The 72,089-nt window shown below is 40.9% G+C and overlaps 2 protein-coding genes across 2 annotated transcripts; both read left to right on the top strand.

The window, feature by feature from the left end:
* The first annotated feature begins 16,236 nt into the window (after positions 1-16,236).
* Positions 16,237-26,466, top strand: CD28 (CD28 molecule). Its single transcript, XM_083865667.1, has 4 exons — positions 16,237-16,434; positions 22,696-23,049; positions 23,291-23,409; positions 26,163-26,466. Exons 1-4 carry the CDS (start codon positions 16,380-16,382, stop codon positions 26,301-26,303), a joined length of 669 nt encoding a protein of 222 aa, XP_083721793.1. The 5' UTR covers positions 16,237-16,379; the 3' UTR covers positions 26,304-26,466.
* Positions 26,467-58,756: 32,290 nt separating this feature from the next.
* CTLA4 (cytotoxic T-lymphocyte associated protein 4) lies at positions 58,757-62,082 on the top strand. Its single transcript, XM_083864685.1, has 4 exons — positions 58,757-58,922; positions 60,128-60,478; positions 60,937-61,046; positions 61,974-62,082. The coding sequence occupies exons 1-4, from the start codon at positions 58,865-58,867 to the stop codon at positions 62,070-62,072; spliced, it is 618 nt and encodes a 205-aa protein (XP_083720811.1). The 5' UTR covers positions 58,757-58,864; the 3' UTR covers positions 62,073-62,082.
* The last annotated feature ends 10,007 nt before the right edge of the window (positions 62,083-72,089 follow it).

The following is a 72,089-nucleotide window of genomic DNA, read 5'->3' as shown; positions in this document are numbered from 1 at the left end:
ACTTCTGGTCTGAAACAAGGCCCTTCACAGAGGCTGGTATGTGCTCTTTACTGAGTTATCTTTGAATTCCAAGACAGTGGTATATCCACTTCAAACCTGTTAATTTGGTTTGAAGGCATCACTCTCAAAAGCAAGGAGAGACAGAAAACATTTGTCTTCCCTAAGTGGTTAGTCTAGAGGCCAAGTAACCATAAATTAAGATGAAGAGGAGAAGGAGAGACCGCTTGCTTTTCTTTTTGGTTGTGTTTTGTTTTCTAGCTCTGGTATTAAAAGTCTATTAGTGTGGATGCTTGCGTGTTCCATGTCGTAATTTCTAGCCTCACTGTTTTTCAGTGCTGTTTTGAAAACACATAACAGATTCCTTTCAATTGCTCAGCTCACTTAGTGAGTGGCCTATTGCACTCAGTAATTGAAACACCAAATTGAACAAGACACCAATGCTTTGAAAGCAACGTTCCAGCTCAGAGATATGCAGAAAAAAGCTAATTTCTTCATACAGGGATAAAGACACACCTGCTTTTTGCCTTGTTCCAAAGGAAAGGAGACCTCAGACCAGACTGGCATGGGAGTTCCAGGCCAAGCATATCATCTAGATGCTAGCCCTTCCTCTCCACACCGGAGCAGTTCCTGGCTTTGTCTATACAAGAAGATAGGGATGAACAAACTAGGGAAGAAGGCAAGAGAATTGGCACAAGATCAAGCTACCAGAATAGTCACATCCATTAAGTATCTCCCCAGAGCAGAATTGCCACCCTTCATTAAACTGTGGTCATTATTTGTTATTGTTACTGAGTTCATATTGCTTCATTGGGGTTTTCAGTTGTACAGGAACAGAGTGTCCAGGGATTTGCTGCAGGATGGGTTAGATTCATTAATTTTGAAAATTTGATGTTTTCCACAGCGCCATCCTGAGACTATATTGTGATTTGAGGGCTGTACTCTAATTATGATTATCCCATGGGATGCAGGTTAGAAAACAGTGCCTTTTTTCTGCTAAAAATCATTCATACTTTCAAGCTTGATGCTCATTACAGTCCTGTGAGCTGGTGAACATCTAAGCTAGGATCCCTTGCAGTCTAATGGCAACATGAATTACTGAATTTACTAATGGGATGCTCCCGGAAACTGATAGCAGTAATCTGTACAGAGAAGTAATATGCCAGATAAAACAAACATGAAGTTGAACCTTTATACAAAACTCATTGCAAACCTGAAACAAGCTTTGTCATATGTTATCTGGTTTTAATTAGGAAAAGAACAGTACAGGGCAGGTTTTCTAAACAGTTGTATTTGTCTCTGTCTTATAGATAAAATTCAGTGTCTTCAAAATGCACTACAATGAAACAAACCTGAAGTGACAATAAACGATTAGAGCCATACTAAGAACTGTATAAGTTCACAGCATTAGAGGATACGTTCTTTAATGTTGTGGTGCTATGACTCAAACCATGAAGGTGTTAAAAAGCCAAAGGGACTCTTTTCTTCTTGGGTCTGCACTTACACCAAGAGAATGATCATATTGTAGCAGAACAAATCAGTACACTCAAGTCAGAGGTAACATTGAGTATCGAGAAAAGGTCAAGATGTATCTGATACAAAACCAGTAGAAAATAGTACCTTGAAGATCTCCACTGCACTCTGACAGGTGTTCATTCCTCTGGTAAAGTTACTGCTGTTATTTGGTGCAGCACCAAAAAGACATGAAGAACATAGATAATTTCCTGGGGGGGGTTTGTTTTTCACCTTAGTAGCACAATCCCATTCTTTTAAAAGACATCTGATTAATTAACTTTGTAGATAAAAATCAGTGAATAGTATTTTATTTATACCTTGCAGATTTAACAATCATTTTCATCTCATTGGTCATCCAGAAAAACCTTTCTTGACACGCCCATGTAGCTTCCAGAAGTTGCAGAACTGCTATGATACATCTGCTACCTACGATTATCTTGACATGTCCTATTACTTGTATTGCAATCATGTCTTGTTGATCTGAACAGATTCTATTTGTCTAGGCTGGCCAGTTCTTGCACAGAAACATCCTTGCCCAAGGGGTTACGAGAAATGGACAAAAAGAGAGTGAAGAAGACCTCTGAGACTGTCAGACTGTTCCCTACCATGAAATGACACAGCAGTGTTTTCCACTGTTACCATGGCATTTTGCAAACAACTCCAGCACACTGGCTAGAAATTAAATGGGCAAACCTCAAGGATTTTGGCAGCTTGAATAAATGTCTGCAAGGATCTGGCTGGACTTGAGGACAGGCTGTCCTTTGCAAAAGAAACCACAGAAACTGGTAGAGATTCACCCATTTACCAAGGGCCTCTACAAAGTTTAGAGGAAAGGGTATGAAGCAAGTAAGATAAACATCCACAAAAGGAGCAAGGCAGGGCAGTGGCTGGAAAAAAATGTCCCATGGTGTGCAATCCTGTACAGTGAAGAAAGGCAGAAGGGAATAAGAAAACAATGAATGGAGGAGTGAATGGAGGAGTGAATGGAGGAGACTTGAGAGAGAAGTGCTCCCTATGCATGAAGAATAAGAGGCTGCATATTATATTGCAGATGAGAACTGCACTGCCTTGTGTGTCATGTAATCCCAATCATGGGCATATTCCTAGAGAACCTCTCAGAAGGTTTCCAGCCCCATGGTTTTGGAGATGGGCAGGTTCTCCTGAAAGATAGTATCAGCTGCAAGAGAAGCAGGGACCACAGAGCTGTAAACTGAAGATACTAATTCTGTAGAGTGGGCAAAATTTAGGAATTCATTTAGGAAACCACTGGGGGCAGAAAAAAAGCGGAGTGAACACTGCTAGGTCACGAGGTCACTAAATCCTAAATAGCTGGAGTTATCTGGATCTTTTTCCCCCCAAAATTTCCTATCGTAAGTCATGTGAGAGCTTAAGACTGTCTCTTGGGTTGGGATGGATATTTTCTGTTCTGAATAAACACTACTTATAGTAAGACTTCTATTGCTTCAAGTAGTGCCTCCTTTTCCAGGAAAAAATTCAATACATAAGGAACACCCTGTGATGACACAGGGACAGTGAGGCCACTGGCCAGCCTCTTCTCCAGAGTGACTTGGCTGAATGTGGCTGTGTCAGATGCCTTGCATCTGTGCACTCCTATTCCTGTGTTATTATGTACACATCCCAGTCTCAGCTGAGGCCGCAAGCAGGAATAACAGAAAAATACCACAACAGCTGTTTTGTTGGATTTTATGGAACGGAAGCCCAGGAGTACTGAAAATCTTCAAATAACTCTTTTTCCCATAAAAGAAACTTCCAGATGCATAAGCCATAAGTGTTTGTGAACAAGCAATGCTTGGCTAGTGAGCTTGCCCTTTTGATGTCTACAACTTGCCATTAGATTTATAATCAATATGTAATAACTTCCCACCATCTACCTGACTGCATATTTTAGCTGGGTTTCTTCCCTGGATAGATTGTTCTTGAACTAAACATTCCAAAACTAGAGCAGTCCTTACTAAAAATGTAATGGGTTCAATAAGCTAGTGAAAAATTGCTGTAACTACATGTGATTTGTACTGTTTTAATTTTAGAGTCAATCAAGGAACCTCTTTTTACATGAAGTATTCCAAAGAAAGCCAGGTCATTTGTTCCTCATGTGGCAGGATGCCGGGTGCAAATATTCTCCCTACATTTGTGATCTTGAAGTAAAATGAACAGACTTAACCTCCAAAAGATCCATAAAGCTTTACAAGTGCTATACCTGCTCACTGTGGTGTGTTACACACTTTTCAATGTCAATAGAAAAGGGGTATGAGGGATTGTGATCTAAAACAGGATTTGTCCAACACCTAAACAACTCTGGAGGGATGACTAACCAGTTGAAAGACTCCAGCACTAGAGATGGAAATCTGTGGTCACTCTGGTGCTCTGGTGGGGTACTCTTGCCCTTTAGAGAGGCTTTCCTAATGCTGAAGTCTGGCTTGCTGCAGTGCAATCCCATCAGTTCTTGCCTTGCCTATGACAGACATGTAGGGCACGTGATTTCCTTCCTCTTTGCAGCAGCCTTTTGTATATTCAATGACTCCTATTCTCCCCTCAGTCCCTTCTTCTGTGAGTGAACACACACTCCTCAATTCTTTCCAGACTTCTGATTGATCTTACCGCACTTCTCTCATCTCCCTCCAGCTGCGCACAGCTTTCTGTCTGCAGTGCCCCAACCGCCACTTGCTGCTTTAGCTAAAGGCATGGCTGATGCAGATCCTCACAGACCGTTTTTTTTTCCCACCACAGAGCTGTTATGTCACCTGCTGTTCCTCACTCCTGCAGACTGCTCCTGCATGGCTGGTAAACCTTGCACTTTACTGGTTTTGTGTAAGACCAGTTGTACAGTTAAGTTTTTACCACTTGAATTGTATCCCCCAAAATGCCTGCAGTTCCCTCCCACCCAGCACTATGTGTGTAGATTTGAAAAGCAGATTCTATCCATCATCCAAGTTATTAATGAAACTAATGAACAGTGCCAGACCAGACCAGACTCCCATGGAACTCAGAACCAAGGAGCTCAGTTTATCCCTCTATTTTGACAGCAAATTGCCTGTAACTACTGAGCCTTGTTTTCAATCAGTTGGATACTTTCATCTGACCATGTTTCTCTTTCTCACTTACAAAAATCTCTGCCAGAAGCCTACAAAATAAAGATATATGGCATTTACTGCTTCTCCCTCAGCATGCTAAGGATCACCTCATCCAATGATGAAATCAGATGTTTTGACACAGTTTGTTCTTTACAGAGCTATGAGTTTTCCTTTCAATACTTATGAATAATGGCTTGACTAATTTTTCCAGTATCTTTTCAGGAACTGAAATAAGCTGAGCTTTCTCTAATGCTCTGACTTTTCTTTAAAAAGAGAGAAAAACAAGTATTATGTTTCCCCTCTTTCTTTCTTGATACCTCAGCTTTCTTGAGAGAACTGTAAATGGTTCTGAAATTACATCAGGTAATTCTCAAAATATTCTGAGCTGTAATTCATCGAGACCAATTCATTTGAATATAGTTGGCTTCTTTATGCCCTTTCCAACTGCTATTCTCCTTATCCTAGGCGTAGATCATACTGCTTTGCTGTGGTGTCTTTTGTGCAGGTTATCTGCCCGCAGTTGGGTCCTGAAGCCCCTGAGTCAAAAACAACACATGGTTTTCTGAGTATCATTTCCCCTTTCTTTTCAGTAATGACCCATTTCCCTGGGATTTGGTTTACTGTCTATTTCTTTTGTGTACCTGCAGAAGTGTTTCTTCTTAGTCTTTACATAATTTGCTAATGTTACTTCATTTTGTGCTCTTGTAGTTATGTTTTATTCCATATGTTAGTGTCATACTAGTATACTCATCTTCAGCAATCCTCTAGTTTCTTAATACTTCTCTTTTCTTTCTTAGCAGCCTTTCCCTTACATCTGTCCAGAGCAGGATCTTCCCAATCAAATCTCTGAACATTTTAAAATATGCATTCTGGAGGTCTATACTTTTATTTTGCTGTCTTCCTTCCCCTTCAATTTCCAAAAGAAGGCCATGGAAGCTGGAAGCACTTACCTCCTCTGAGGTATGGCCAACAATAAGACATTGACCATATTTTTATTATTCAGATCACAAGGCCTGCATTTTAACTGAACAGCAAAAAGAGCCTCCAGTTTCTTCAGCACATAGAAATATTTTCTGCCAGATGCACTAAAGTGCAGATGCCTCTCACTCATTCTTATCTGTGCATGGTATCTGATGCAAGGTGCAGAGATTGCTTTGAGAAAGTTAAAAAAAATGGCAGCATCTCCAGCTGCAAAAGCATCTTGTGCTTCTAGGCCCCATCACAGAAAACAGCTCATATCATCAGAGTTTTCACAAGTGCTCCAGAGACAGCTGGCTGTGTCACTCTCAGACACGTGTCTTGCTGAGAGACATACAATTGTCTCTGTGAGTTTTCAGCTATATCCATTAAAGTGCATTTGCCCAAGTATATAAATCATCAATGTCAGGTGCCCACAAGGTAGCCCAACTGTATCTTCCTGAAATTGTATTTCATTTTATCACATCTGCTACCTAATAGCAACAATGGCTTTGAAAATTTAGATGACAAACTAGAGAAGACCTGTGCATTTGCTCTGTGGTGAGAGAGTACATTTAGAAGGCATTAAACCTTATGGTTTCAAGAGCCAAACTCCACATATTTTTCAAGTTCTAATCTGTTTGGATTAGAAACTGATCTCAACCCTTTCAGCTGGTGCCTATATCTAAGACATGTGAGATGATATGTCTGAAGTCATCAAAATTCAGCCCATATACATCTTACTCGAACAATGAAATGCTGATGGAACAACCAAAACCAAATAACAAATCAACAAGCTAATCTACATCCTTCCAGCACACTTCCTAAAGTGTGATGTAACCACACAATAATACCACAGCCTACAGCTAATATGTCGCACACAAACCCCGAGCACCTGCAAACATTAGGGAGGGCAGACCTAAAGTAAAAATTTGCATTTTTACATTAACTGAAGAACACATGCATCTCTTCTTGCTTTCATGTCCTGTCTAGAACTGAACTATCATCAGGATTAGCTAGTTATTACAAAGTGGGAGAGAGGGTGGGAAAGCATAAAAGCTTTAGAACATTTCTGACTAGGATGGAATATTCCAGAAAACAAAATGTAAAAATGTGGGAAGACACTCTTCTCACAGGGTCTGCAGTCCAGGCTTACCAGTTTAACAGAATTCAATAGGTCAAATAATGAGTGGGTATGAAATCTTGACCAAACTAAATCCATGGCAAAAATCCTATTGATTTCTCTGGGACCAGGATTTCAGTCTTGTCACACTGTGTCCAAATGCTGACCTTTTTTTAAAAGCAGCAAATATCATAGAGTGTTTTATACATTTATACATTCATATTCAAACAAACTGGGATGTTTTTGGGCAAGGAACTATAAATAGGTGACTTTGCTGTCAGGTCAAAATGGGCTGCCGTTCCAGTACACACACTGTAGGTGAAAGCATGGACAAAGAAACACACTGCAGTGCAGGCAGGCAGTGACCAAGGAGAGTGTTCTATAGAGCCATGGATTTTGCTGTGAAAGCCCATAACTCTCTAGATCCATGCAAGTTATACCATTCTCAGCAAGATGCAATGAACTCAAATGCTACTCAGGAACAGAAGAGGTCTCCCTGTTGGGCAGATTAAGAGGCCAATGCTATTTGCAAGATCTGAGTGGGGTTTTCTGGAACTCCAGCATACTGGCATCTGGGCCTCAGATAGTTTGCTCTCTCCCAGCTGCTTAGCCCATGACCACTGCTGCTCCTCAACAGACAGGACCATAGCAAACAGGCATTCCTAGTGAGGGGCCAACCTAGGTCCTGATGGTGCACTGGTTCTTTCTGCTTTGCAATCTACACTGTGGTCTTAAAACAATGCTTCCTCACCTCAGGTGGCTACAGCTGAGCACTGCACTCCACCTGCCTGCAGGCTGCCTGTGCATGCCTGACTTGTGCACGGTGTGTGCTCTTTGCACTTCCTGCCGGTGTTTACCGCCAGGCTGCAGAGAGAATTCAAGAGCTCCTGTGCTGGCTCTAGCTCTCCACAGCTTTGTAGGCTTCTGCCTGTCCAGAACTGATGTTGGCTCTAGTGCTCTGGTATTAGCCTAAACTCAATGTGTTACTTGAGGCTAATGAACAAAGGAAAACTAGTATAACCTATTCCCAGGGATGAAAGGAAGAGTCAAGAGCCGAGAAATATCAAAGTGATGACGTCAGTTCAACCTCTTAACAAAACAGTCAAGTGGAAAGACTGAAAAGGAAGGCTGCTCTTTTACTCCAATAAAGGTCAAATAAAGAGCTAAACACTTTTTCTCCTTCCCATTATTGCAGTAGTATTAGAGATTGGGCTTTTTCAAATAGTTTCCCTGCTATAATCAAAGATATTTACTTTCTTTGTACAGGTATGTCCTCACACAGTTAATCCCCTCTAGGCATTCAGAAAAAGAGAAATCTATTTCTACTAGCTTTATTAGTTCCCAGACCCGGAGCTGGATGAATTGTTTATGGTAGCAAGTGATTCGTTTAATTTAGCACATTTTTCCTACTTGTGACTTGGCCATCACATTATCCTGACTCCCGTGTTTGTAGGACTAATCATAAATATTCACCAAACAGATTCAACTGATGAGTTGTTAGCAGACCAATGTCTCCGAAAATACCCAAATTACTTTCTAAGCCCCCAAGGGTATGTGGCTGTTTGCATAATTCACATGCCATCGATTCTGACAGAGGAAGCAAAACCTTTAAAATAGGAGAATAATAATGGAAGCATATCAGCTACTGAACAGATAATAATTATTAATACTAATCTGTATTAAAATACGTTTACAAAATGTTTAGGACTCTCAAATACATTGTTAAACTAACAGTTTAAATAAACACGACCCCTGGAAACCAGGAGTGAGATGGGATCATGAGAGTAGTCATGAATTACTTTCTTCTATTTCCAAAAGCTCTGCTACTTCTAATTTGTCTATTTTTCTACATTGCTGCTCTATGAAAACCTCCAAGGATGCTGCATATAATACAAAATCCGCATACAACTAGTCAGAGAAATGTAATACTAACTAAGAGGAATTTGGCTGAGCAGGCAAAATGTGATAGAATAATTTGTTTTGTAAAAACAAATTTACAACATTATTGCCAATTATGAAAGGAGGATTGAATTAATTATTGCCTTTTTATGAACCACATGGACACTATGGAGACTTCTGAGAATATTTCTTTTAAAAAAAGCATGTGCAAGTAGAATGTAGAATTAGGGTTAATAGAGTAATGTAATCAACAATAATCTGCTGAAGCCACAGGAAAATGACAGCAGAAAACTTCAGGTTTCTGAGGCATAATATTAAAAGCTCAGAAATTTAATAATAAATTCTAATTTTATCATGAAACCTTAATAGAACCGGCTCCAAAAATGTACTTCAATTTTTATAAACTCTCAGACTGTCCTGAAATCAGCAAAACCAGAGGTTTTACATTGCTTTTAATAACCTCCAAAGTTTAGTGAGATATTAGAATTTGGTTGTATTTTGATATCATCTGAAAGATTATCCAACAGCTGCAATAAGGAATATGTAGCAGGACCTCTTCAGGGTCAAACTTTGTGTATAGGAAGAGAGGAGATTATTCTGGTTTTATTAGAGAGGAATACGTATGCACAAAAGGCAGCAGCAACGTGAAGCAGAAGCTTTCCAATCCTAATAGCTGCCTATGGGCTCAGATTTCCCAGGTAGTTCTGGCACATGGTGCTTGGTTGTCAGGCAGTTTGGGATGATCTCTGGTGTGAGGTTTAGCTTGTAAAAGCAAGTTGTGCTGTCTGTTGGGAGCCCCTGGGCAGTGGCCACGCCAAGGACAGTGGGTGCTGCTTTGCCTCACAAGACTGTGTTGTGCGCCTGCTGCTCCTGTGCTGAGGGATGTGCTGCTGGCACATCTGGGGGACCAGCACTTCTTGGGCTCAAGCAACATCAGGGGAGACACCTTAATATTCAAGTGGCTCTCTGCTGGACCCCATGGCTTGCACCAATAGAAAGACTGGCCACCTCTGAAATAAAGGATGGAAATTTTCTCTGCTTCTTGTGTGGATGTGGCTTCTAATAAACCATCATACAATTTTTTCCTCCTCCTCTTTAAACCAGCAAGGATTCCTACCCTCTGAACCCAGCAAGGTCTTTGTAAACAGTAAAGCGATTGTTTTCAATTTCCTGTTTAAAGGAATAGTTTAGGGAATGCTGGCATGCTGAAAAAATGCTGGATTTATTTTCTAAGAAAAAAATCCATTATAAAATTAATAAGCACTTATCAGAATTCACATCTATGAGTAAGCAGATGCTTCCTATTGTGATTTGAAAAGGACTTCTCTCTGCTTTCAGCACTTTTTAGTTAGGAATCAGAAATATTGGTCCTTAGTTCCTATGTGGAAATATTTAAAACTCTTTCTAATGTGTTTATGATGTTTTCCTATGCAGCCCTGCACAAACATTTCCAGTGTGCTATGACTCAGTACTTTTTTGAAGTAGCAGAAATACAATGAAAAGTCTGTTTCTCATAGTATTTTGGCAGAAAACAACTCTGTGGCTTGGTGTTGGCAACACCACAGTCTAAGAATAGGGCGCTTCTCAGGCAGAAAGCTGTTGAACTTGGACATCAGCTAGTTTTGCTTAGGCGTAAAGGAGCCACTGTCTTCAGGGAAAGGAGTCATTTGGAAATGCTTATCCAACAAGTTAGTGTGCTAGTGTCTACCAAAATAATTATTTCCTGTGAGGACTACTCAGAATGAAGTAATCTCAAAGAATATATTCCACTGGATGAGTGAGGTTGCTGGGCAGCCCTTTGACACTTCCTTAAAGGGACTCTCATTGTGTGGAGTGCTCTATTCTAGTTTCAATTGTTCATAAACATGAGTAATGCTTCCTTCCACGTTTGTGTAAATGGGAAGAACTGTAAAAGTGCAGTGCTTTGCCATCCATGCACTGTGCTGACAGCGCTACTACCATCATTGTGAAATGCAGGGCAAGACAAAAAGTAACATAACAATGAGGAAGTGAAAGAGTTAAAGCTTTCAAAAAGGGTTTGAACATGACAGTCTTAAAACCTAATATACTGAGCTGAGCCTGAGCTGGTTCTGATGAGCCCAGAGGAGGTGGAAGTGTTTTATCTAGCTAAGGCTTTATTCATAAATACAGGCTATATAGACTGTTCTCTACAAATAAAGGCAATTCCTTGGAAGCCTCAGCTACAGCATTCCCTTACTATGGGTAACATTTGCAGGTGACCCAAGTATCTACAACACCAGTTTGATTTAATTTTCTCTTTGCCCCAGGGCCCTGGATTCCTGATTATCCACACCATTCTTGTGCTGCTTTTGGCAGCAAAAATTTTGGTCAATTATTTCCCTCCAAAAGGAAATGCTGGCACAGATAGCAGAGAAGCCAAGTCTACTCAGATCATACTGGATGTGTAATTCCCAGGCTTGGGCTCCTTTTCCATGGGACTGGCATTCAGCACAGCCCCAGAAAGCCTTCTTCCCTCAGCAGCCCTCTACAAATCTTCAGACAGGACCTCCCATGACACTCCACCTTGCCCTCAGATTTGAAAACACAGTCCTAGCAGACAGAAATCTTTCTACTGGTATTTAGAGATCTATGTAACTTCTCTGGAGAAGATGTAGACAGTCAGATCTGGGAGCAGTCTTTTTGCACAAAGATTAATTTTGAATATGTCTGCTCAAGATTTCTAGGTCTTATGTTTTTTTGAAGATGCTTCCTCTTATTTAAAATTGGTTATTAATCTCTTTTGTCTTCAGCAGGACAAAGGAGAAGGAAATAAATGATTTCCCTTTGAAAGAACAAGACATTCCAAACTCCTTCCTATACAGGACAACACTGCTTTGTAGCCATATCTTCCATGGTAATATGCAGGGTTCTCCACCTTCTCTACCCAAGAGGAAAAAGTGCCAGGCAGTGCAGTTAAGCAAAATCCTTCTTCTAGCCCTAATCTCTAAATGCTTTTATCACAGAACATTTAGCATACATATGTACTCACCTGTGGGCCTTATTTCAGGTGTTCCTACCTGAACACTGGCCTCTAATGAAGCAGTAGCCATATGTCAGATTACAGGCAGGTGACAGATGCAGTTAATCATCCAGCTTTGAGCCATTCTTCCCCTATTCATTAACCTACCTCCTTTAAGACTTGTTCTAACAGTTCAAACCAGGAATATGTAGAGTCAGAAGAAATGGTTACAACTCTGAAACTTGGATGAGATTTTTAACTTGAAAAGAGCCAGGAATGTACATGTGTGTACTCCTGCCCCTTTCCCAACAAACACTGATGAACAGCTTCACCTACTAGCATTGAAAATATTCAGTCTATCAAGGAAATGTTACTTTCCCCAAATAGGGAAGGGTCCTCTCAAGCTCTCTTTCAGATTTGTATGTTTTTGATGGCAGCTCTTAATCCTATGTTAGGACTGCTATATTGAGGGCTGGAAACAAAAACTTCCCATCGTTCCAAAAGAGAAAGTTCCCCTTCCACCATGACACATCATATTTAGTTCTGGCCCTGGAAGGTTCCTGTATACCAGATATCAATTGTAACATTTTAAGTTACAGAAAAACAACTTAGAATTTCTTCTGAAAGAGTATATTGATATTTCCTTCTAAGGGTAATGCTTGCACTTGTGATATGACAGTACCTGGACTCACAGAAAGAAGGATATAAAAACACTTGGAACATGGTGAAAATTCATCTTTGTGCACTGGAAATGACAACATGGAATGGAGGCCATCAGGAAACTGGTCAGACCTTGCAAGTTACACACATTACCAGAGCTACTTGTAGAAGTTCATAGCTCTGCCACTAACCTAAGGCATGTCCTCAAGCATGTCTCTTCACCTTGCTGTGATTCCATTCTCCATCTGTAAAAGGAAGATAACAATATGTCACTTTATGAAGAGCTTCAGGTGACAAGTGCAACTTGGGCCAACTTACTGGACATCGTAGGAGGTGAAAAACATGCATAATTTATTGTCTTCCTAGTTAAGAATAACATGTCAGTTTGTTGCACTCTTTCTGTCACCCTTCTTCTGCACCTCTACAGCAGCTAGTTAAAGCACACTTGCTTAGAAGCAAGATGTGAAAGAATCAACCTTCCATCTGTACCAAGGGTGCATAGCACTGTTCAAAACAAATCATTACTTGGAGCAGCAAGGGAAGAATCAAGATGTTTTAAATTGCAGTTGTAAGAAAGAAAGCATTTACTTTAGCAGCTGACAACATACAAGCATGCAGAACAAGCAGAAGAACGCCTACCTAGACTACTCACTCAAGGTCTGTGTGATGATTCTTTATGGAAGGGAAGCAAGAGGAAGATTCTCTCAGACAACTGTTAAATTTAATCTTACTATTTAGTTGCAGGACAGTACAGGGACATAAAAGTTAATTGTCTATAGTAGTTAAAAGGGAATTTTAGAGATCTACTGTCTCTCATCAGACTGGAGTCTTCAGAAATAAGTGAATGAGAGTATATTGTTGCAATTATTCTTCTAGTATGCATATACTTTTTTATTTGCTTTGGAACAGGACTGTGTGCTGGGAACAATTATGCACTATGCAACTTCCAGTGACTGAAGGGAGGCCTAATTTATTTTAGAATTACCTTTTAAACTATCCACTTGTTTAATCATAACAAATCTGGAATGTCTTTCTTGACTTCAACAGCTGAACACTCAGCTAAAGATATGTGGGTCATTACCTCCTCAATCTTTAATGTAAAGGCAAACTGGCAGCCTGCTTGGGATTTCTTGGTACTCTTGAAGATATCCAGAAATATCCTTCAAAACCTTTTAGAAGGATATTTTCCTTCAGAAACCATACTGGATCCTGTTAGATTTCTCTGACACTCAGGTCATAGCTCCTGTCAGTGCTTGGTTTTTTAACAGTCAGCATGAAAAACTATAATCAAATACCTAGGCTGTTGTTTTATTTACACATATAAGTAAAAAGCCCAAACCCATAGTCTAGATTTTTGTGTACCCTGGAAAACTATTTACAAACCTTTAATTTACTTCTCTTGGACTGCAATTTCAGCCATTTTGTGATGGGATGGAAACATTCTTTTTCCCAAACATGGCCAAATGGCATTTTTAGCTCTTTCAGTGCTCTCACAGCTCTAGTTCAACTGAAATTACAGTGTTAGTCTGGATTTCCATTGCTGTGACAGCAAGCAGATCCTCTCTGCCAGTGTACAGACAGACTCAACAGACTGAAATATGAATGGAATATAGGGTAAGAATAGAAGTCAATACTGCCTGAATTCATGTTACTGCAGAACACCCTTGGGTAATGCCCAGGAGACAAAAGGTGAGATACTTCAAGAGGTGGGAGAATAATAAAAATTAAGAGTGAGGGCATACCGACAGATATTTTCATACATTTCTTTTTCCTAGATAAACTTCTGTGTGGTTTGTCCTAAGTACAAGATGGCTTGCTGAAAGCTAAAATATCTTTTTTCCCTGCCCTCAGGATAACTTTTGCAAAAGAAAAAGATCACACATATGAAGTGGCAAAGCCAAGTATCTAAGTGATTGGAAACGAACTGTTTAAATTAGAGGAAGAGATGCAATTTCTAGAAGGAAAGGAACCACATCCTCAGGAACACAAGGATTTTAAAATCTTAGAAAACCAAGAAATGCAGACGAGCCAAAAGCTATTTGGGGATAGAAAAGCACCCTTCCTTACTCCAGAAATCAAAGAAGAAACGATTAGGCAAAACTAAAATCACAATGAAAAAAAAGAAGCTCTGAAAAGGGCAATACTGGTACCCCTATTCATCAACACAGAGAGAAATGATCCATCACAGCTTCCTCTCCGGAGCCACAGTGGATAATGACCCCCTGGAGGGCCCAGTGGCACCTCTTTCCTCTCCTCCATTCCACCAGTCCAGTCCCTGTCTGCAGTCAGTGCCATGGTCTGTCCTCACAGTGGGAAAGGCACATGAGGAGCAATAAAGGATGGAAGGAAATAAATGGGACCTCACCCAGAGAGTGCACACTGTTCCCTCAGCTTTTTGTTAATGGTATTCCTAGAGGAGGATCTCTTCCCACACAGGTGTTTCCATAATCTGGTTTCCACCTGAATGGTGCCCCTCTGCCAGTGTATGTCAGGGAAATTAATGGCAGTATCTGTCTCTGCAATATATTCTGCTAATTCTGTGATGAGGGTAGAATGCACCCCTTGTGCATTTCCAGTCCATATCCCAAAGAGAGAAAGGATCTGACAGCCAAGATGCAGATTGTGTAAATTGAGTTACCAGAGCCAGCAGTGGGTTTTCATCTCTGTTACAGCAGTTCAGCAAAAAGGTACTGAGTTTTGTAACTTTTTTGAGGGATTCTCACTGCAAGTTAAACTGAGACTATTTAATTGGTAACTGCAGGTACACTCATATGACTCAAAAAAAAGTGTCAGGACATTTATATAGATACCACAAAAGTGGGCTAAGAAAAGAGAATCTTATTTTTTTCTCTTTTGTACTTTTTAATTAATTTGAGGAAATTCCAAAACTTTCAGTATTGCAGGCAACTAACATTGATTACGAAACAAAAGAATATTGTTTAAATTTCTAGACTGCAAATAAATATACCAGCTAGGGCCACTAATTGCATTTGTAATTTCTGATAAAACATGGTCTAAAGGCTTCAGATACTAAGGGATATGAAAGAATAGTACATGGTCTTTCATCCCTTTCTATTAAGCTCAATTTTCTTTAAATCTTCCTGCTAAATACTTTCCATTTTCTCTCAAATAAATCAAAGATAGTGACAGGCATTGATACAGTTAAATATTTCTACTTTGGTGGACAAAAATAAATAGTTAATAGTAATAGAGCTCCTCACGATTATAAATGCCATTACCTGGCTCTCACAACTTGCTCTTGCAAGGGAAGAGGTGACATTGAGCTTGTAAAGCCAAGGAAGAGAGAGCATTTACTTGATGAGCTGAAGAAAAAAACTTTACATAAGAAGGCCTCCATGAAAGCACTGACTGAGCAATGTGCCTGCTGCATGCTGCCTTTACGTAGATGTTAATTGGATTACAGTTGCACTCATTCATAAATTGGGATATTTTTCAAAATATGAAGGTATTCCAGATCACTATTTCTGCACTATTGGCTCTGCATTCAAGGCAACAAGCAGAGGCAGAGAAATGAGTATGAACAAACTACTGCCAAAATATGTCAGTGTTCCCAGGGGCTGGGAAAACAGGCAGAAGCAACATGGCAAGCCAAGAGATTTCTGCTCCTAGGAGTGAGTAAGGGTGAAAGTTCCTGAGCACAATTTCCTGAGGGGTCAGTCTGGTCACCAGGAACTTGGAAACTGGTGTTTGCATCTCCCATGATGATGGAATCAGTGTACATGTGTATGTACTCTTGGTGAATAAAGAGCACTGCATCCCTGGGGAAGTCCATTCCTCCCTGACAGGAACAGCCTTGCAGAGCCCCAAGCACAACCACACCTTGCAGTACAGGGCTGACAGTCCCTATCTTGAAGTGCAGGCTTCAAGCACCTTTTAGGCATTACTGAGCTTCACAGAGACAACTTCCTAAGACTAAAATCATCAAGCAATTTCACTTCCTGTTCAAGTATTGCTGTTACAGTAGTTTTACTTGGCAGTGTATCAGTGCTGCAGAAGGAGGAGGAGAGACATTGTGTGAGCACTCTTGGGTGCAGCCTGGCCCCACAGGGAAGGAAGGCTGGTGCTGTGGGGCCCCGGGCGTCGTGGCAGTGCCTGCAGGGGGTGGAGACAAGGCAGCGGGCCCACCATTAGCACCATGCTCCTGAGGATCCTCGTGGTGCTCTGCTTCATCCCCACTGCTGATGTAACAGGTAACAAAACCCCCCTACATTTCAGTTCTTTACCCTATTTTTTCTCACTTTGATCATCAGGGGGTAGAAGGTCTGGTATAGCTCTGAATTAATTTTGCACAAATTCTTTTTTTTTTTTTTTTTTTTTTTTTGAATGAAGGGGGAGAGACAGCATGCTGCTAAGTCTGCAAATGGATCAACTTGATATAACCAAGAGGCCAATTTTCCTCCTGCCACAAGTATCCCTCCAATAGGAGACTCAGGACCTTTCTTTTAATTTGACTTCTCTGTAGGTCCATTTGGAAATTGCATGCATAGGTAGAGGGGTGTTTATTTCGCCTACTCCCAGGATTTTACAAGTTCCGCTCACAAGCGCCTTTTCTTGGGGGTAGCGGCTCTGAGCAGACATGGTGCCAGTGCCTGTCTTCTGGCAGACTCTTCACATCCCCAAATCTGCTTATAAAACTTTAGGTTCTCCCATGGCCTGGTGTCATTGGCGCTGAGTACAGCAACATCCTCACAGGATTAGCAAATTAATGCTCAAAAGCAGAGCTGCTTACTGAGCTCAAAGATGAGAGGATGGAACTTGAAAAGTTTCTGATTTTTGCATTGTTTAGTGGTTTACTGATATTTACTAGACATCTAGTTTCTTTCTGAAGATCTTCAGGAAAAAAAAAATCTTTTTTGTAATCCTGAGTCTTAGTGAATCTTCCTGACTCTTCATTTGTTGTGGCTGAGGATATTTATCTCGGTGTTGTCTTGCTGATGCAGTGTTCCTGTGTTCGGACCTAACATCTCTTTCCAATGGGTACATTAAAATGCAAAGCAAGGCAAGGGATACTGGCGTTCGCTAGGATAATCTTGAGACAGAAAAATTTTCAGACTGCTGTCTGTGAACTCTTGTTATTGCCTCTCCTCCAAATATTAGTATTTTGTATTTTCCAGGAAGTTACAGATAGGAATAAAAATCTGGTTTCAGTACAAAATTTTTAATAGAGAACATCTTAAAAAAGTCACCTTTTCTAGTTTGAGAAATGCAATTGAAACAATTTTCTTCTTATTTCTACATTATTTTCTTATTTCTAGATTATCTTTTTCTTATTTCTACGTTATTTTCCTTCCTCAGTGAAGGCATTGCATTTTGCATGACACCGTGATCTACATTTCTTTAAGGAATCAGTTTTATTCTTCCTTGTCCTTTCCCATGTTTATAATTCTGTGTTTGCAATATTATAATTATTTCCACAGCAGGCCCCTGGATTGTCAAAGAAGACACTAATTCTAGGAGGGGATAAGTATCAGCAGTAGGTTAACAGTTCTGAACACATTTCCATGAGGTGTGAACAGCTTTTAAGCAGTGCTTTTGAATTGCAACAAAATAAATTACAGTGTGTGATACTCAGACACAGGCATTATGCCATGGCTTTATAGACACATATACACTTGCTTTGCTCCAACTCACCAAGATTGTTCAACTTCTTAAAGAGAAGCACATGAGGTCATTTGCTTCTCAGGATTCTCATCCTTTCCCCATATATTTTCTTCACTCTTCATTTTCAAGATGATTGGTCCTTAGTACACGGAAAACATTAAGGCAGGTCAAAACCCTGCAGGACTGCCTCAAGCCATGAAGTGCATTATAAGCCTCAGGTATTTTGGTTTAGGAAAATCAACAGAATTTGTCCTGTTGTTAGACTATATCAGTGGCTGCTGCAGGTTGAGTTTAAATCATAGAAAGGGACTTAAAATTTGACTTTAGTAATTTCCTTTTGCGGAAAACTTTGTAACTAACGTTTACAAAGTTTGTCCTCCTCCCCGTTTTGCTGGCTAAATAATTACCTTGCTGTGGTCTGTCAGAGAGGCAGCTGGATCAAGTGTCTGGTATTTTGTGAAATAAGTAATACAAGAAGGTTCCAACTGCAGTGTACCACAACTGACCTCATCTTTTTACTATCCATATAACCTTCTGGCTTATGGTCTCTGGGCATTAAAATCAACCTCTAACCTACCAAGGTTACCAGAATGCAAAAGATGGATGAGGCAAGGTTAGCTGAGAGTAGGATGACATCAACTAATTCTTGTTTAAAAGAAAGAAATCACAAACTGCCAAGAAAAAACCCTGTGCTCACACTGGGTTTGATTAAAGCACGAGTGTCACTTGGATTTTCTGGAGTACTCTGCTGCAGGCAGTACTTGCAGGGAAGCAAAGCAGGGAAGTTGAGCAGAAAGCAGGTCTGTAAGGGCCAGAAGAAAAGGAATTCCCCAGCTGCACATCAGAAACACAGCTGGGTGGTCTCAAACCAAAGTAAAAGAGAAGGAGCCTTATACCTAGAAAAGAAGAGTAAGCATAATTGAACAACAGACCAGTGGCAGCAAAAACAAAATAGCTTTGCTTATAACATACTTGTGTGCCTTTCTGCCTGTGGCTTAAACAAATTCCTTTCAGTTTTTTCAGTTAGGTTTTTTTCTATCCCCCCAGGGAATTAGGTGAGCTATTTCTTTCCTGTGCTTACAGAAATGCCAACTTATCTTAGATACCTTGCTCTGTAAAATAGCTTCTTGAAGTCAACTGGCATAAAAAAGGAAGAAGAGTACTAAATATTTTAGCAGAATATTTTTTCCAATAGCTGATGATGATTCATGAAGAGTTCTGTAGGAAAAAGAAAAACCAACACAAACTATCAAAACTATGGAAAATAACTATCAAAATAGTTATTTTCCATACTTTGTCAACTCTATTTCACTTTCTTGGTGAATAGAAAAAATAAAAAACTTCAATGAAGTTTTGCTTGCATTGGGTTTGATGATCAGAGAGTCAGTATTTTACAGATATAGATGGATGGCGTTTTGTTTCATGACCTAAAACCCCCTCACATGTGATTACAAGAAATGTCCAGCATTACAAATAATCTATAAAAAAGCTTAGAAAGCATTCAGAGATCTTACACACCATTGCATATAAACCCCAAGATCCTGAGAAAACTTGCAGCCTGTGCACACTGACTGAAATGATTTTATATTTTTAAAGTCACTGCTTTTTGAAAGTGTAAACAATGATTCTTCATAACTGCTATTTTCCTGGCTGGGTAAGGCCAATATATAGATATTTACTACTACATAGCATGACTGAATACAGCTCTAAAGTGGCAATCATAACCCTATTTAGAGTAATGGAAACACCTACTAAATGTTCCAGAGTTTCACCATTTAACAAACCCAAAGTGACACTTATGAGGAAAAACTGTCTCTGTGAAGGCAAAAGCAGCCTCAGCCCATGTTTGCTCAGAATAGGCTAGATCCTACTAAGAATATAGTCAAATCCTATTCAGATGACAAGTCAAGTGAGGGATGCTAGGCATTACTCTGTCTTCCCCACAAAACTAACACACATTTTAGTATGACTGACTTTCTTTAGTTCAAAAAAACCTCCAAGTCCAGAGGAGGAAGACAACAGCAGGGCTTGTCCAACAGGCCAGTGGGGTAAGCTTGCCTTGCCCCTGTTGACATTGCAGCCCAACCAATTCATGTGCTAATGAGTTCTTCCTATAATTGAAAACAAAAATATCTCCTTTAATTTAGATTTGAACTAGAAGAGCCACTTTGTGAAAATGGATTTGGGTGCTTAGCTTCAATCATGTAGGAGCTGTCTTCCTTTAATTACCCACAAATGACCTTGTTCCCACTGCTCAGCCAGTCTGCATCCCAGTATCAGCAGCATGGAGCTGGGTTATTGAGCCTAGCCTGCAAGACAAGGCAAACAGATTGGATTATAAATCCAAGAGGTGAAAATAAATTGAAGGAATGTATCATTTTAGGTGGGTATATCAAAAGAGACTAGTTGCCTAATTAGCACTGTATGATGGCAGTGACATAAATAGTCCAGAGCTGTAGTTAAACAGTGGAGCTCAAAGCATGAAGCGCAGGTCTCAACATCCGGAATCCAGGTTAGCTGACGACAGCAAAAGAGATGGGGTTGGGGTCTGCAGAAGAGTCTAAATAACATCTGAAGGGAGTCCCTCAGTGATGAGATTTTCAGTGTTCTTTGACCTTCCTCTGGCCACAGAGAAAATATGATCAGGGTGAGCAATAAATATCCATTCGTTTTCTGTAAGTACTTGCAATGAAAACAGGCAAGCACTTTTCAAAGTGTAATGCTTCTGTAAGTTCTGGGACCCTATTTTGATTGTCAGCTCTGAGACAGAAAAGGTATTCCCTGAAGGTGTATTCAATCCCTGTGACAATCAGGGTTGTAGTAGTGCACAAATACTGCAAAGCAGTAGAATAACTCTGTCTCAAGTGAGATGTGTAGAATTCTGCTGTGCTAAAGGTGGAACAATTCTACCTCAGACTTGCAAACTCTCATGTAGGCCAAAGATCAATTTTCTGGCCAACAAAAATATGATCAAATATGTTGTCTTAAAGGGGTACAATTCAAACCTCACCCCTTACTAGAATGCCTTATAAGCCTATGTGAGAGCTTTTGTCGGAAAATGCTGATTCAAGGAAACCAAATTGTTTTGCTGATATGTCTTCATTTTGATGAAAAGTCACCACAGGCACCACCTTGTGTAATGACTTGCCTTCTCTGTTCTTACCTTGCCACTCTGTCCTAGGATTCAAAGATCCTTGTCTCTTTCTGCTGGAAAGCCTGGAAGTGTTATCCTTCATCCAAAGTTTCACAGTGTTTTGGTTGCCTGCAAACATGGGATTTTGGAGCTGTTAGGAGCCCTCCACACTCTCACTAACAATGTTGAACAAATGGACACAAGGAGGATAGGCTACAATCTTTCTTTGATAAAGATGAGGCAGTAGAACATTCCCAGTCTCACATGTCCTTCTCTCATTTGAAGCAAGGGTGGGTAAATGAGAAAATTAACAACTTCAGAGTTGGACAAGTTCTGCTGGTAACTGGAGAACCTGCTAGCCAATCGTTTTTACTGCCCACACCCTACCACTAGTCCTGGCCATCTCAGGTATCTCTTTGTGTTTACTTTCTTCCCTGGACCACATTCATCCCAAAGGAATATCCTGCTCAAGAGGCTGGGGTACTTCATCTTCTTGTGCAGGCATGAATACAGTAAGCATCATTTGGTCCTAAATATTGTTTAAAACAATTTTAAACACTAATTTTCTGGGCATTCTGGATCTGGCCTCTTTCCCACTTCATTTCTCTTACTAGCATTTTTGAAGTCTGGCCACATGGATTAAGTAGAAAGAATCTATGTTTACACCACATTTTAAGGACAAGAGGTACAATTGTCATTCTAACAGCCACAGAGGTTCTCATGTAAAAGACTATCCAGACCTCACATGAGCTGAGCTTGCATAAAGACTTAAGCAGTCATATAAAAGCTTTGGCAAGTCTCTGGCCTAAAAGCCACAACTCCCTTCCTCTTACTTAGGGGTCATAATTTGAAAAGAAGGGCCTCATTTGTCCAGGAGGAGTTTTCTTGGAACAAGTTGTCTTTCTGCATAGCCTTCACTGTGTTTCATTGTTTGGCAGATGATAGCACAGAGGTCTACATGTCAGAAAACATTTCCTGTTTATGTGTCAGTCTGGTCAATTAAAATTCAATTATACATTCATGTGACATGCTTTTTTCAGACCGTTTAAGTGCCAGTGCAGTATCAAATTAGTCAGCTTCTGAGTCCTTTGAGAGATTAAGAATCTACTACAGCTGCTAGCTAGAAAAATCACTTATTTTACATTAAAATGATAGCAGTTCATGCTTTTAGTGTTCATTGCCCAAGGTCCAAACCCTTGAAATGGTTCAGCATTTCCACCTGCAAACTCTTCAGGAGTCCTTGAATAAAAAGCAAATGTATAAATAATATTCTCTTATCTGACTGCAGTGTCAATTCATAGTATTTTCACTCCATAATGTTCCTCAGGAAACTGCTAGCTAAGTAAAGGATAGACTTAGATGGCCTTACACACATGCACACATGCACACAGATGCAGATTAGGATTCTGAGCTCTGATGTTAAATCTTCATCACAGGCCATTGCCTCTGCTTGTGTTCTGACTCTGAAGAAAAACACTCTTGATCTCACAGTCTCCCCTAGAGACTGTGTAATTATTTACATACAGGTGAATTGCTGCAACAATAGCTCCTGTGAGAAACTGCTTCTGCAGATGGGTGGTTTTGTACTCCCTGGTAGGGAGTGTCAGCAGTGGAGAGGAGATATGGAGCAGAGTTGCATGAGAGGATATGTGGTTCTGAAGTCTCATACTATATTTTATAAACAAGTGCTTTTCTCACTTTCTCCCCTCCCTTCCAGAAAACAAGATTTTAGTGGCTCAGCACCCTTTGCTCATTGTGGCTAACCAAACTGCAACTCTAGTTTGCAACTACACCTACAATGGGACAGGGAAGGAATTCCGAGCTTCGCTACACAAAGGAACGGACAGTTCAGTTGAAGTTTGCGTTATTTCATGGAACGCAACCAAAATTAGCCGCACTTCAAATAAAGAATTTAACTGCCAGGGGGGTCATCATAAAGACAAAATCATCTTCAATATTCGGAACATGAATGCCAACCAAACTGACATCTACTTCTGCAAAATTGAGGTCATGTATCCACCCCCATATGTCTACAATGAGAAGAGTAACGGGACTGTCATTCATGTGAAAGGTAAGCTGAGAGACCTCTGTAGGTCAGTATTCTCCCTCTACACACTCCCTACATAATGGCTGGAGGCAGTTTGTTTTCTTAAAAAAAAAGTTGTATTGCCTGGTAAAACTACACTCCTGCTCTAGACTTTCTGAAGAAGAGATGATTAATAAAAATGACACATTGGAACAAGGAGTAAATAAGCAGAGATCGCTGTTTTTAATTTCATGTACCTAAAGTTTTCTTTGCTCTTTCCTTAAAGAGACACCCACCCAAATACAAGAGCCTCAGTCTGAAATTCCTTTGTGGATTCTGGCAACAGTGACTGGAATTCTTGCACTCTACAGTATGCTAATAACTGCAGTTTTTATTAACTACTGGGTAAGAAACTTGTATTTCCTTTGCTCTGTGTGTTCTAGTCATTCATTTCTCAGGCTATACTTGCCATGTTTACCACTAACTCACTGCTACCTGTTCAGTACAGGATGACAGTGTTTCTTCACCCCAGCTGTGTATGCACACCCATAGTGTACCCCATAAGAGCTGAAACACCAGATGCTCTCCGGGTGGGCAGTGAGGCCTCTGCAGTAGAGTCCTACAGAAAATAGTAATGCCAATGTTGGCAGTGCCCTGCACACCAGCAATACTGGGACACCTTTGCCAGCTGAACCTGTCAGGGAAATTTAGAACTACAGGCACTTCTGGCAACACCCTTTATACTGACAGGAGCTCACCTACAATAACGCAATCTATAAGGAGCCCTCAGCCCAGGACCATATTGCACTGGTGTCTTCTGCCATTCTGCAATTCCCTTGAGCAACCACTGTTTCTGGCAGCCTGACTACAAGGGAATAGGAGCACCTGGATTTCAGTAGTCCCTTGTCTGTACATCAACAGTGAGAAAGCTGACACAGCCTTATGGCTCATAATTTTTGCTTTCTAATCTCTCTGGAGAGTTGACTGACCCAAGTCACATCCAGTTGTCCTTCTGGCATGATACAGGGGCAGCAGAAGGACATTTTCCTTGACAAGTCTTAGGACTGTGATCTCCAGAGCGAATTTATGCTACTTAGTCTATGTGAGAAAGACTTGAACATAGAGAATTCAATTCCTTGCACTCTGACTTTCACTTATATCTTTGTTATTAAATAGCAATTTTAAAAAAACAACGATTATGAGGTAGCCTGTATAAAGGGTCCAGAGTCCCTGCCAGGTTAAATGTTGCATATATACAGAAAGCCATTGTCACTCCTAGCTGAAGCTAGAGATCTGCTGTTTCACAAAAGGACACTTTCTCAATCTGTGGCTATTTCCAATAGAAAACAATCAAAGGGGGCACTGCTGCAGGAAAATGCAAAGGCAGGTTAAGTGGTTCTTCTTTGTGCCCTAATGTAGAGGCTGACTCTGAGGAGAGCTGAGAGGATTGCACGAGCAGGTGTTGGTGTTACAGTGCTGTGCTGCTGTGGCTGTGCCACAGATGAGATGCTATAGCTTCAAATCCATCATTTACAATCTGAACCAGTTTCTCCGTGCTATACTCATTTGCTACCTAATGGCTTCATGCTTTGCCACTAGCATGTCTACCCCCAGCAAGAGTGACAAGGCTGCATTGCCATGTGTGCTGTTTGCTGCATCAGTTTTTACCTGCTGCTATTACTGCTGGTAGTATTCTTCACATAATATGTATTCTGATTGTGGATGTATTTAGAGTGTTGTTGAATGTAAATACAGCTGCCTAGAAGACATTGTGAAATGTAAAAAAGGTCCTAATTATGGTACTCGACAGACATGGCAAGCCTGATCAGTTCCTGAAAGCAGCTGAAGATTTGTCTGTTTTCATAGAGTTCTGCCTTCCCTGAAGGAAAACTGCTTTCCGTTGCAAATGTATCAGTCTTTGATCCTGTAACAGCCCAACAATCACTCACGCTAACAAAATGTCTTTCTCTCATGCAAAACTACCTCCTAGGTGAATTAGAAATCCTGTATAATGGAGATGAACACTAAGAGATAAAGCTTTTGTATCTAATGCTCTACATGCATTGACTGCATTACATGGCTTAAGCAGTATGTAACTTACATTCAACACTTCACATATATATAACATTAATATTAAAAAGCTTAAAATATTTCATAGTAACTGCCCTGCTCTGCACATACAACATAATTCAGCCATCATATTTTTTAAATGCAAACCTCCAATTTCACAGCATCATTTACATATATACTGCAGCATATGCAGCTATTTCTGTACATGGGAAGGAAATTTTAGTAAAAAGGAGATTGCAAAAGAAGGTATGAACAGTATTAAGGAAAAAGCATGGAAGCACTTTAATTTCCCGTGATCAATAAAGCCTTAAGCTATGTAAAAAGCACCAACCTTGTGCACAGCCTGCAGCAGTCAGAGGCTGAAATGTTGCTGTAGCCACATTTTTCCTCTGTGATTTTAGGCAAATTATTTCACCTGTCTTCTGCTACTCTTATTTCTGAAAGAGCTGATGCTTCCCTTGTATCACAGGGGCATTATAAGCAGGAATCCAACAGTAGAAATAAGATTTTTGAGGCCCAGATAAGGAGACATAAAAGATTAACATCAGCTCTGATTTGTTCACTCCTTGAAGGAAGGTTCAGAACAACATATGCATTGTGTCTTACTTCTGTAAATAGTAGGAAAACCATTGTACACATAGTCTGGGCTGATTTTTCATGCTCTTACTCTATTTGAATTAAGCTAATTTTTCTTTACCTCCTTATAAATGAGGACAGCCTTCACAGCTCAAACTCTGTTGTTTCTGCTGAATCATTCCAGAGATGAGAGAGGCAAGATGATGTTAGAGGTATCAGTTCTTATCTTTGGTGTGTAGCATTCCTTTACCTGGAGAACTAACACTGTAAATGTCTCACCAGATAAGCTGGAGACTTACTTTCAGATTGGGCAAATTCCATAGATTATTTGACGAGAATGTGTGTTCTAACTCTTTTGTAAATGTATTTAAACCTGATAACCTGAAGCTACAGGTTTACAAATATGCTACAGATTTACAAATATGCCTGCTTCCCTGAACAAGAACCTAGGGCCAGAACTGTCAGCAGTTAACGTGAGAGTTTTCACAGTTGTCTTCACCCTTCTCCCACAGCAAAAATCCAAAAAGAGTGTGTACCATCAGAGCGACTACATGAACATGACTCCCCGGCACCCACCGTACCAGAAGAACAAGGGTTACCCATCCTATGCCCCCACACGGGACTACACGGCCTATCGGTCCTGGCAGCCCTGACCCCACCAGGAGCCTCCTGTGCAGTCACTTGTCTGGGGCACTGAAGGACAGCCTCTCATTTTCTCATTGTGTTTGTTGCTATTGATCACAGACACCTACACTATAGCAAGTATTAAACTAAACTTTGATCTACTAAAAGAAAATCCTGACTAACAAACCAATATAAAAGGGATAAAAGGGGGGGGGGGGTGGTGGGGTGGAGGAGGGGAAGTAAAAAAAGAATTTTTTCTCTGTGATGGCTGAAGATGAGGCCCAGCTTGTGTTGAGGGTTGTCAGTGGATAAGATGGAAAGATGGCATCAAACGTCAGAGCTGGTTTCTTCCTAACACTTGTGATTTTGCTCAGCTGTTGGAAGAACCAGAACTTGTGATCTTTTCCAATAACTGCTGCCTTAGATTTTACCCTTAATTGCCTTCCCTGTATGTGTAATCATCAGATTGTTGCTGTTAAACCTGGTGAAATGTAAAAAATAATCTTTTTTTCCTCAATAAGATGAAGACACAGTTTGAAGTTCAAAACACATGCTTAAAAGAAAGAGGAAAAGGTCAGTCAGAAGGCATCCAAGCTATTACGCTATGGAACAAATGATCTGCCAGGACAAATCAAGCTAATAGAAACCTAGTAAACCTTCAACATGTGAGTCCTTAGGCTGGACACTTTGTAAATGTTCATAAGGCCATCTGCAGTCATGACCAAGCAACTCCACAGACTGAAAAAGTAAGCAACCTGAAGACAAAATCAAGACAAGTGGGAGAGGGAGAAAGATCTGTCTTCATCATGAACAACCTCGTTTCTTTTTTGTTTGCCTTCTGCAAGGGAATGCAAAGTCATATATGAAGCATTAGAAGACAGAGAGCTCAGATTTTGAGAATATCTTTACTTTTATTTTTGAATTTGAGAATTCAGAAGGTATTCTCCTGAGTCCTCCTGAAAATTCATGCACATCTTCTGAAGCCTAGGTTGTACCAGAGCTCTTTCAAAAATCTGAGTTGACTTACGAGCAACTAAAGACCACTTAATATTTTTTTCCTGTAAATGTCTAGTTTTTGGGGTGTGAGAGGATTCTTCATTCTCGGCATTGTAAATTGGACCTGCAAGTTCTCAGACATCTACAGGATCTGCTCTGGGAACTTTGAGGAACTTTGTGTTATCTGGAAGTTACTTTCCTCTCTAAAGATGTTCTTCAGGACTGGCTAGAGGAGGACCAAGTCTTTAGCAAAACATGATCCATTCTTTCAATCTAGTGTATTTACAATAACAGGACATCCTAAATTGTAATTAGGTTTGGCTTGGCATAAAGTCCCTTTTCATACTGAGGAGACAATGTTGATTTTATAAAGACTACTGAATAAACAATTAAAAGAAAAAAAAAACAACAAACAAACAAACAAACAAACAAACAAACAAAAAACAAACCAAAAACCAAACCACACATTCCCACCTTGAAATAAAATTTGGACTGTACAACATTTAATTTCCTTCAAACTGGGATAAGAAGATTCTTTCTCTCTTTAAGGAGACAGGACAAAAGTAGAGATGTGGAAGCATGACAACAATCTGCTTTGACATCTTAACCCAAGAAAATTACTTTGGCACTTCCAAATTGGAAGTTTTATTTGAATTTGCTGCCTGGGCCACAAACCTTCCACTCTGAGTCTTATACCACCACGAATCATGTTTCTGGAGGGTGCTGTGCCACCGTTGAGCACCAGTGAGGTTCCCCCTGCCCCAGCCAGGGACACCAGAGCCCCAATGGCAATGGTAAGCAAGGCCAAGAGGCACTGGGGGCCTTCAGCATGGGAATCCAGTCCTAGACCCGGCAGGCCCTGAGAGCCTTGGTCTGGTTCAGTTCAGCAAACTCAAATGCTTATGATTGACCCAAAGAACTTCAAAACAAAGTCTTATTTATTTATTCTCCTATGCCCTCACCACATGCACAAACACTCCAAGGCTGACACTCTTCCACATACAATTTTACTCTCTTTTCCTGAAAAGCCCTCACTGCACATTTGTACTGCAGCTGAAGCAGCAAGGAACATGTGCACAGAGCAGAGGGGAGGGAGCCTGGCAGGACACGTGGCAGTTGCTGCACAGTCCCAGCCTGGCCTTCCTTGCTGGCACTGACTGAGGGGATGCAATGCCTTGCCACCTCCCTCCTCACGGGATGGCAGATATGAATGATCCTGTGCTGGGGCATCGAGACACTCCCAGCAGAGAGCAGAAGGCTGAGCACAACTCTCTGTCAGGGTATGGCACTGTCTCACCAAGCTCCAGTCTGTCACTATATGACACAATGACATGTATGATCACAGTGTGCTGTGGAAAAATGTGGAACTTCTGTATCAAGTATAAGGGGAGATGGCAAATGCATATCAAACCCATGAAACAGGGTAAATGTTCTTTACATAAACTGCATATATACATATTTAGGTATAGATGCATCTTTTAAACTGGATTTATATTCCCTCAAGTTTTATTCTAATTTTAGCAATCTCCTTTTAAAATTATTAAATAGATACAGTAAATTAAATCTTGAATGAATGTATTAGGCCTAAGGCTAGTAAGAGGAAAGTATTACTTTCTAAAGCAAATATTGGTATAATTTGCTTTCCTTCTTCTAACACTTTTGTACTTTCCATATTTAAGACATGCTGGTAGCTCCCAGGACATGATACTGGAAAGTAAGTCCTGGAACATCTGCAACAAGTATTTATTAGACTGACCAAAAAGGAAGGGGGATACAGGGAAATATCCTAAACATAAAATGAAAAAATGAGGAGAATCAGGACATGAGAAGCCCCAGTGCTGTGTTAAGGTGGTCATTGCTGTTATATTCAAGCTCTGTAGGGACACGAATTACAGACTGTTGGAGTTGGGATACCAGTACATTCCTTTTATCCACTACTGTAAAGGACTAAAATAAAGTGTTTGCAGAGAAGCAGGCCAGCCAAGCCTGGAGTCTGGTTCTGCACATGTGGATTAGCATATTCGACAAACAGCAATTTTAATTTATTCCATCTGGTTTTAGGCAATGCATAACATGCCAGGACAGCCCTGTCCCTCCCTGGCCTTGCCTTTGGGGTCTATATGTTTATGGGATGATGTAAAAAGAAACCTCCCTCAGCTGCAGCTCTGAACTTGGAAACTGTCCCTCATGGAGGGCAGAGGTAAATCAGTAGGGTTTTCTGTCTTACACATAGGTTTTAATTCAAATGCAAATATAATCCTGCCAAAGAATGATTTAATTTTTCATCCTCCTTTCCCCCACTTTTGAGTCTCAATGTCAAATGAACATCTGATCTGCAGTCATCACATCTGAACAGCAATCAACATATGTTGCAAGGGGTCAACCAAGGGTTGTGTGGCTCCAGCCCCCTGCATGCTGATTCCTGTTCTGCACGTCTCCAGCACAGCACAGTACAACAGCCTGGCTCCTCTTTGCTTCCAGGAACCAAAGCCCTAGAAGACGAATGCCAAGGAGATAGCCTGTGTTATCTCTGCAGTATCCTGAACCTTCCCCATTGGAGTGGTCAGGCTTACTAAAGCCAAAAGTCTTTTGGACGTTCCTCCTAGTCTGAATATACCAAATTCCAATATCATCCTCCTGTATAACATTTTTTCCAAAATGCTTCTTCTTTCTTCTGTAGCTATAAATGTGAACTCTGCATCTCTGCCAAACATATCATATCTTCCTTCTTTGTGCATAATCTTTTTCCCTTTCGTTTCTACTCCAGACTTAGCAATTCAGGAGCGTATCCTATTTGTTAATCTCTAACACCATTGTGCAGCCTTCCACATATGCTCCTGCCTGACTGGTTACTTGCTTCACAAAGACTGTCTTGTATGCCACATTCCTCCTCAGCTTGAGGTAGGGAGTTGCCATAGGAGACTGAAGCCATGTGGTGATTGGATAGGTACATGTTTTCTGTTTGAAGGATTTGGGGGTCTTTCATCCCTTTGATTTTTCCCATCATCTTCAGATTTTCAGTTGTGCCAAACAGCCACGTGGGGATCCCACACACCACATGCTTCCCACAGTGCATTTAATTTCTGTACATTTTATTTCCTGTGCATAGCAGGCTCTTGCCTATTGCCAAGTTCATTATGCCTGCAGACATGCTCTGACAACAGAAGCAACTTTGGCTACTGATGGTATGTTTGACTAATAAAAACATGGTACAAAAAGCTTGAGTTTTAAGAGCACACAGGCGAAGGCTTCAGTGCTAAAGATCAAATATTTCCACTTTCAGCAAGGCTTTTGCTGTGTGACTGGAAAATGCATTATGCAAGATGAATCACAGGCCAAGACATAGTTTTGTTAGTCACTCATACTAACCAGAAAACAGGTTAGGGTGAGAAGAACAGGATCAGCTTTGTTAAGGTCCAGTAAAGACTGGGAAAGGCTGAAAACAGCACTAGGCAGTAATTTGTAACCAAAGTCAGTGTCTTAAATGGCTGTGAGAGGGAAGCTAGCTGCCTATCTTGATGCAAATGAATTGTTCTTCACAATTAGGTGCTTTTGTTAGAGCATCACATTACAGTATGTTACTATTCCAGCCTCAAGGGCATGCAGATAGTATGATGTGGCCAATTTGGCTGACAAAGTATTAGGAGGCTGCCAATTTCATATTAACTCATTTGCAAAGAAACAAAAAGTTGAATGATTTCAAATTCATGGTGGAATTTTTGTTTGTTTGCTTGCTTTTTTCTTTTTCTTACCAGATATTCAGGATCAAGGCATTGGTTCTTATTTCCTGCTCCTCCTGCTTTTGTTGTTGTTGTTATTGTTTTATTATAAATGAAATATAACTTTAGGTCACATAAACTTACCAGGAGCTCTTCAGTTTCCTTCATCTGACCATTGAAATTATGAGAAATTTTCAAATACCACAGTTTTCATAGCCAGTGCATTATGAGGCTACATCATTCCTTTTCCTCATTGTCCTCTTATTCCTTAAAGGGAACTATTCTGGATAGGTTGAAATGTTCTCATGGGTTGGGACAAATCTAGTTTTTCACAGGAAAGATTACTACCTAACCAGCAAAATCAAAGATGCAAGCAAGCGATTAGTAACAGTTCTGTGGAAATTAACGTAGTGGTTTCAATCTGGTAGGAGGATCAAATAGTCTTTTTATAATTTCCTTTTCCTCTAAAATGAAGAAGCTTAAGAAATTATATACTAAAGTACCTTAAGAGACAAAAGATCAGGTTGCGAATTTAAGAAATCAAAGGTAGGAAAGGCCAGAAGGCAGCTATCCTATGCAGCCTCCCTCCTGCCCGCTGCTGTGCCCGGAGCGGCTCTGTAACTGCGCGGCGGTTCCCCGCCAAGCCGAGCCCAGGAGGCTCCGGGTCCGGCCAGAGCAGGCGCTCAGCGGGCGGCACCTTCCGAGAGCAGCTCAAGCCTTCGCATGGAGGGCTGCAGCAGGGCACAACTGGCAATCAGGCTAGCTTAGATAATAGCTAAATTAGTGCCCGACAGCCTCGTCAGTGCCCCATTAAATTAGATCAGTCTGTCGTGAGTCAGAATGAAATAATTTTCCTGCTATGCTCGCTGCTTGTGACAGCCCTTGGGCTACTTTAATCTTCAAACACCAGCGGTCAAGATTTATTTTTTTTTCCTCGTGAAAATGATTAAGTAGATTGCTCACATTACTTCCTGGGCTTCTCAACCTTCCCCAGACAAATCAAAACTGGCTGCAGAAAGGAAATTGTTTCTCTGTTTGCATAGCTCATCAGCTCCTGATACTTAGGGACAGAGGCTGAAGTCCAGCGTGGAATGATGCCTTTGGGAGCATTATCCCCTCCTTGTAGCTTTTTCTCTCATTAGCTGATTGTTGAACTAATGCCAATGGTTTTTCTTAACAACAACAACTACAACAAAAACTGAGACTGTGAAATAACAGAGTTGGACAGCAGGGGAATAACCTCTCTTCCTCCTGCAGACACACACAGCTGACACTACTTTCAAGTCCAGCCCTGTAAGGGAGCAATTCACCAGTAAGGATGGGAGAAGCAAAAGAGGGTAAATAAGGAGAAATCACTCTGAAACCTCTTCAGTGAAATTCTGGAACAGTCTCTCAGGGAATAGAAATGAACAAACCAGCTGCACAATGTACTACACAACTCAGACTTTTGCCTGTCCCTAGCCATACACTAGAAATAACTCTTAAAAACACCCTAGTCCTTCTTGCCTCAAGAAGTACTTTTTACTGTTTGGCTGCTCTGCATCATTGGAACATAAGCTGCATGGATGGTGAAAGTGAGGTTAGGTGCACGACTTGGGTGCACAGCTGACTCTCAATCTCTTGAAATAGAAGCAGAAATTATATTCAAAGAGCAATGGACAAGCAAACTGGCTGGAAAGGTAGGATGGATGAATGACTGTCTGCAGGAAAAGTGAAGTTAGGCAACTCTAGAGCTTTCCTCCAGCAACTAGAGAAATACATTAGTTTGAACTGCAGCTGTAGTGGATTTCCTCCAGTAAAAACAGCTCTCGGAAGGATGAAGTGATTATTTCAGGATAGCTAAGTCAAAATAACCATATATATGCAAAAAAAGATTTAAAAATACCCTTATTTTTGCCTCTTCTCTTTTCTGTACTAAATGATTACTTACAAATCCTACATTTAAGCTGCAATATGAGGTTTTTAAAATCAGTGTTCCTTTGTTGTCCCTTTTTAATTTTTTAAAAAAAATTTATTAAGCTTTTTATGTTGTAGTTTTGCAATCTGATTTCAATCCACTGAGGCAGAGGCAAAATGAAGACCAGGGTATAGGCAGAGTATATTTGGACTGCAGCTCAGTCCAGTCCCAACATGGCAGTTCCCACATGCTGTAAAAAGACAGGTGGTACAAAGTGGAGTTCAAAGAGTCCACAGGTTACATGAGCAACCTGGTGAAGAAATGTCAGTTAGAAACGAGCAGCAGAAACCAGCTCTATTTTCCTACTGCTGTGGCTTTGCTTGGCAATGATGACATACAAAGATTAAGCCTAACTGCACGAGCTCCAGTTGTTTATCTCCTTTTTTATCATCGCCAGTAAGTGGAGGAGATGTGTGGGTGTCACCTGCAAAAAAAAAAAAAAAAAAAAAAAGAGGTTGCATTTCTGAGAGAAAAACATTTGCAGATCCAGAAAGGCAAATGGTCTTGTTTAATTTATGCATATCCAGTTTCCTTCCTGTCACTAATCTACAGCTCTGAATTTAGTCTCCTGGATTTCCTTAGCTTTATTATGCTGAGAGAGAGTGCAAGAGAGAGGGAGACAGAGAGACTTGAGAAATATTAAGCATCCAGAATGACTTCAATCACTGAGGTCATTTGTAAATCACTAAGATAGCCTGGCTCCCAGGGCATGGAATTTGATTTTCCCTCCCCCTTCTCCAATCTGCTGAACTATGGAGATTTGCAACAAGAAAAGCTATCTGCTATGCAATCAATTTACAGAATAACATTTTGTTTGGTCTGCTATTGATGGATGCTAGCAGAAACTGGAAACCCTGGGTTCATGACAGAAGTGTTAGTGTCCATGTAGAAGATGTGGTTTTTCTGTCCTTGCATGTTTATGCCTGTGACAAAATGAACCTCTGCACACATTTAAACACTGCTTGTTGCATACATTGCACAGAAATCACTACTCTAAAAAGAGATTTAAAGCAAAGGCATCTCTTACACCGGATACTGATGGATACTACACGTATGGACATGTAAACAACTGTACAAACACAGATGCAAGCTGTGGCCTTTCCTCTCCATTATTATGTATATATGTAAATATATATAAAAAACAAACAAACAAACAAACAAAACAAAAAACAAAAAACCAAACAAAAACAACAACAACAAAAAAACAAACCCAAAAAACAGTGAGCATATGTCTTGGACTGCACATCAAGCGCAGCATGCTCACTGCATCTAAGGTATCTCTAGATTAATAATGTTTGACTTGTCTGTGTGCTGACTTGTCTCTTCTACAGCTGTTCTAACTGTCAGAAGTGCATGTTGCACTCTTCTTGTGCCCCAGCTACAGCCCAGGAAAACCAGGGTCTTGACAAACCCTTTTTGCCCAAGTGCAAAATATGACATTCATCTTCCCCACCAAACAGACCTCTTTATAAAAATTAAACTCACTTGTTGTTGATAGCTGCCATAATGAATGCTTGGTCAATAAAGATTAACTCCTTGTTCTTGCAAACAACAAGTTCTTGTGTCCGTTTATGAGGGAGGGAATCCAGTTGATGTATCATTAGTTGTGTGAGGAAGTTGCACATCTGTGCACCTTGGTGTGGGAGTGTCTTCTTCCCTCATGTAAATGCTGGGTTGCAATCTGGGTCAACAAACTAATGTTTAGCACTTTTGACTACAGAAGAGCAAAAGAAAAATATCAGAACCAAAAAAACTGTGAAATTTGAGGGACTGGTCAATTCAGTGCTGCTTCTGTTGAATGACATTAGCACTAGCAGCTGAGTAGCACTCTCAGATCCCTTAGGATTGATTCACGCTGTAATCTCTCAAAGTTTAGCATCTCATGTGCACATAGATTGCAAAGACACAGTAAAATTCTAAAGGATCTGAGTGGGAACATACAGAGAAACAAAGGGTTTTACTCGCTGAAGGCAAACTGCTTTTGTGCTGGCAACAGGAAACCAAGAGACAGTGCAAAGGATGTTGTGGCTGCTGGAAGGGCCACCACTATAATTACTGTGCATACCTGGGTGACTTATTGTCACTGCGACACTGGCTTGCACTCTAATGTCCCTCCTCTCCCAGCTGAAGCCAGCTGCCTCATCTTGCCTGGCCTCTCCATGTTCCATCTCTGCTAGGATATCCTCTGGAAAGCACTTGGGCTGGCACTAGGATGGACTAGACATTGGAGTTGTGACATATATAGAAGATACATGTGACACACACAGGAGTGATGTGCCGGTCCTTGTTTGAGGAGATGAGAAATGGAGAAAAGAAGTGAAGGGGGAAACAGAGGTATGGTGCTTATGCACATGTTCAAAGCTCAGCAGTTGTGAAGACAGAAAGCACAACTGTGACATTCTTCGCACTGCTTGTAAACTCTACCCACTGGACCCACCACAGGTACAAGTGCATCCTGTGAGGGACTCACTGCTCCACAGGAACTAGAGGGGATAATAATTTCATCACTTGAAAAGCTTTGGGATTGGGATTTTTTTTGTAATGAGGTTTCCTATGGTCATACAGTTGACTATTTCCCACAGGTTTCCATAACTCAAGTTGTGCCCTAGTACTATGGACAGAAGATGACAGTGTTTGGCTATCAGATGACAGGGTTGGGAAACATATTTCCATGTAAAAAGAAATCTCTGGTGCTGTGGAAGTAAAGTACTAAAGCAGCATGGCCCTACACTGTGATAATAGAGTATGGAAAATTGAAGGCAGCAGAAAGCCAAAGACCCTTGTGAAGGGTCCAGCCTGGTGGCACAGACAAAATCTGTCACATTGCTCTTCAGGAACGATAGGGAATACACCATGTTACACAGCAAGAAGGCAAATGAAAGTGATGAGTCTGACTTGGGAGCAGGAGCTTCAGACTGACTCACATTTTTTATTCCTCAAGAAGATTGCCAGGGTATTGACAAGCCTCCTTGGCATACGTTCCTCTTCAAACTGTGGAATTTGCTTTGCATGCAAAGGACAAATTAGTCTGCAATTTATTCTTGCACAGATTGCAAGCAAATTCATGTTCAGCAAGAATAATGACTGAAGTCTATTCCTTCATCTATTCCTGCAGATACCCTGTAGCTCTGGGTAGCTGCTGTCCCAACAATTCAGTAACTTGCTGCCCAAGATCACTGTGCTAAGAAGTCATCAGAAAGACTTGGCAGAAGCAATGTAATGTAAAGATGACAGAGAAGCAGATAGCTGAGCTTTGTTGTCAGCACTGCCTCCTGAGCATTCACTGGCACTTTCTATGTATCTTCCTTATTGTGACTGCAAGCTCTTTGGGTTATTTTTACCGTGACTACATTTTTACACAGTGCCTGGGAACTTCAAGTCTTGGTCAAGGTCTTCATATTATAGTACAAATGACGGTGATAATTTCAGAAGATGTTATATCAGATCCTCATTCCCTTCATCAGTAAATGTCAGCACTAAGAGCCATGGAGGAGAAAGTATAAAAGAAAACCTGCAAAGTTGCAGAGGCTGATACAGAAACACATAAATGTTCTTATTTTCTTCCTTCCACACATTTCACTTCCTTTCTGACATCTCTTATTTACCACTTGGAACACATCCGGCCATCCGAACTGTGGTCTTGGTCTTTCCAAAGCTTATTTTTCACTTTATAATTTATTTATATGTCTGCACGTGTCAACATCAAAGGGAACCCAAGAAAACAATATCAACAGAGAGCTCTGAAAGTGATCTCCCCATACCACACAACCCAGAAACCACAGGTGATCCCCTCACACTGAATTTAAGCACAGCATTGCTCTGAAATAGCTCCACCGAGAGAGAATTTGCTGATGCTGGACTCAAATTTGCAACATCATGGTACTGAGGGCAGAATAAGGAGGAAGAACAGAGTGCAGATCAAACACATGTACACAACTCAGAAGACAAATGAGTGTTTTTCAAAGGGCAGAAGGAAGCTTTAGACCCACCTCACACCCCTTCTGCCTGTCACCCCCACTGCCATCATTAGAACATACTGAAAATGCTTTATCCCATGGAAAACATCTGTACATGGTTGAGAGGGGGTAAACATTTACACATATAATCAGTTCTATGAGAATATAATGTTTCTTTTAGAATTATGCCAGCATGGTTTTCTGTGTCCCTAGTGTTGCTCAGTGTAAGGTCTCCTTGCACAAGCTGTCCATGCTGATCAGTGACTGCTGCCTGCCCTGCTCTCTGGTTGGCAAAGTGTGTCCCTTTCTAATGGAAAAAACCCATGCCTGAAGAAACTTGCTTTCTGAATAGATCAGTCACTCCTCTTGCAAACTAGATCATATAAACTCTCTTGCCTTATCCTGGGGGACCCAGAACTCGTGAGGCTTTTTGCAACAGAACAGAAACACACAGACCTGTGCTCCATCTGGCAATGGTATCCAGTTTCCAACAAACCTAGCTGCTAGTGGAAGATATTAAGCTTTTATGATGGCCTAGCTTGCCCCAAAAGCAATGTGTTTCTATCATTAGCTAGCAATCATCTCAGGGCCTTTAACAGGAGCTTTGAGAAATAATATTTATGATTTCCATTTTATGCAATTGCAATCATTGTGATCACAAATACACGTTTGTATTACAGTAATAATAAAAGATCTATTTTCTTCCATGCTGTACAAGTTGAAAAGTGATATTTCATGTCCTAAAGAGTTTAGAGAGTAAAGGCAAAACAGATGACAGCTGACTGACTAGGAAATAGAATACAAGAAAATGTAAGGAATTGTAATGTGATTGGCATGTGTAGCTGTTTGCTTTTAAATTTGGTGTATAACCAGTGAAAAGGAATGAAAAGAGAGGAATATATATTGTTACTGCCTTTTGGGGTTGGCTGGCTTTGTTTTCAGTCAGACACCAGTTTAATGCTTGAGAAGAGGAACACAATCTACATCTCTCTGCTATGCAAGAGTGAACAGTCAGCAGTGACTGTTTGGGATTTACACTGGTATAAGAGTGTGAAATTTGGAACTGGAAACATACATATATATATATATATATTTTAATTTTATTTTTTTTATTGTAACACCACATATAACCTGCTTGCTGCAGCCAGCAATCTGCACAGGAGTGTCACCAGTTTCTGGCTAATTGGTTGAACAGTCTTTTTCTTCCTCTGAGCCTTCATTAACTTCCTCTCTGCTCCCAGCTATCATTCCTGGAGAGATTTGATAGGATGCTGTCAGATAAATGCGAGGGAGAGATTTCTTTCACTGATGACCTGATCCCATTTTCCTTTCCTGAAAAACTATGGTGCTTTCTCCTGCCAGTATGTGACTGGCAGAACTAGGCTCTGTATTTTATGCCTCACTCAGACCTTGACTGCAGCATTGCATTCAATTCATTCATTAATTGCAACAGTTCTCTTTACTGCAAGCTGTAAAAGCAGAGTAATAAACCTAATGGTATAATGTAGTGTAGACTCCAGCTCATGTTGTTACTCATTTTCCCAAAGCAGGGACTGCTCAGAAGGATGGCTGCCTAATTAACATCCTTCTGCATTGATGAAGCCTTGGCAATTGGGTCATTTTAATTTAGAGTTCAACACCAATGACTTTGATTTCAAAAGAATCCTTCCTTCCTTGGATCAAAACAAATTTGTCATCTCCAGCCCACTGGCCTCCAGGTTGCAGCTGCACTCACAAACATTAACTGACAGAATAGGGAAATTGCTTACAGTGATGCTGAATGAAAGCACCAGTACTCTGCCCTCTTTACAATGTCAGCATGTGCTGGTATTCCTTTAGCAAACAGAATCTCACTGCTGACATCAACCACAGGAAGAGATATCTCTACCTTATAGCAGGAATCCCATCCCCAAGGGAAATAGTATGGCAACACATAAGTTGTTTTGAAGAACTAATACAAAAATACACAAAGGCTGTGTAATGGTTCTTTTGCCCTCACATCTGAGGTCTCTGCTACTGAAGCCCTCTTGATGTGGCTTGGTGAGTCCTGTGCACAGAGAGGGCAACCATGGGAGTAAGCATTCCTTCGAAACCTCAGAAGAAATTTAGCCATCCCCTGGACAACAGCCTGCATCATGAGGAGGTGAAGTCTCGCTACGAAGAGTGAGACAAAGAACAGTGGCACATCAGAACAACCTTCTGTTGTTACAAGAAAAAAGGACAAACAAATGCTCTTCAAGAGATCTGGTACTCTGAAGGAACAAACCCACAAATCAGTATGGGACAAGTACCTGAAAGCAGCTTAAATAAAACAGGAACTCCTGAGCCACCAGATGTACAGAGACCATTGTAGGCACTACAAGGCTGAACTATGCACGCCACCTAAATAGTCCATTAAGTTTTAGGACATGAGTTCTTTTAAAAGCCTTTGACTTCTTCATACACTCGGAAAGAGGCAAAATCTCAGGTCATCTTATCTCTTCCTAGATGAAAAAAGCAAATAATTTTGCAAAAACTTTTAGGATGCTCTTACTGGAAAAGTATTTCAGGAGACAGCTTGAAGCTGGAGTCTTTAATGTAAATGAAGAGGCTGACCATCAACCTTTTATGACTTTCAGACAAGGAGAACAGAGAGAAAGTGGAAGTGGCTCCATTATCTCAAAAACAAAATGGCAACCCTAACGTATGTAAAATCTGTTTTCTTTTCTACTGAGATGTTTTAGGTTTTGAAGGGTTAAGTCACCAGAATGGAGCAACTCCAACGCTGCAGAAAAAAACTTCTGAGACCTTTTTAGTGGTGTATATGTCTCTGCAGAGTGATGTGTCTGCAAACCATACTGAATTATCTGATTAGAAAGTGAGAAAAAACAAAGGCAGCCTGCTGTGAGAAAATGAGACTGTGCAGAATCCATCAGCCAGCAAAGCAATTAAAAAGATGGACTTCTTAGAACAGCATTGATTGTCGTTTGTATATGACACTCAGTGGGCTCTGATTCCCACAGATAATACTCATGCATCGCAGCACCTGAAGGCCATGTGATGATCACTATGTAGCTCACTACATTTTCAGTAGCCAGCACTTGTTTAATCCCTAACTAAGCTATTTAACCAGCGTGAGACCGAACAGTCTCTTCACACAGAGTGTGATGCAGAAAGATTTGCTTGTTTGTCTTTTATTTCCTGTAAATGCATTTCTCAGAAGGTTTGTGGATGTGTATCTCCCTCCTCTGGTGCACAATAAAGTAACACGCTGGTGGAAGATTTGGAAGATTTGATGTGGAAAAAAAATTAAAATAGTGAAAGGGTCCTCAGTAAGGGAGCACTTCAAAACATTCATGAGAGATAATTTATTACTTTTGTTTCTCAATTTCATTATACTAATTTCATCACATAAAGTAAATGTAATAGCTGTCCTCTACAATTGGGCACTTTGCATTCATTAATAGTTTGCCTTAGAAATAGTTCAGCCCTGATTTGATGCCAATTCTCCATCAATGTCAAAGAAAGTGCACACTGTCCCCTGGCAAACTGGTAACAATGGATGAAGAGAAGGCTCAAAACCTTTTTTTGCCTTAGTGTCCACTTCCCACATCTCTTAGGTGGGTGGACTGCATGGCAGGCAGACTGGGGGATCAAAGTGCCTCCCAGTGTAAGAGAAGATCACATTTATGACCATCTATGGCTCCTGATGAGATGCATCCCAGAGTCCCCAGGGAACTGGCTGATGTAGTTGCCAAGCCATTCTCTGTGATATTTAAAAAGACACAGCAGTCAAGTGAAGTCCCAGGTGACTGCAAAAAGGGAAATACTGCACCCATTTTTAAGATGCATAGAAAGGAGGACCATGGCAGCAACTACTGAGCTGTCAAAGTCACCTCAGTGCATGGGAAGATCATGGAACAGATCAACCCAGACAACATAGTGTCCTTCTATGATGGAGTGACTACATCAGGGGACAAGGCAAGAGCTACAGATGTCATCTGTCTGAACTTCTGAAAGGCCTTTGACACAGTCCACCAGCACCTTTCTTTCTAAATTGTAGAGAGATGGATTTGATGGGTGAGCTGATCAGTGGATGAGGAATTGGTTGGCAAGTTGTATCCAGAGGGTAGAGATCAATGGTTCAATATTCAGATGGACATCACGACAAGTGGTGTTCCTCGGGTCTGTGCTGAGACCTGTACTGTTGTATATCTTCATCAGTTACAACAGACAGGGGAATTGGGTGCACCCTTGGCAAGTTTGCAGACACCACCAAGCCGAGTGGTCCTGTTGGCCCACCTGATGGATGGGATGCCACCCAGAGGGACCTGGACAAGTTTGGGAAGTGGGCCCATGGGAATCTCATAAGGTTTAAAAAGACCAAGTGTACCTGGGTAAGGGCAACCCCCAGTGTTAATCCAGGCTGGGGCATGAACAGACTGAGAACAGCCCTGCTAAGAAGGACTTGGGATACTGCTGGATGAGAGGCTGGACATGAGCCAGCACCATGTGCCCCCAGCCCAGAAAGCCAATTGTATCCTGGGCTGCATCCAAAGCAGTGAAGCCAGCAGAGTGAGGGAGGGGGGTTCTGCCCCTCTACTTTGCTGTTATGGGGCCCCACCTGGAGTACTGTGGCCTCTACACAAGAAAGGCATGGACCTGGTGAAGAACATCCAGAGGAGGGCCATGAAAATTATCAGAAGGATGAACACCTCTCCCATGAGGACAGGCTGAGAGAGCTGGGGTTGTTCAGCCTGGAGAAGTGCAGGCTCCAGGGAGACTATTGCAGCCTTGCAAAATTTAAAGAAGAAAGATGGGGACAGACATTTTAGCAGGGTCTGATGTAATAGGACAAGAGGCAAAGGTTTCAAACTAAATGAAGGTAAATTTAGACTGAATATAAGGAATGAATTTTTGACAGTTAGGGTGGTGAAACAGTGGAACAGGCTGTCCAGAGAGGGTGGAGATGTCCCAGCTCTGGAAACATCCAAGGTCAGGTTGGATAGGGCTCTGGGCAATCTGTTCTAGTTGAAGATCTCCCTGCTCATTGCATGAGGGTTGGACTAGAGATCTTTAAAGATCCCTTCCAACTCAAACTACTCTATGATTCCATGATCTTCTCTGAACTCAATTGTTTCATTCCTATCAGGTTGATCCTGTTTCTCATCAGGACGATACAGAGACACATTTTTCCCATTTTCCTAGTTGTTTTGTTCATTCACAAAAATGGCATGACTGGCAAGTTGCCAGACCACATGTTAAAATGACTGATATTTCACTCCTTTTAGTAATTTATGTAGATCTATACTTGGCACTACAGTGAGTCCATTCATGGCCTATGAGAGAGCCTAAAGAAACTGGGTTCATCTCATCTAACATCTGACATCAGTAAACAGAGGATTTGTCTCTGCTGATTTGGAGAGGCTCTGGGAGAACTATCTTAACTGCAGACACTTGCATTGGCTAGCAGCCTGCCTGAGGGAGTTCTCAGAAAAAACCTTCCCACCTCTTGTGCTCCACTCTACCTTCTCTTTGATTCATCTTCAGTTTGAGCTGTGTACCCTGTCAGAAATCCTAAGAGAATAATATCATTGCCCTAGTCCAGAACATCAGCTGGAAAGGAAAAATGATCTGGGCAGAGAGTAGCAAGCTATCACTGCTGACATCCATCTGCAGCAGAGCAGGTGTTCCCTCACAGGTGGGTAGAAAACTGCTTGCTGCTTCTCCAAGCAAGACTGCTCAAGCTGGTGTAGAAAATTCAGATTAGAAGAGAAAATCTTCTGCAGACTCCTTTATTCTTTGACACAGTTAAGGGAATTTAAGAAGAAAAACTCTGGGCTTGAGTGCTTGATAGGAGAAAAAGAATTAAAAGGCTTTACAGTGTGCAGAGCTTGACAGAAGCAGACAGCTGCCAAAGAGGTACTTAGCTCAAGTGGCCTCACAAAATGTGTCTGTACTATGACTCCTCAGCTAACCAGGCCAGTGGTACAGCAACTCTTACATGGTCATTTGGGGGATGGGAGTTGCACTGCTTATCCAAGCCCAGCCACCCTCTAAGAGGTACAACACCCAAATGGTTCTGAGGTGTTGCCTGAAGTAGTTATGTGTCACAGTGGGAAAGGCACAAGCAACAGTTCTATTTCTCCTTTCAATTTTTACTTGGCTGCATGGAAATTCAGCTTTTCCCCCTGAACACATGGACAGCCTTTGAGCTAGAAGGAAATTTAAAAAAACCCAAACAACCAACAACAAAACAAAACAAACCTCCACAACAAAAACAACCAAACAAAGAAACAAAAAAAACAAACCAGAAGAAAATAAATTAATCAAGAATTAAAAGGAGCATCTAATACTAACAGAGGAAATGAGAAAATACAGAATATGATCCTGAAATGTAATGCACACCTATGGCTTTACTGCTTTCAGAATAAAATGGCAGCAATCATAGTATTAAATAGATCACTGTGTGCTCAACACTCGGAAATTCAATTGCTTTACTAAGTGTAAGTGATACAGATGTGCAAGGCAGAGTGATTTTTTAACGACTAAAATGATATTTAAAATTTCTGCAAACCATTTCCCTGCCTTTAAACTTATAGTGTTCGTACAGCACATTACTGCTGTTCGGGGAGGGGCGAGGGGGGGGGGGGGGTGGGAAAGAGAAGAAAATAGTTTTAAAAAGGAAAAAAATAAATTCTTGCTCAGGAGCTTTTGAGTCATGGATATTAAATAAAAAAAAAAAAGTTGATTAAGTACGCTCCTGTTTGCTGTAGTCTGCTTGCGGGTGTGCTGATGGAATAGCAGTGGACTTCAGTAGCATCCGCAATTTACAGAAAGCTGCATTGACGCCGTCATCTCCTGTTGCCGCTCTGCGGTGGCAGTCAGTGACAAGGGGCTGAGGAAGGCGCTGCCCCAGAGCTCGCACACGCGAACCCCGCAGTCCCCCGTCGGGGCACACGGGCGCTCCCCCCGTGCCGCAGTGTGCCCGGGCACGGCGCCGGGGCCGCTCGGGGCGGGGCGGGGCGGGATAGGGCCCCGGCGCTGCCCCTGCCCGTGCCCTGCACCGCACCCGGCACCGGCCCCCAGCGCCCCCCCGCGGCCGCCGCCCGCCGCTGCTCCTCTCGGCCCGGCCCGGCAGCCCCGAGCCGCCGCAGGTCCCCTCCTGCCTCTGCCCACGCAGGGGCTTCGGCAAAAAGCCATGGGCTGCTGTTCTGCACCTAGAGTCTGCGAACCGCCGGTGGGCACCGTCTGCCTGCGCAGCCGAGGGCTCATTCTGGCTCTCTTCACATTCACATTGATTCACCTGGGGACAAGTGAAGCACTGCCCCTAGGAGAGCAGCTAGGAAAGGGGGCAGTCCCTGGTATTTCAAAGAACAGTGTTTCTCCACCTGCTGATCCATGTGGATTAAAATTCTCCTGCCTTTACAGGCGCAGAGGGAACTAGCTAGCAGCACCCCACAGATTCTGGGATATGCCTTGTCTCAGCTTTGGACCATGCATCCAACTGCTCTGCTGCTAGCAGAAGGCAGCTAAGTTAGCTGGAAGGAGAGTAGTGTGTTCCTTTTGGAAAACCACCTCATCTGATGGGCTGCTGCACACAACGGGCTGCAGTCCTCTGTTCAATATGGGCACTTTGTGAGCTGAGCCAAGGAAAATTGCTTGTGGGAAAAGGAGCTGGGAGGTGCCTCTTCGGTTGAGATCCCATGCAGCCTTTCCCCAGGGTCCAGAGGAATTTGATGCATTTCCAAAAGTAACAAATGTTCTTGAAAGCAATGACATCCAGTGCTGAGTACCAGAGGTCTCCCAGGACTGGCTGGGACAGTTCCCACATGAAAGGATGTGGGGAGGAGAGAAAGAGGTCAGAGGTCTGTTTGCTCATTCTTTATATGAAGGCCAAATGAGGTAACTGGAGGCTCCAGAAGGTTCACCACAGTCCTCACAACTCTGTTCATTCCATAGTGCTGACTTGTCTCAGTTGTTGAAAAAATCCTGATAGTACAAACCCCAGGAATAACCTTTGCTCGATCTAGTCAACCATTCCAGGTTTACACTTCTGTTTCCCAGTTTAAGACTCTGCAAGACAAAGTATGACTCCATCCTAGGACAACAGGAAATAGTCCCTGCATTTCCCATGAGCTCCCAAACTACTGACAAATTTTGGGCTTTTCAGCTCAGATCCTCATGCAGTGATACTCTTTCAGCCTCGTAAATTATGAAGACAACAGGACTGAGCAATGATGAAATGTTTCCTGTCAGGAGAATTGGGCTCTGCACAAAACTGGCCAAGGAACAAAGCCACTATTGTTTTCTTGTGTGGCACTCCCACCAGAATACCTGCAAGGATGCTACAGTCTCCATGCCTCACCTGCTGACTGGGGAAGGGTGGAGTGACTGTGACGAGTTGACATATTGGATATGTTCAAGCTTTGGGCTGGACCCTTATGATACTGATAGAGCCTTTTTCCTATCACATGCAGCACCTGCCATGATATGCCTTGTGGGCCTTGTATGGGGCCATGCAAATCTCCGTGACTGGACTCCACTGCAAATGGTCTCTGATCTGCAGAAGGACACCAACCTTTCAGCTCTGTTATGCCCAGCACAACAGTGAGCAACACTGAGTAAAAAAAGCAGGGAGCACGTTCCCTTCTGGAGGACGCCTGAGAGGGGCATCCAGCCACACAGCCACTCTGCACTAAAGCAGAGACCACCAGAGCTGAGGAGGATACGAAAGGAAAGACTTGGCTGGCTCACACACATTTCATAGTTACCCTTGATATTTCATCATTCCTGCCAAGGGCATGGTATTGCTGGTTCTGAGAATGCAGCATGTCAGGTGACATTTGGCTGTGGTAGACCTATTTTACAGTGACGCTTTGTACAAACCCACAGCTCTCAAACTGAAAAGGGGGAGGCTTGCGGGAAATTAATTCTTCAGGAAGGGATGGCGAGGCTTTTCTAAGAATATACTACAAGATAACACATAACACTGGCCAAATGTGAAAGGCTAAAAAATATATATATTGCCCTGTTCATCTATCAAGGAAGGCTAATAAGGACATTATTCCACACTCAGGTCATTTTTTAACTTCTAAGCTATTTTTTTCATTACCCATTTACGCCAGAGTTTTTACCTTATTGGCTATGCTTAAATATTTTGGAGGGATGCTGAATTTAGAGAAATTAGGCTGAGATTCACTCCTCATCTCTTTTTATCTTCCCTTTTCTTTGGGGCTGTCAGGTTATAGTGGTCAGCAGCTGTTGTTTCTTGTTGCACCCCCACTTAGAAGGACTAGATAGAAGATTACAAACCTGGTCTAAATGCGAGGATTACAACACCATAAATGTGAAGGATAAATATCATAGAATCATAGAATATCCTGAGCTGGAAGGGACCCACAAGGATCATCAAAGTCCAGCTTCTGGCCCTGTGCTGGGCAACCCCACACATCATACCATGTGTCTGAGGGCATTGTCCAAATGCTTCTTGAAGGTGTGGGTGTATTTTAGGGGAAAAATCAACAACGCTTTTAAGATTTGAAGCCCACTCTTTAATGTGAAAGGTATGTTCTTCCTAGAAGGGAAGAACCTTGTGAGTTCCTTATAAAGCCTCAGGGTCCCAACCCCCAGAGTTACAGGAACATCGGCTCAGAAAGCTTGCAAGAAAAATTCCCTTTGCACCATTTCCCTGGGGCTAAATCTTGCTCTGTGTCTGTCAGTAAATCAAATGGGCCCAAAGACACTCCTGTGGAAACCTCTCAACCTCCAAATCTGGGAAGCTGCATCCAAACTGCTTATCTGGCTGGGGCTGGTCCTGGAACATCCTCACTCCACAAGTGTGGGGCCCTTTGGTGAGGGCACTTGCTGGCTGCCCTGCGGTAAGGGCTGGCTGTCCCCCCTGCCAGAACTGTCAGCTGGTAACTAACACTTGATCTTTGAGTTTAAATACTTTACAACATGCAGGGCTGCTGGAGAATGGTGTGGGGACAGACAGGATATTCCTGGAGCCCAGAGCCATTCATTCCAGAAACAAGTATCTTGTGGCAAACACCCAAAGCAGCATCTGCTGTTCAGAGACAAGTAGCAGTTCCTCACATCTCCATCATTCCTATAGCTATGGCTGATCCAACAAGATTTATCTTATAAACACAGACAACTAGAGTGAAATTCTGGGCTCCCAGAACTCCTTTCCCCTGACTTCCCTCTTGAGGTTCACAACGTGCCAAGATTTGCCTTTATCCTTTGGAGAGGGAGTTCAACCCTGCTTGAACCCCATCACATTCACTTGATATGTCTGTCTGTCTCTGTAGCGAACTGTGTCTTTCTGGAAGACATTCCCCAGTTCAAATTAAGTATTTCTGATATTTTTCACAGCCCCTCCTTCACCCCTTTCTATCACAGCAAAAATACAATTTTGCTAGAAAACTTTACTACAGCAGTCATTGCTCAGAGGACCTTTGAGGTCAAAGCTGAGTAGACCTCAAGTGCCACACCAGGCAACTGTGCAGAAATAAATTTCAGTTTCAAAGATTCATTCCATCCATTTATTCCCTGATGTGACACTGCTCACAAGCGTGAGCAATATCACACTTGTGTGTCAAGCCATATCATAGACTGCATGTTTAGGATTTAATTATCGTCACTGTTTATTAGATGTACTATATATGGCATGTTGGAGAGTCAAGACTCAGAAAGATTTAAACACAAACAAAATGCATGTGGTTGAGGAGAAAGCCTTGAGGAATTCTCCAGTCCTGTCCTGACTGTCAGGAGTGTTTTGTGCTAGGCTGTATTTTAGGACATGTTTGCATGATCTGCTTTACCTGATCTCAGTCAGCATTGTCAAGGAAAGGCAGCACCATCCAGACTGCTTCTCTGGCCTCCAGCTGCACCACCACTCTGTTGTAGTGGCACTGAGCTTAATTTGGCAGTGGCATGAACTGGAGCAAAGGAAGGATTTAGCTTACACAGCTGCACAAGGGCTAATGCTTTAGTAAGGGAGAGAGAGGCACTGGGCTACTCAGCTGGGGATTTGGAGGGACAGGGAATGATCCTGCCCATTTCAGCAGAAGTTGCTCTTCCATGGGGTCAGGCTGTCGGTGAAACCACACCCACAGGGCAGGGACCTTTTCTTCTCTGTGTGATGAGACAATTCAGGCAGTGTCTGAATTGAATTCCCTGTGCAGTGTCTTCCAGTTACATCACAATAATTTATACAGTAAAATCACATGAGTTTAATCAATTAAAAGGTGGTGGTTTGGGCTTGCCTGAGGGAAATTATGAGGTGGGAGGGTGATAGCTACTTCAGCTTAAGAGATAAGAGGTGACACCTGGCAGTAACACACACTCAACTGCAGGCCAAGTCCTCCCTTTGCAGGGAAGGCTTAGTGCTGTCCTGTGTAAGGTTGCTGTCACAAGAGGAATCTTTTAGCAGCTCAAGAGCAGCCCCACAGTGCCTGCACTGAATGTGTGCCCACAATGTAACAGCGGAGGTGGCCCCGTTGGTTGGTAAACAGCATTGCTCCCTGAGGAGAATTTCCTCTTGAAGGTTGACAATTGCCAGTGCAAATTAGAGCTGCTTGCACTTTCAAGAGTACAAGGACAAACTTTTTCTCATGTCTCCACCAGAAATCAAGTCACATGAAACAGGATTTGCCACTAAGACATGTTGATTGTCTGGGCTTCACAATGTCCCTGAAATGAGCACAAGAAACTCAGAGGATAAGGTGCCATTGGCTAACCTCTGCTCCTGCCTGATCTTCAAGAACTGGAGGTCTTGGTGGCATTGAAATTGAAGAACCAATCTGTCCTTGATAACAAAATACCTTTTCATTTGCATTCCCTTTCCTGATAAACCGATGATGGTTGCTGTAGGCACACACTCCTGCAAAAAACTTCCACCCATCAAGGAGAAAAAATGTCCAGCAATGACACAGACAATTATGGTAGATATTTTAACAGCTAGGGCTGTACAAGCTACATGTGGCCTTTATGACATTTGCTATTAAACTGGGTAACTGAGCAAAAGCCTTGAAGAAACTGTGGGCACTTATTTGAGCGAATCCAAGTAACAGCAAATGTGTTAACTAAAAATAGAGTTAATCCCTGAAAGTGCAGAGTAAATGGATTACCATGTAAACAGTGTGCAGGTGTCTTCTGTCCATTTTAGTGCAAAGGGAAGGATCTGTGCTCAGCTGGGGCACGTGGGATGCCACCCTGAGCCCCCACTGGTCCTATGCATGAGCGAGAAGTGCAAGAAACAGAACATTTCTTGTGCAAATTGCAAGCAGCAATACTAAAGCAAGAAGCAGGTATGTTCCTCTTCAAGGTCAGCTGAAAAGCCTGGCAGCCTAAGGGTGAATGAGGCCAGGGTCCTCTTTCAGAGAGGCTGCTGGGGAGGTACTGACTGTGATTCTCTTCAGGAGGGTGTTAATTGACAGTAAAGAAGCTGACAGCCCTTGCCTCCCGACACACTCGCTGGTGGCAGCGTTTATCGTCACAGGGCACAGGGAAGAGGAAAATGAAGAGATCGGGGTGGTTGCAAAAGGAGGGGGACATCAAAGCTTCTTCCTTTCCCTCCTCTGCCTCTGGTCCCGCAGTTCGACCTTGTGTGTCTCTTGGTGTCTCAGTTCTGTTGTGTTTCTTGGTGTTTGTTTTCCCTCAGGGTTCACCTGCAAGGACAGGCCACTGTGAAGAGAATCCTTTCACCCTTTGCCAAAAAGAATTCCTGCCCTGCTAGAGATCCTGAGCAACATCAGCTGGCAGGCCAGGCCTGCTATCCCTGCTCTCCCTGCCATGCCTGTATCGGTGCTACCTGGGGGTGCCATGGGTGCCCCAGGGACAGGTGGCTGCTTCTCACCCTTTCTGCTGACACCATCAGAGTAATAACAGGTTTTACAAGGAACTTTGTGAACCAAGTTGTGTAGCCATTTCTGTCCTCTCATATGCATTTGCCTCACAGGATGGCAGCATTTGATATCTCAAAAGATAAATAACATTTTGTTGTAAGCAAAAGAAAACTAGAGAAGATTGATGGTGGTATGAGGGAGTGTGGAAATGAGCTCAAAACCATAGACAAGGCAAAAGTCTGAATAATCAGATGAGTGAGGAGGGTTAGAGTGTGCAAGTGGAGAGTCATTGAGTCATGTTTCAAGCTTGTATCATAAAATGATCTATAACTATTTCCTAGAAGGTGATTAGTTTGCATAATTCAGATGTTTTCTGAAGGGTGTTCATTGGAACTCAATGAATAATTATTTTTTTGTGTTTCACTGGCAAATTTGGAAAGTCAAGAGGACTCATTTCAGTCAAACTGAAATGAAAATAATTTACTTTTGTGAATAGAGAAGTAAAATAAATAATAATTTGGAGGCTTCAAAACAGACATTTAATCCTAAAACTATTAAGACCTGATTTGGATGGTGACTATTTATATATGTTGAACATTTAAAAATAGAGGGGTTTTGGAAGGAAAATGATGCTTTGGAAGAAAAATAAAATAATTTAATTTGAAAAAAACATTGAGAATTACTTAATTTGAAAATCTTTTTTTTTTCCTTGTTATTAAAGAATATGATTGTACTGGCCAAACTCCTTAAGTGTATTACCATCTCCCCTCCTAAACTTTTGGCTGCAGAAGTTTATTCCAAGGCTTGACAGTATATCAGGCAAATCCAAATTTATCAAGACTCCAGAGCCTGCAGCTCCATGTGTCTCCAGCTCCTCAGTGGCCCAGGAACTTTAAGAAAACACTTATCATTCACTGCCAAGTCACAGACAGAAATTATAGCTGCTTCCTCTCCAGAGCTCGCATTTGCCAGCTCAGTGCATTATGACTTAGTACACAATCTACCGTTAAATAGCTTGAAAATGAAATTACTCTGTTTCAGGACGCAGTATTAAAAGAGCAGCAAGAAAAGTGCTCTTACAGAGCATTTGTAGTTAAACCCCTTCAAGGCAGGAATGGGCAATGCTGTAGTTCAGTGGCTGGAGGAATGGTAATGGAGGGAGACTGAGTCCTGCTTAACCCCTCTAGCCCAAAGCCCTTGATACAGAGATACCATGTATTTTCACTGAATCTTGACCCCTGGCAATAACCCAGTGCAGGCTGATACTTAGGCAAGTAATATTGCAGGAACACCAATTACAAAGCTGTGGCAGCAAAATTTGTTGATTTTCTTAGATTAATGAGAACCAGGCAGTCTGCTTTCTTCTAGTTTTTCTAAAAGGCGTCAGTTTGTTGCTGACATTTGAAACTCACAAAAAGTGGGTTAATAGGATGGCCATTTAAATGAGCAAACATAGCAAAAAACCTTAGGAAGTGAAACTTTCTCAAGAAAGCTTTGCTAAACTGCAGTTGCTTTTGCTGAAAAAGGTTCCCTTCACCTTTTTCTCATTTCACCCATTATCATTTTCACAAAAAAGGAAAAATATATTTTGCCAGTAGACACTGCTGGGTCTTGTTTTGCAGAAGAGCTAATGGTTTAAAAATGAAATATATTGGGGGGGGGGGAGGGGGCTTAAAAAAGTTTTATTAAAATAGGTACATGCATTTCCCAAAAAAATTCCTTTTTCCTTCAACATCTCTTCAAAATCATAAAGTTCAAACCATTTCTTCCTATTTTGCTTAGAGTTTGATTTTTATTGGACCCCTTCCAACACATTTGTTTTCTTTGTATGTACCAGATATAATCTCACTGATATCGAAAAGAAGAATTCCCCAAGTGCTGTGTTACCCACAAACCCATCCTCTCTTACTGTTTTTTCAGCCTTTTTTCATAATGTCTTCCCCCTCTAGGAATACATTTGCAAACTTCCTTGATTCTCCCCTTCATCCTTAGTACACAGGCCAACAAGACTGTTCACTATCATATGTTGTAGTATGTTATCCCTGTGACCAAAACATAAAAATTCTTTTGGAAGATGGATTTGAATTTTAAAATGTAGGATTTCCTAGCTGTGTTTTCAGGTATGACAGTTGGAGGAACCAGCTAGAGCTGTGATGAAGCACTTAAGTTGAATGCTCACTGCAGTCAGAGGCTTTCTAGCAGGCATTAATCAGAACTCAAATAACCAGGAGAGCAAACTGGCCACACTCACACATTCAAGTTAATATCCTTAAGAGTTGCTATGATGTGATTGCCTAAGAATATGAGAAAGACAAAGCTTTTAGAGACCACTAATATCTGTCAGCAAAGAGGGAGAGTAAGAAGGAGCTTCTGAGCAGAGAGGTAGAGGCATGTCAGCTATTTCAAATTTCACTTTGGCTAATGGAAGACTTCAGCCTCCCTTTGCACATATAGCCTTTCAGATATTTCAAGGGTTTGTTTTTGTACTTAGCCCTGGTAGGCACTTTAGGAAAGGGCAATTGCTAAGTCCTAGAAATACCATTTCAAATAGTTCATAAACTAGGGAAGACAAAGGGAGTTTGAGTTATCACTAATCCAAAAGTAAGGCTTTGTACATAAGATCAGATTCTGTGGGTAAGTATGGGTTGAACAACAAATTCTGCAGCTGATACATTTTGGAAGGTATAGGACTTGCTTTTAGTTTGCTGATAATAAAGCCACTCTTGGCTATAGTAACCCATTTGCAGAGACGTCTGCCTTATGGAGTGACAATTATTTTGCAACTCCTACACTTCAAAATCAGAAAGGTTCTTGCAAAGTCTGGGATTTATTCTGCAATCCTCTGCTAGAAAATCTGTATCTTCGTTCTCCAGAGCTCCCAGCCTATGATGTAATAACCATTCTAATGGCACCTCACAATCTTTGCATACATCTCTGTAAATTTTTAGTAACATGTGGTGGCATGGACCAAGGGAAAACAGACCGAACAATAAAGTTCCTTAAATCAGGGCATCAGCCCTACAGATCTTAGACATAATTCCCAGGATTACATTATCATACAGGCCCTGAATAAACAATCTGTGATAAAGCCACTATTCATTCTGTGCTTTCTGTAAGCATAGAATAAATAGTGGCTTTATCACAGCAAAGGGACAAGGAGAAGATGTCTCAAACAGAAAAGAAAGGAAAGGTTTATAGCAAGAAAGGATTCTGAAATGGTCCCCATACCTCACTGCTGTGTTTCTGTATTGCCTAGCTCTGTCCTGCAAAATTTAAAGAGCATTATTGACAGAGATGCAGGTTGTGCATTATCTGGTCTTCACTAAAATATTTTTTCACTCATAAGAGACTTCTGGGCAGGTTGTGTCTTGGAATATACTTCACTCAGCCCAACAGTGACATCTGAAAGCTGAAAAAAGCTACATGTACCCTTCACTGATCCAGCCACTCATATTTCTGTCAAAACATCCTTCCTCCCCTTGGTATTCTCATTTCCCTACCTCCATTTCATCACAAGCACCAAGATTTCCTCATAGAAGCTGGTCCCCCTAAAATGTCCAAGACTTGTGGCTTGTATTTCCAAACTCGGTGTGCCCCTGGGAAGAGATGCATACTGTGCTGTACTTCTGGGATGTAGTCTTTTGTCTTTGCAAAGGCAAATCAGACAAAATGTGGATGTGGATGGATGTGACCAAATACCTTCAGAAGCCTTAGCTCATGATTCTTGTTCACCTTAACTGCTGAAACAATCATTGCTGGCCTTGACAAACATTGGCTCACTGCTGCGTATTCCAAATGTTAGTGTGAATCTGTCAGTTTGAACACCTTGTCATTCGTTTTGTACCTGTCCAGTGACTTCTGCCTTCTGCTACATTACCAACTTCTCCCTTAATTTAGTTTAATTTAGTTTAATTTAATTTAATTTAATTTAATTTAACTTACTTTCATTTTCTAGCCCATCCTGTTCTAACTATCAGCTCACATCCAGTCTTCCAAAATGGCCTCCAGACTCTGGCAAATGGAGTTGACCTAATTACTCACTTGTCGTTAAATCAAAGAAGTACTTTAGAATCTGCTCCATCTCCTTCCTTGGATGAACTTCATTCTGTGAGCTTATGAAAATACCTTTCTTTGTCAGGTCTCCTGCCTTTCAAATATTTGGATTCTCCATAAGTCTACTGAACTGGAGCACTATCTCCTTTATATAAACTTCATTGAGTACTTTGCTTTATAAAGGTTTAATTCTAGGTTTTCCAGAAGTCCTGCTTTGATCTTAATAGTTTGAAATACCATAATTTTATTTATTTTCTTTTTTCTTTTTTTTTTTTTTTTTTTTACACATCAGGGACTTAATTAGCCCTGTGTAAACTGGAAGTAGGGCCTTAATTATGCTCCTCATCTGCACCCTTTTAAAAATATTTCTTACCCATCTCATTTTTGATTAGAATGTCTTCTCATGTTTTCAGTAAACTTTATGATTTATTCTTCTGTCCTTCATTAAATTCAAACTGCTGCAATGTCAAAGCCAGAGATTTAGAAATATGTCTACCTCTTGCTGTGTTTCCTTTTCACAATGCTTTAAGAAAAAAAGGAAAGTGGAAGTAAAACATTTCTCCAGTATTTTTCCAGTCGTGGGGTACACTTAACGGCTTAATTTTAGGCTTGGGGGGTTCCCTTGGTTTTTATCTGCTTATTCATGGAAACAGACTAGCTTTCAGTGTTCACTTTGGGGCGATGATATCTGTTTTATCCTGTGCTCAATCCCAAGTGATTGGTCTAGAAACAACAAATATGTGGAGCTCTGCTTTGGAAAACTCCTTCCAGTAAAGGAAACATTTTAAATATCATTAAACATCTGCCAAGACACTTATTATCTCTGTTAAAATTTGTCCTAAAATCTTTCCCTTGCCACAACCCCTTATAGGAAACTGGAGAAGAATAAGGGAGTTGCTGTGCAAAGATGTTCTGCCCATGTTGTTTTCCAGCCCTGTGTCCCTATTTCCTCTTACTTCTGTCAGTATCTATTTCCATACATTTCAAATCTTCCATTTTGACCATAAGCTGCATGGGGTGGGGGCAATACATTCACACAGGGCTGGTTGCTACTGGGACATAGATGGCTTATGACAAATAACATGTAGCAAACCTGGCCCAGTAAGGGCTAGAATGCAGACACAAGGCTAACTGAGAACTGGCAGCATTAAAGTTGGGAAGAAATTTGCCCTTTGTGTTAGATAATTATAGATGCTGTGCATGTCAGGAAAGCTTGGATATAATTGACTTTCTAGTAGGGGAAACAAAGCCTAGCTTCCAGAAAATAAATACCAATGGTTGTATCACAAAAAAAAAAAAAAAAAAAAGGACACTCACACATGCACCCCCATCTCAAATCTTTTTGGACAATCTGCTCATCAGCAGAAGCTGATGACAAGACCAACCTCGTGTGCCCTAAGAAGCAGTGCAAAGAGAATTCCTCAGCCAGTGCTGTTCTCACCTCTTCTGAGGCTGTATTGAGGGAACAGGCTTAGGACTGGAGAGCAGCATTTAGAAAACCAGCTTAGAAGCTGAGAAAAAGGCAACAACTCTGAGAGACGTAAAAATCAGCAGTTTTGTGATGTGAATTGTGGTTCCTTCAGGAACTAGGTCTGATCCACCAAACTTGGTTATATGTAGACCTTTACTTAAAATAACCAGATTTTAGTCCTTTAATGGTAATGTAACGGTGTTTTTCCAATCACTCTGTTATTTCCTTTTCTCTTTACCTCTTGTTTTGTACAAAAGAATTTTTCTCCAGCCATACCACTTAGAGATCTGGATTTTTTTCAAATGACAGTGCATTTCAAAACCCCAATAGACTTGTGGCAAACTAACACGCTAAAAACGTGAACAGTTTAACATAATAAGATGTGATCTCATATTTTGAGTATAGCAAAGTATCCTGAAACCAGATACTTATGCAAATTTTAAGTATTTCTTCTCCCCATTACATCTCAAGCAATTTACCAAGTAAGTTCCTGTCACAGAAAAAAACATTGGCAGCGTGAGACAGGCTTACAAGTGTGAAAATAATTTTGTGAATAAAAACATTATGCAAGGGAATTCTGACACAGTATCAGCAGGAAGGTTTGCCCTAACAAGTGTTCAGTGAAGAAAAGCAAATCACTAGAATGCAAGTGACTAACCCAAAATGAGAGAGAAACTTACATGAGAAAGCTAGTTATTTAACTTCTAGCAATCTGAGTAATCACAGTAGTGTAGTCCAGTGTGAAACTGCATGTCCCTCCCTCAGCTAAGTTCAAAGAGGTCGTGAAGCCTGAGCTTCTCCTAAGCTGAACCCTGTGTTTAAGGCTCTGCAGCTTTGCATTGCAAGGCCCTCAGTCCTAGCCCCTGCTCTGACACTTTGCTGTGGTAGCATATGTAAAGTATAAAAGTTTCCTATGAAATGGGAATTAATATCACCCCTAAGAACAAAGAGTGCTCCAGTACAAGTATGTGCATTAAAGGAAAGAAGAATATCATATTGATCTTTTGGAGCACAAAGCACAGACTTTTAGAAACAGCCTGAGCAATAACCTCACTTAAGGACCTGAATCTCAAAGCCAAAATTAGAGCTCTTCCTTCAGCCATTTCGTTGCCTGGCCACTAGACCATGTGTAAGGTTCCATTTACAGGAAAGGGTGAAAGATGAAGAGTTGCCAAGATAAAAGAGTCAGTGCAGGAAGATACTAGACTACACAGACAAGGTGCAGTAACTGGGGAAGATAGGTCCTGTGGCTTTGTAGCCCACTAAGCATGGCCTGTATTTTTCATATGATATACTCAGGGAAGGTGGGGCAAGCTGACGTCCAGAGACTCTTGACCAGCTGAAGAGTAGCTAGATAAGGGACACAGACAAGAGAAAAGGTGTCCCCCGTGATTCCTGTGGATTTTATTTTAGTATGGAACTCCTTCTGTTATCAATGCCTTGATCCATACTATAACTGAGCTGGGAAGGATGGGAGCAATGAAAGTGAGACCTTATTTGGAACAAGATCTCTTCTACTGCATGACCTACCTGCTGTCTGCATACATTAACTCAAGAGCCAAAATCTCATTAGGAAGGCACCATGGCAAGGTAATCTCTATCCATTGGAAGGGATAGCCGAAAACAGCCTGGGCTCACTTCTGGCTGCCCTATCTGCAAAGACAGAGATGACTTCAAGAGACTCCACAGGGAGACATGTGCTTTACTTAGAAGAGTAATTATCATAACACAAGGCTTTTAAGGAAGAACAAGGGTAAAGAGGAAAAAGTTGTGGATCTGAAAATGCGCTCTGGGAACAAAATAGCCAGGAAAGAAGGGGAGTACCACTGGAAATGAAACTTGCTAGAGCAGTCTCAATCAGGAGAGAGAGGAGTGCCAGAGTGCTGCCTGTCACTCTAGCAGTGCAAGATCCTGTGTGGGTATGTGTAGCATGAGCACTTTTACATGGCAATCCTTTGCCAGTGTTTAATGGCTAATTGCAGCATCAATTTGCAGTCTCAATCAGTTATCAGGAGATGACACCGTAGTTGATGAAGCTCAAATGTATCATTTGTTTAACTGCATGCAAAACACAAGCCCAGAAGATACAAAGGGCAGATAATTTAGTTACTACTCTGGATATGAAAATGTCAGGCATAATGTGGTAATTTCATGCCATAAATCTCACTGATATTCTGGTACATGATGTTGCAATAGCATTTATTTTACATTTAATATTAAAATTGATTTAAGCTTGTCTAACTAGTAATACAGTATGTGCCTGTCTCATTATTAGGGTGCACTTTTTCATTTTCCCATACCAGTATTTTCATTTATCATCCATTCTGCTTTAAATGCTGTTTAAGATTAAAATGACTATGAATCTGTCATTACAATCAAATATTGCATAACCTAGGTATGGAAACAGTAAACTTATTTATATCATTAGGTATTTATGTGATTTCAAGACTAAGTATTCATCCTAGATCTTTGGATTGGGTGGGCTAGTGTTCAAGAACTAATGCTGTTAGTTTTTCTAGGTCCCAGTGCAAAAGCAGCTCTTTGCAATCGACTAGATCTACATTTATAAATGATGAAGCACCTTCTAAAAGAACTTCTCCAAGAGTGGTAAAAAAAAGAATGCTGACCTTCAGAATAAAGGAAATGAACATTCATTTTTATGGAATTCTTTAGGCAATGGTCCATGGATGTGGCATCTTATCATATAAAAACGCAAAACAATTTTCATGGTTTAAATTACTTTTAAAACGTCCATGAGCAAAAACTGTTTCACCAATATTTGAAATGACGCAGGTGCTCTAAGCAGAGATAGCAATAATCAAAGCTCCTGCAGTATTTTTCATCTGTTGATGTCAGGGTAGTTAGGTAGTAAAGTCTGTAGGTAGCAAAGTTCTGTACAGATGTGGAAGTCATTAGCTATAAACCTAGATAATTTTTTGTTGGAAACAGAAAAGCCTAAAGAGGCTGGGTTCTGACTCAAGTCACATTGCTGATACAAAAAGATGAAGTAATTGCAAGTGTAATCAGTATTTTGAAGGGGGTAGAAATTTTTAAACATCAAAAGCACTAACATTAAAGCAAGCAAAGAAATTGGGGGTGGAGGCAAGTCCTCAATAAAAAAAGCTAGCTTGTACTTTGCCACATTAGGCAGAAGTACAGTTCTCTGCATGTTGCCCTGGTAGGAAATACCTGATGATTGCTAAAATATTAAGTGCTCTGATTCTGCAAGCTGGCACCACCAAAAGGCCTGAACTGCTCTAATGATGACTTACTTTCCTCCCACGACTCTTAAAGAAGAAGACAGCAGTTTCAGATTGAATATATATTTTCCATTTGCTGAATAGTTGTTTTTGTTCATGCTGTTTAAGGTTAACTGCGTGCGTACTAATCAAACCCACTGTTTCCTTTATGTTAAACCAAAACAAAGCTTGAAAGCATTTGGGATCAAAGCTATATATACACACTGGCTCTGTGTGGGTTCAAACATTTCGAAGATTCACTATCCTGAAAGGTGCCACCTCTTTTCCAGTCCTGAGAGTTCCAGTTTGTCTTAAAGTCTGAAGTCATCAGACACCTTCAGCCCCTTCAGCCTCTGTCCCAGCACAGGAATGCTCTCAATATTGGTCACCGTGGGCTTTCTCTGCACAGCCACTGCCATTGCTGAAGGTGGGTAGATGAAGGAGGCAAGGTATCTGGGGGTGTTGACTTGTTTTCAGTTTCATGCCCTTGCAGGACACGGACTTGGTAAAACAAGGAGAGGAAGGTGACATAGGACTGATGGGAGCAAGGTCTTGAATCACTGTAAGGTGTCTGGAAAACCAGACACAGCCTTTAGAGCATTACTATCTGCAGGGACACTGGGCAACATTCAGAGTAGCTCAAGAAGGAAGAAAAGATCTTAAAAAACCAGGCCCTGCAAGTGAAATTGTGGCAGCTGATAACATGGTATAGAGGTTTGAATGTATGGAGAAATTCTACACTTGATCTGGAATTCTTGCATTGTAGAACTGAGAAGATAAACCCTGCCCCAAAATGAACTGATATAAAATGAGATTGAAAAAATCATGCTGAGTCTTCACAGCTTACTAAAGCAAAAGACAGTGCCATCCCATCATCTGTCAGGATAGAATATAGAAGTTGCAAAAAGCTGTCAGTGAGGTTGTACATGGTACTGTAATTTCCCCTTACAATTTTTTTTTTTTTTTTTTTTTTGCAGTCTGTTTATCAGGCTTTGCTGTGTACTGCTATATTGGCTTGGGGTATATATTGTTGCTATATTGTGGCTTGGGAGTAGCTAGTTAAAAATAAGGAGAAAAAAGATCAGAAACAAAAGTATGCAAACAGATATTCTATTCAGTTTTACTGTTACCTAAATAGTTCTGTTCCATGTTCCATACAGGATGTCTACTTTTTGTTCCTAAATGTAAATATGCTTATTTCTACTAGGCAGAAATTGTGGTTTCAAAGTCTGATTTTAAATTTCAAATTTCAGCCTTACCATCTATAGTCTAATTTTTTGGTTTCTTATATATACTAAAAAGATTGTATGGAGGGAAACTGAAGCATGGAGGTCATTTATTGCTTGACTAAGTGGGCCAAATAACCTACTATTTGAGCAACAAGTAATTCCTGAGATTTATAATATCATTTTTAGTAATCAAAGCATTTCTAGAGCTTTTTAAAGAATATTAATGCACTGCTAATGTGAATTGTGGTCTTGGAGTCCTTTCTTTGAAAGCAGCATTTCTAGAAATCACCCACAGATAATAGGAGGTGGCAGGACTCCCTTCCTACTGTGCAGGTTTGAAGTAAATGACTCCAGATCCTTCCTTGACAGTTCACTTACCATCACGCTCTTTCCTTCCTTACAGTAATGGAAGTGACTCAGCCAGCAATGGTGCTGGCCAACAGGCAAGGAGTCGCCAGCCTGGTGTGTAAATACAGGAACATCGGGAATGCAAAGGAAATTCGAGTGACTTTGCTTAAACAGACTGGCGACCAGTTAACAGAAATCTGTGCCTCATCATACACCATGGAGTTTAAAACCTTCTTTGTGGAAGAGGTCATTCAGTGCCGTGTCACCCCTGGCCAAAACAATGTGACCCTCACCCTGGCTGGCCTGCAAGCAGATGACACCGGGCTTTACATTTGCAAGATGGAGCGGATGTACCCCCCACCCTATTTTATGAACAAGGGAAATGGGACACATCTCTATGTCATTGGTAAGGCAAGCAGGTTTACAGTGCTGTGACATTTCCAAGTTAAGGGAGTTGCTATTACATCTCAAAGGTCTTCAGGGTTCTGCTTGTAAGAAGTAAAGGTGAATACTGTTTTCAGCACTGAAAATCTTGATTAGCTCTTATTTCTTCCAGGTCTCCTTGCACACACCCGAAGCAAACATAGTCATAGCCATGGAAGGATAGCATAAACAACACCATGCAGTGTACACGTAGGTCTAGGCAGTTAGATACAGAAGTGCAAAAGAAACAGAGTAAGGTGTGAGCTCTTCTACAGATAAAGTCTCTTTTCATTGGAGGTTGAGTAGGCAGTGACTCAGAGCGCAGTCCTGGTGGTATAGCACATGCTAGAGAAAAGCAGTGTAGAGGCTGACTTACTGACTAGAGGGCCTTCCTTATGAGGCTCATGTGTGACATGACTTGTGTGATATCATATGTTTTAGATCCAGAACCTTGTCCAGACACTGCCATATATCTCTGGGTATTAGGAGCTACTGCCTCAGGATTTTTTCTTTACAGTATCATCATCTCAGCCATTCTTGTGGGCAAAGCGGTAAGTCCCATCAACTCAGCCCTCTTCTGCTAATAATACCCCTTTGTGTGATGAGGACAAGGAGAAAGAAATAAGAATGGGGAAGAATACTGGGAACAAACCCAGTGGGATGCTCCGTTTTATTAGTGCAATGTTATTACAATAATGCAAAATACGAGAACTTGCTGGAGCTGCCACTTATATTTATTTATTTATGGCTCATTTGTGTTGCCAGCATGCTAGAAAGCAGTCAGCTTCCATCAGCTGGTCTGAGCCTTGGCTTAGGGCTGGATGCTTAAAACCAGACAAAGTCCTGGATGCTTCTGGGACTGAAGGCAAGAGTCTTCATATGTATTCTCATTTCACAAATGATTCTCACAAAATCCCAGAATTTGAGTTTTTCCTTTTCTCATCATTTACCCCTGCAAAGCAAATTTAAACAGCCTTCTCCTTAGATGGGGAAGTCTAACTTTAAGCATTTTTAGTTTCACAGCTAGAAATGTCTGCACAAAAGCATGCAAAATATAAGTCTGGGTTGCCTTTTCCCACATGGGTCTGCAGAACTCAGTCTGTTAGAAATGAACCTGAGCTTGAAACCAAACGATGTGTCTCTCCCATATTTTTCAATCAGTTCCTGTCTCTAGAAGTTAAATGAAGCTGTCAGCTGTGAACACTCCTAGCTTTGAACCAACATTGAACTCTGAAACAGGAGCATCTTCAAAGGGCTAAATGAATGACAGGACTCCTTTTTCTTTGTATTAATAGCCCCTGTACATCCTGATCCTCCCTCAAATGCTCTTAACAGATCTTCTATAAAGGGGCAGAGAAAGGTGTCTAGAATACATTCTACTCAGTAAAGGAAGAACATCCATCAGTTTCTCTAAAATGTGCTAGTTAATATTATGATGTGATTGCTTGTTTATTTTACTTTCTTCCCATATGTTACAGATAAAGAGGAGACGATGTCTTGCTACTGGAGTCTATGTGAAAATGCCTTCTGAAAAGCTAGAGAAAAAAGTGATTCCATTCCACATCACTGTTAACTAACAAGGAAAAGAGAAACCATTTCTTAGCTGGGATGGAGAGTCTGCTAATTCATTTCAGTTAAAGAAATAAATTAACTGTCTTTTTACAAAAGGTGTACAGGAAGGTGAGAGAATAGTCTTTGTAACTTCTATGGTTTGGAGGAGAATAAATAATATATATATTCATATTTGAAGATTAACCGTGTCACATAAAAATGGCTACATTGGGCCATTGACTTTTTTGAGATGTATTGTACCAATATGTAATATATATATATGTGTGCAGCATTAAGAGCTATTGCTGTTGCAGTTGAGCATTTTACTGTCAAATTTCATCATGCCTACTGATAACTGAAATCTGAACACTATAATGACAGAGGCTTGTGTGTCATTGCAAGGCTGATCCACAAGTCTGGGGGGCAGAGGTAGGAGAGCACACTAATGTACAAAGGAATGCTGACTTTTTTCCCTGCATTGATATTTATTGATTCCATTTCTGGCATTAGTGCTCTGCACTTCCACAGAGGCTTCCCCATAGGCTGGTACTGATGACACTGCTGCTCTAGAAGTATGATCTTAGCTCTCTTTGTGTCCCAGACGTGCTGTGATGGAGCTGACCGATGGTCTCTGAGCCAGTGCTGACAGTTTGGTTAGAGAAAAGGCTCTAGCAGGAGCCCTTTTAGACTGTGCTTGTTGAATGCTCCAGCCATGCTGGGGCCTTGTGTTTTACAAATGCTAAATTAGCATCTATCCAAAAGGCAGAGGTATGTTGCTGTGTTTAATGAAGTCTATTTTCCATGAAAATACTGACAGTGTATAATCTTGTTCATTAGTTATGTACCATTCAATAAAAACCTTGAAGCTTTGCCCAAATTCTAGTTCATTTCTTGTTCACTGTTCTCAGAAGAAACAGGAAGTGGCTACATGTTAGAAAGCAGTGAAGACAACATGAACCTTTCCTCTCCAACCCTGTGTTTTGCCCTTCAGAAACAGCCTGGGTGCTCATGCCGACACTTCCGTTCTCAGCTCTCCTCCTCAGCCAGCCACCATTACAATCTGTCAGTTCTTCTGTTAGACTAGTTACAGCTGCTGTGATGTGCTTCAGAGACACCACCAATCAAGTTTTCACTTCCAGCAGTTACTCACATGCAGAAGGTAGCTGTGATGCCTTTGACAGCATCTCATATACATGTTTAAACAAAAAACTTGTCCTAGTTTCAAATCCTGTTTTCTTTGCATTACTTTGACACTCTCACTCACTAAATGCCAGTCAACACACAAAGCTGCTGGAGCTTAAAGCAATTTCATAATTCTCAGCTACTGTCTATTAATTTGACTCTTTGCTATCAAAATTTCACCTTGCAACTCAAAACATTGGCAGCATGTGCCTCTGTTTCACAGGTGTGAATCCATTTTCTTGGCTGCACAGCTGTGCAGCCAAAACCCAGAGCCCTTTATTCCATCTTCTTGAAGGGGCAGCAGCTCCCAGAACACCAAATCTCATAGCTCTTTTATTCTGCTTTCCCTCTCTTGCCCATTCACCTGGCACCACCTCCAACTGTGCAAAGACACATTTACATTCTCAATTTGCCAATGTTTGCAGGTGCTAACTGCTCTCTCAGTGTTGAGATACAAGTGTGCTGCATTAAGTAAAAGTAGCATCTGATGACATCCTTTTTTTGAAGGATTTTAGTATTCTGACATTAGTCTGGTATTTTTCCCTAATTTTTCACTACCTGGTGTTTTGGGGATAAAAAATGGTAAAAGATCACATATCTATTGTCACTGCAAAATGACTAAACTTCTGCCCTTCCTGGTGCAGCCTGATCAGGCACGTGTGTTCCATGACTCCATGATGAAAAATAGGTTTGACCCACACATCCATTTGTACAAGCTATACAAAGTGTGAATAATTATTCAGGGCAATTTTTTCCACCACCGCAAATAGTGAATCATGTGTCTGACTCCTAATCAGGAATCAGCTGTTTCTTTCTTTTCCTTTCCTTGGCAATTCCTCTATACTGGCACCAAGAACTTACTTTGCTTAAGCAATCTAAAAGCAGTTCAAATCCATTATTTTCTAAGCTCCTGGGTGAAGAGATGATTTGGATCTGTCCACAACCTCATGACATCTGGTCACAGCTGGCTGTGAATCTGTGTCACCACAGAACCTGTGTATGTTCCAGTTCACCTCCATTTCTGACCACTAAGTTGACCATAATTAGGCCTTCCACATGCCCCTGGACAATTTCCTTTTGGTACTCCTGCATTTCTTTGAGACATTCAGTCTGTAACAACCAGGGAAGAATTCTGCCATAAATAAGCAATAGGTTACTAAAATAGCTGAATAGTGAAGGCTATGGGAGAGCAAAACAGAAACAATTATCTCACATATGGTAGTAGACATATTTTGTGTTTGCATCCTGCACTTAATTATTGGCATGATGTTTATTAATTATCTTATTAGAAATTACTTTGCCCAAATTCTCTGTTCTGATCTTCTCTTTACCCTTAGTGGTTACTTTTCCCAACTTTCTCTTGTTTCTGCAGTCATTTATTCAGCTTAATTTTCTTTGGCTTTCCTTACCACTGTGGCAGCCTTTTCTAAGCTACATGTTATATAATGCTTTATTACTTTTTTTTCTAAGCCAGGTTCACCTTTTGAATTTTCTGGCAGGGTAGTAGGTGCAGTCAAATCAGCAGATGCAGCAGTGAAGATCAAGTGAGATTTCAGTTCAGATTTTATTGACAATGATATTCTTATCATTCATATCTGGCACTACAGAGATGAGTGGAGCCTAAGTACCTACAGAGATGATATTTATACCTACCTCCCTAGGGTCCATATAGCAGCTAGTTCTGATGAGGGCAGAGCCCAGACCTCAGGGAATTTCCATCGTCCTGTGATGCCCTCAAGAACCTCAAGACTTTTCCCTGATAGCAGGGAGACACATCTTTCAGTATCAGCACTCCGAAAAATTTTACATGTATAAGTCAAACATAGTGTTCTGTGAGATCACAGCAGTACCAAAATGAAAGGTGCAAATTCTAGATCAATGTACATCCCAGAAAATGCAATAAAAAGGAAATCATGCATCTTTCTGGGAAGAATGTACAAAGCGAAGATGAAAAGATTTGATCTCAGGATTCTGCTCATTAGAATGGGGAGTTTCAAAACACAACTGAGTACCTTACCTGGACAGCCAAATTATAAGACCATACTGCTTGGTGAGATTCAGGAAGAGCTTCTTTTGATGTGTTCTGCACTCCTTTAGGAGATCTGTGAGCCTGTTTGTGAAACAGAGAGTGTGAGTTTCTGGCTGGATGGGTGGGAATTCACAGGTATACTCCTCTGCATCAAAGATAACGGCATATGAATACACTACTCCCAGCCCCCAATATTCTACTTTCATTTTCATCCACTTCTTCACTTGAACTGCTTTTTCCTTGTAATTTTCAATTATCAGAGTCCTATCTGATACAGAAAAACATATGACAAAGATTTCCCACACAGCTACACTATGAGTAGGCAATGAGTAGTCTATCATTATAGGTTTAGAGATTCCCCACTCTTTGAAGTGAATCTGAACTCACTACTTGGTCAGGCCTTGAGGTCTGTAGGGAAAGTTCATTAATTCTGTATCTGATGGATACTTAATAAACAAAACAAAACAAAACAACAACAACAAAAAAATATCAAGGACTCCTAGGCTATGCTATTTTTGCTATTGCTATCTTTCCTAACCTCTTGACTTTTGCTCAAGACTCCCTTGGGTCTAATTTCTTGTTTTCCAGTAATCAATGCTGGCACTGGCCAGGTACCTCCTAATGGATCTGATACAATTCCTGGCTTCAGTACTGACTTTGAGCTCTGCAGGTCCAAAGAGTACGTGTGTGAGGAGCTGAGGTGAGGTCTGAAGGCAAAGTACCTTGGAAGGTAAGATACAACAGGCTTCTTCCTTTCACCAGACAAAAGCTATTGCTGAGGAGTGAGTTCTGAAAAATGAACCACAAAATGCAGGATTTTGCCTGTGATAGGAACAGTCTGAACAATTACTAAAGAGCTCAACCTCTAGGAGAGGCATAAACAGGAATCAAACTATGTATCCAGGAGTTGTAACATGAAATCCAAACCAAAGAAAGCTGGTGTAAAGCAGATGGATTTATGCATTACTAAAACAAATTTATTGTTGACATTTGCAAACTGCATTCTTGCTTGAGCATGTAAAAGTTATTTCGAAGTAGCTTCTATCACAGCTAAACAGTGAGACCCCTGCACATAACAGTTATTGATAAAACATCTTAGAAACAGTGGGAAGGAGGACATGTAAAAATTATGTCTGAAGTAAATATAAAACTTTTTGTGGTTTACTAGAGGGACAAAGGAAGGAAGAGTTTAGGTAAGGGACAAAACTTCACTGCGAATCATCAGTAATTGCAGCCAAGGTAACATGGCAGATATTTCCATGAACTAAGAGATTGTTACCTACTCAAAATTTCAAAATTCTTTCCTTTTTTGACTTTTCAAATGTATTTCTATTTCTATTTCTATAGCAAGCTGTCTTAATCATAGTCACGTTTTTATATTTTACTGAACCTTTTTTAGTGATTATGACGTTCCAGTTGAACAAAAAGTTCTCAGTTTCATCATTGATGGCTTTTCCTCTTCATTCTTTTTTAACCACTGTTTTTAAAGAGCAGCACTTGAAAATGTTTCATTTGGTCTGCTTCATTCAGTAGAAAGAAAGACAGTGCTTTCAGGGAAAATGGCATTTCTCATATAATTATGTGATTCCCATAGATGGTATTTTTAGATGACGACATCCTGCAACAGCACAGGTGATAAAACTGGGAAAACTTGAAACACTGGATAACATCTGGTTGGACTGTGCTGTGTTGTGCGTGGGATTTACTGACATTCATGCTCCAGCCTGTGATGCAGCAGCTTGTGTGGAAAGCTGGAACAAGCAGCAGGGTGCCTTATTCTTCCCAGACAGATCAGTGCCTGGGATGTAGGTTTTCTGTAGGAAATGAATATTAATGTTTGGGCTAAGATTGCCATTGACATGAAAAATACAGGATTGCTGGTTTTATATAAATAAAAATATACACACTGAGCAAATACTCCATGTTTTTCTCAAACTAGAAACTCAATAGCCACACCCCAAAGACTCTTACAGTTCAGTATACACAAGCAATGAATAAATCCTGCTCTACATTCAATGGGTTATTGTTAACTTACTACACCTTAGTCTTGTTTGTAGAGTTTCTCCTTGGGAATTTGTAGCTTCCTTGAACTAGTGATGAAAGGGGCCAGCAGAAGTACTGCCTACTTTTGTGCAAACTAGAAAGTCAACCCTCTGCAAACTAGAAAGCATGAGGGGATTGATATGTACTAACTTCCACAGTACTTAGTGCTGGGCACTTGCAACATCAGCGGCTGTAAGAAATATTGCAATATCCTTCCTCCCTGTGAAAATTAGAAAATGGGTCTCTGATGGCCTTCAGCTGAACTCCAGACATCTCTTTCCTTGTGCTGGTGTGTGGGGAATGCTGAGGTGTTTGAAGTTCTGTAGAAGCTTTGATAAGACTTCTTTTCATCTTACATGATTTCAGAGGTGGCCTTCGTACCTGCTAGACAGAGCTGCTAGTTCTGTTGTCATCTTTCTACTTAATTTGAAGCCAAACAAATAGGTGATTAAAAATAGGCCTTTTCCTGTGCTACAAAGAGTCTTAGGTGGTACTGTGGTGTAAATTATTTGCATCATACAGATTAAAAATGTAGATTCAATAAGCTGGATAAAAATTGTAAAAATACTTAGTGGTGGGGAAACAAGTACCAAAAATAATCCACATTTGAAACTGTCATAAAACATGGTATGTTAGCAGTGCTTAACCAAGATCAGGAAGTAAAACAATTCATTTCTCTGTAAGTTATCAAATCCTTCTGGTAAGTGACACTTTGGAAACATTCGACAGCTTCATAACTGGCTGACTTAATGTTTTACATGCAGAGAAGATGTTTAGAACAGCAGTAATCAGCAGAATAAGTTGGTTTCGTAGTTGAGCTTTGGTAAGGTGTTAGATCGTGTGGGTAGCATTTATAAAAGCTTTCTCACTTTTAATTCTGTAGCAAAGATGACTGTCTGCTTCACAAATTAATAATATTTTCCTTTCCCTCATAATGCCAAACTAATTCCTTATATCATTTTGTATTATATGACTATTTGTCTGGTCTTCTTTTTATAGTACTCTCTCACTAAGATGAAACATCTCTTAAGCTCTTTTCCCTCTTCATCTCTCTGCAATAAAGCAGTGTCATTATTATAATTTTACCAATAGGCTCCAAACTCATATTATTCCTCCTCTTATGTAAGTCACAGGGACATACCTGGTGTAAAAATTCCTCACATTAATGTCATAATTTATACTGCAATTTTCTGAAATTTTTACATTATTTTTTATCATGTTTTTACTTCATATTTTATGACTAAAAAAGACCAGGCTTCCACATATTTTCATTAAATACAGCAATTTCTTTACTGTCACTGGTCACAAGGAAGGTGTGGTTCTTTCATGGGAATTATGAAAGAAGAGAAGCTTCACTGGTGCTTCAGATGCCTCAGTCAGAAATACACCTTAAGCAGTTGCTTTATGGTTCCTGGAAGGAGGATATTCCCAATGCAAAGTGTCGGCATTTGTTTTCTTGGTTTGTTTTCCAGTGCTGGATGCTCCACAGGACCTGATCACTCCTGACTCATCCAACAAATCCCTGAACTAGAAGGGGATGCAGGCTGTGTCTTACCCAGGGGTGGATGACTTGCAGGAGAGGGAACAACCTGCAGAGCCCTGATGGAAGTGAGGCAGCAAAAGGAAGAGGCTGCAGGAAGTGAGAGGGAGTCAGCCTGTCTGCACACAGCGTCCATGGCACCTCCAAGCGTGGCACCTTCTGAAACAGCTCTCTCTCAAAAAGTTGATTTAGATTCAGCAACATGGATGCTCTTGGTTTACTTTTCAATGTGCAGAACATGAAACACTCAGCACCTAGTCTGCTCTAGAGACACAAAGTACTTGAATTTAATAACTTCTTCCATTCACAGTAAATATGTCAATATTTATTTTTGGCAAATTTTTGTGTATAGAAAGATTTTGAAAAAAGGGGAATTTGTTGGCGTTTTTATATCAAATACTTGGACTTCTTTGAAACAGAGTTTAATTTTATATTTAACTACATCAATCTTATAATAAAATAACTCTTTTTGCCAAACATAAATTTTTTCTCAACTTCCCAGTTTGTCAAAATTTCAAAATTTTAGTTTAGATAGTGAATTTAAAACTAAATTTAAGTCTGGTCTTTGCAGAAGAACAGAAATTATGGGTGTGAGTATTAAACCGGTGAAGAAAAATGATATTGAAACTTTAATATCAAAAAATTCAGATTAGGCCAAATGTAGCAAAAACTCCTGTGTTGATCATTCCACCTTACAATGAAACCAGGAGTGTTCTGTGTTGTTTGTGACATCTGAGTGGCTAATGAAGATCCAATTACTTTTCAATAACTAGTCAGTCTTTTTTCTTTTGATTATGCTATGGGCAGTTACCATTGTATGATTCCAAGTTCAAGTCATTGTTATGACAAATAGAACTTTAGCTGCTCTCAGTAAGACCTATTTGGGTCTTTCTAACTTCCTTTTAACTTAATCCCTTTTTTACTTGATTTAATTGCCATGGAGGCCAGTATATGGATTAAAAGCATTGGTATGTGCAGCCAACTAATCAGATTCACACTAAAAGCTTGTTCATGTGGCTTTAAGCTCATGAATAAGTCACAAAATCTTACATGTCATGTAAAAGTAACAATATGGTAAAGTTTAGTGAAATATTAGGTGTAGCAGAAAGCTGTCTCTGCACCAGAACTGGAGGAACAAAAGCTGGAAATAGTCTGTTCCATGTGAAGCAGTTAGTGTGGGAAAGTAGATTTAGGATTTAAATTTATTAAACATGTACAATAAAATATAGTAATCTAAAAATATGCTTATGAAATATGCATAACTCTATATTGAGTTTGCCTGGAGGCTTCCCTTGCTACCTAAACCCACACTCTATTACAATAAAACTCTTGACAAAACCTGTCATTTATTCAGCAATACATTATCTTGACACTATTCTGAAGTAAAACCTAAAAATTACCAGAATATCAGTGTTGCCAGTTTCTGTCTAGAAAATATTTCCATGTTTTGCTAAAGTGCTACTTTCAACCTTTCAGCAATGAAACTGATGCATTGATGATATGTGATCCCTAGAGATATGTTGGCCCTTTTGTAATAAAATGTTTAAAAAGAATACCCCAGCAAAATTTCAAATCAAGAGATTTTACAAGCTCTGCAAAGTCCTCTTTAGTTCCCACCCTAATTTCTTCTTACGTATGTGTGAGTACAAGGCTGACACTTTCCAGTGAGGGGTGAGTTGATGCAATTAGTCACCTTCACTTAACTAGAATTGTCCAGAAAGCTCATACAGAGAATGCTCATCTATTGAAAAAGCCTCTGTGCACGTGTGCATGTGTGTGAATGCAGCAATTAAACCATGCATGCCAAAACTTTCCTTGGGTCAAAGTAACATTTTGTGTTCAGCACCAGAGACAGGAAGGAGAAGAGCCACTTGGCCAAAGGCTGTGGTACTGCTGGGAAGTGAAACACACAGGTTGCTGCTGTCTGATCCAACAGCAAAGGCAGGAGCATGCCTGGAGCACTGACTATCCTCTCTCTCTGCCCTTTCAGTGGAAACCTTTGAAGGTTGGCAGCCTTCTTGATTTCTGCTGATAATCTGTGAAAGATGGCAATTTTGTACTGACACAGATTGGGAAATTCTCATCTTGAAAGTTTGCAAGTTTAATAGCAAAGGTATGGATATTTTTGTTCATTGCATTAAAGTCCTTTGAGATTTCAAAAGAAGATATGTCATTACCAACACTGTCATGTCACAGCATGGATCAGCAGCAGACTTAGTAACGAGTACTGTGAATCTGTCTTGCAACAGAACTAGGAATCACGGCTTTCAACAGTTTTCAGACACTTAAACATCCTTTACCCAGCAGACTTCTATGACAGAAGGAACAGGTTGTTTAAGGATCAAAACCAATAAGCACCATTCTTTCATATACAAAGATCTCTGATTTGAAAATCTTATCAATGATTTAAGTGCTGCCGCCTACAAAGGATTAGTATTTTGAACCTGTTTCTGGCTGGAGTTTTATCTGTGCTGGTAATACTGTGTTTAGCTTTTCTTTTCCCTTCCCAAGTTATACACACACTGTATCTTATTTGTACTGTTTGCAAGGAGTTAATCATGAAGTATCATAGCTCATCTTTTTGAAACTGGCAAACTGTGCAGCAGGCTGTGCCCCTGGTTCCCAGCCCTGCTGCAGTCACTGTTAACTCACTGGGAATGCCAAAAGACTCTCAGTTCTACTGGTGCATAACAGAAGAGCACAGCAGCACTAACTCTTTATTTCATATGTGGTAACATCATTATTTGCAATAATCAGGAAGAGTACAATACAGTGAATATGAATAAAGCAGCTCCTACAGTGCTACAGTGAATAAAGCAGATCTACGGTGTCTGTAGGCATCATTCAAGACCAGAGAGAGCAGGCAGGAAAAGAAGGTGGGAATGATGCTAGAAGACACAGTAGCAGCCATCCACTTCCCAGAAGTGCTCAAGAGCAGATGGCAGGGAAGAGTATACAATCAATGAAACCTTCATTGATTTATAGTTTTCATGCTATGAAAGCTTCCAAAAATACTCTTCCAGCCCTCCTTCACCAGCAGCTCAGGAACTTCAAAGTGTGGTGACTTTGTCTTCAACAGCCTCAAGGGATTTCTCTTCCAAAATTTATTCTGTCACTTTTTGAAGCCCTGTGGACTTTTGAGTTAACATAAACAAGGAAGATCAGCTGTTCTGTATTACAGAAGAATGGAAGAACTCAAAGCAAAACAAACAGCCTTAAGAAACAGCAGGAAAACCTAGACAGACAAAA

This window comes from Zosterops lateralis (genome assembly GCF_965231275.1).
Source record: "Zosterops lateralis genome assembly, chromosome: 7".
Lineage (NCBI taxonomy): Eukaryota > Metazoa > Chordata > Aves > Passeriformes > Zosteropidae > Zosterops > Zosterops lateralis.
Note: the sequence above shows the minus strand (reverse complement) of the source record. Positions and strands in the feature narration are given on the sequence as shown.

Coding starts and splice junctions, on each gene's coding strand:
- CTLA4 (XM_083864685.1), top strand. CDS start 58,865: ATGCTCTCAATATTGGTCACCGTGGGCTTTCTCTGCACAGCCACTGCC. Junction 58,923..60,127: donor AGCCACTGCCATTGCTGAAG/GTGGGTAGATGA, acceptor CCTTCCTTACAG/TAATGGAAGTGACTCAGCCA. Junction 61,047..61,973: donor CCATTCTTGTGGGCAAAGCG/GTAAGTCCCATC, acceptor CATATGTTACAG/ATAAAGAGGAGACGATGTCT.
- CD28 (XM_083865667.1), top strand. CDS start 16,380: ATGCTCCTGAGGATCCTCGTGGTGCTCTGCTTCATCCCCACTGCTGAT. Junction 16,435..22,695: donor CCCCACTGCTGATGTAACAG/GTAACAAAACCC, acceptor CCTCCCTTCCAG/AAAACAAGATTTTAGTGGCT. Junction 23,050..23,290: donor GACTGTCATTCATGTGAAAG/GTAAGCTGAGAG, acceptor CTTTCCTTAAAG/AGACACCCACCCAAATACAA.